The sequence below is a fragment of the Microtus pennsylvanicus genome, chromosome 2 (genome assembly GCF_037038515.1).
Source record: "Microtus pennsylvanicus isolate mMicPen1 chromosome 2, mMicPen1.hap1, whole genome shotgun sequence".
NCBI lineage: Eukaryota > Metazoa > Chordata > Mammalia > Rodentia > Cricetidae > Microtus > Microtus pennsylvanicus.
In genome coordinates, this window is record NC_134580.1 from 82,801,242 (window position 1) to 82,873,330 (window position 72,089).

The window sequence follows — 72,089 nt, forward strand, 5'->3', positions numbered from 1 at the left end:
AAAAGACCAAAGCTGAAAGCACAAATTAATAACATTATAATTGAAGGATTATTAGACTCATGTGCAGATTTAACTATACTACTTCAGAATCTTGACATCTGAATTGGTCTCTTCAAGAGGCAGATTTTCAATTTCTCAGAATTAGAATCCTGTCTCAGGTAAAACAAAACAAGAGATGAGTTGAATGCAAAGGACCAGAAGGACATAGAGGAAGCTGAGGCCAAATGTGGCTAAATTAGCAGTGAATCTATGGGGTTGTCATTTGTTATAATAACCAAACATCCAGATTAACATTCCTGCAGTCTCTGAAACAGACGATAAACCAATTCATGGTTTTTTGAAGTATATTATAAGGTACCCTTATATGGACCCTGACCACTCATGCTGAAAAAAAAAATAGATAAACATCTGATGAACTCTCAGAGGTACCAACAGCACTACCTTTAAAATGGTTAACTATGAAACCTATATGGATTAAGCAATGACCTTTAACAAAAGAGTAACCACAGTCTTTGAAACAGCCAGCACAGAAGCAACTAAATGCTCAGAATATTGAAGAATCAATCACTTCTTTTAATTCTGATTTGTTGTTTAAAAAAATATGGAAAACAGAGAATGGTAACATATCTAAGAGATGTTAATAAGGTGATTCAGCTAATGGGCTCTCAATAATCTGAAATTCTTTTGCATTCCTTATTCCCTAAAATGACATCTTGTAGTTATTGACATAAAAGTTTGTTTCTTCACTAAAAACAAAGACAGAAATACTTGCCTTTACAGTCCATACTTACAATAATGCTCACCCTGCTGAAAGATATCAATGGAAAATTCTCACGCAGCGTCTGCTAAATGGCCCAACCCTGTGCCAATATTTTGTAAGTCAGCCATTGGGAATTATAAATAAATTTTTCAACCTATAATTTTCCATTACATGGATGATACTTTGCTATCTGATTCAAATGAAGAGACTTTAGTAAAAATGTTTGAAGAAGTAAAGAAAATTTTGCCTTTTGGGGTATTACAAATTGCTCTTGAAAAAAATACAAAAAGGAGATTCTATTAATTATTTAGGTTATAAAATTGGATTACAAAAATATATCTCAAAAGGTATTGGGCAGATCAATTGCAGATTCTTAATGACTTCCAAAGATTGCTAGGCAACATTTCCCATCTAGGGTCAAATATTGGGAGAGAACGTGATAACGTGATTAATTAAAACAAAATTTAGAATGTTACTAAGAACTTAAATAATCCAAGTTATTAACTGAAGTTGAGATGGGATTGACTTTAATTGAAGAGAAATTACATGAGGCACATGTAGATCAAGTGGATCTGCATCTTAACTGCTTTCCAGCTATATTACACTCCAAGCATTCCCCTACAGGAATTTTAATGCAGATGGAAGATATTCTCTTAGAATGAATCTTTTGACTACTTCAACCTACAAAAAAAAACTTATGTGGAAAATGTCTCTGAGTTAACTGTAAAAGGAAAAGTAAGACTTTTTCAATTAACAGGAATAGACCTAGAAGAAATTGTAATAACTTTCACTAATGATAAAATTAACAAATTGTGGGAAGAAAATGAATCATGACAAAGAGTTTGCATAATTTTAGAGAGAGATTAACAACAGCTACCCCCAAAGCAAAATAATGTGACTTATAAAGTGAAAAAGTTAGACCCTTTCTCTTATTATATGGAACACACAAATAACTTGAGCTGCTAAATTCTGTATTAATGCAAATAAATAAGGAAAAGCAGAATACAAACCAGAAAAAATTAAGTGAAATAGAACAACGTCCTTATGATTCTGTCCAAAATTTATAATTATATGCTATTTTCATGGTACTAAGGAATTTTAAAGAGCCTCTCAACAACAGAATGGCAATATGTAGAAAGAGTTGTTCACATATTGAAACTGCTGAACTTATACCAGATGATACAGAATTTACTTTATTTGTTATTAAAAAACAAGATATAATCAGGAATAGGTATCATCCCACATACATAACAAAGATATGACCCCATTCAGGCCTGCTAGTTCCTCTAGCACAAGATAATACAGAAATTGAACAATTATTGATTGGAAATGTGCTGAAGAACACGGAATTTCAAAAACATCATAGCAGTAGCAAAGTCTTAAGATAGGATTTTTCTAACACATGACAACAAGCCAAAGAAATTATAAGATGCCCTGCTTATTAATTATATATCCAAACATGACCTCCTGCAGGAATCAACACAAAGAATACTCAAAGGAATGAAATCTGGCAGATGGATGTATTCCATTTTATAGGATTTTGAGAACTAAAATATATACCACAACATTGATTCCTATTCAGGTTTTCAAGGGCAACCTCTTTGAGCTCAGAAAAAGCTGATTCAGTAATTACACATTTTCTAGAAATTTTGACCATTATGAGTATACCTGCACAAATAGAAACATACAATGCTCCATCATATGTCTTTAAGAAAATGAAACAATTTTTGCTTATTATAATATAAAGCACATTACAGGTATACCAAACAATCCTACTGGTCAGACAGTTATAGAAATATCAAATTGAATTAGAAAAGATATGTTAAATAAATAAATTGAGATGATAAATACTCCAGAGATATATTTTATAATGCTTTATTAACCTTGAATTTTCTTAATGCTAATGCTAATGAGAAGGGAACACCTGCTGCATACATTGGACAATAGAAAAACTTCTAAATTAGATCAGCCAGTGTATTTCAAGGATGTGCTGACCTCAGAATGAAAACCAGGAGATGTACTATGTTGGGAAATAGGGTTTGCTCTTCTTTCCATAGAAGAAGGAAAGCAATAAATGCCACCAAAATTAATCAAGATTTTATTTGAAAAAAAGAAATATCTTGGTAAAGAGAAATGACAGTTAATCCACAAAAGTGACAATCCTACAAGTTGGAAAACAGTTCTGTTTGTGTCTTTGCAGGAAAATAGAAAATACACATCTCTGAGAACTCAAGAGACTGTAGTCATCTAGATGCACAAAGAAGAAAAAGATAGCTATCTAGAAAAAATCATCAAGCCAAAAAAAAAATCTGACATATGATACCAATATTCTCTGCAGGGTAAAAATTCACTACTTAAGCATACACAGCTCCTCTCTTTTTAATATAATGTTAGTCCTGACTCATTTAAAACTTGAAGCTATCTCTGGGGTTGGAAAGTGGCTCTCTTTCTCAAAATCCAAGCATATTGTTCACAGAAAAATTCATAGTTTCTGTCTCACATCATGGAAGCCACCTGGTGTGGAACTGATGGAAGATGAAAAATCTAGGGTCTAAGGTTATGAAAAGTCTGCTTTCAAAAATTCTTCTTCTCCCTGTAGTCAGTCACTGCTCATTTTCCAGCTATCCAGGCCCAAAATAATCACATTGAAACTATAATATTACAATATTCTTTGGACAATCACTTTTGTGTATTTCTAGCCACCTCTTACATCTTGTATTAACCCATTTTTTTTTAAAAAAATCTGTGTATCACCACATGGTTGTGGCTGACTGGTAAGGTTCCATCTGACATCCAGTGTCTGTCTCCTGAAGCAGCTACATGGTTTCTCATTGACTCCATCTACTCTCTCCTCTCTATCTGCTTGGAACTTCTGCCTTGCCCTACTCTGCTACAATAGGCCCAATACAGCTTCTCTATTAGACAGTGGTATTCACAGCATACAGAGGGGACTCCTACATCATCTCCCCATACCTATTTTTTTCTCGATGGTACCTTTCTTTGAATATATATATATATATATTGAAATTCAAATTTTCTGTTTTGATTTAAAGAATGTTTAAATTTTCCACAGTGAACAATAAATTATTTTCTACAGTAATCTCTGAAGCCTCTAGGAAGAAAATGGGATACCACAACAATGATTCTACCTGGTTCATATAATGCCCGTCAGCTGATAGCACCATCTGTTTTGGACTAAAATTCTCTCATAAAATTTAAAGGTGGCTAGCTGAGATGATCCAGTCTAACACAGTACCCTAGCCGGGACTTGAAGCAAGCCTTGCACTTTTTCATTACACAGAGAATGGACAACAAATGATCAAGCCCCTACTCAAGATTTGACAATTAACCAAAAATTTTTCTTTTCACAGCCCCCTCAGACAGCAGTAAGTACATTTAAGTACACAACTCCCACATTCCAAAGAGGTAATGTGAGTGGGTTTTGGTCATTCAGTGGATTATTGATATTTGTCATTGTTTAAGGGTGTTAGTTACAGGTTAATATTGGTCATGGTCAGGAAAAAAACTAAACAAAAGAAATTATATTCAAGGTTATTGTTTTGAAAACCTTGAATCTAATTTTGAAAAGAAAAAAGGACATTCTATTGTATAGATACAATAGAAAAGAAAAGTAGATTATTTTGAATCCATTCTAAAAGAAATAAAAGGCAGGCTATAAATATGATAAGATAAAATGGTAGATTATTGAATCTACTTTTAAAATGAAACTACTAGTTTTAAATATTTTATATTGGATTGAGCTTTTATATTATATATGAATTTTATATATTGATATAAATTTGAGATTAATTTTGTTAAAATATACTTTACATACATTTCTAATCTTGTTCCAGGTACTTACCTATACAGCTCATTGAACAATGCAATGCAAATTTCTAGTCTTTGAATATTATTATTACAAACTTTTTAGGATAATAAATAAATGAAGGTTAGTAATTATACACCTACTGTAATCAAACTTGCATTCACATTAGAGACGTTTTCAAGGTCAAACAAAGATCTATTTTAGATAGACAGGTCCTCTTCAAACACTTCAGAAATTTACAGGTGGCCTTTAAGATGTTTTAATAATATAGGCTCTTTCTTTATAACAATGAGACATGTCTGCTCCTGGCAGCACCAATATACTTCAGAGAAAATAATGAACATTGAAGAACATGGAGCTTACTTTGTGGCAAAAGTAAGCCATTGGGTAAGAAAATGTCCTAACCTCATCTACTAACAATATGTTATCCAAATTGGACAAGCATGACACAAAAGTAAGTGACAGCCAAACAGTGTCAAGACAAGGAGGGACATACCTTCAGAATATTCTGCATTTCAGTACATTCTCTCAGGTTTGTTAGGCCTATATGCTGAAGATAGATGCTCCAATATTGAAAAGGAACTTTGGGTGACCTCCCAGGCAGCCAACTTTTTGTCATTTCTCATGTTTTGGCAATTGCTTGCTTATACTTCCTGTTTACTCCATTAATATTATTTCCTTCTCGGATCTTTGGGAAAGCTGAAGACTAGATACTTATAGATTTCCTTGTTTGCCTGATGTAGAAAAAGTTATGATAGAAAGTAAATTAAGTTCAAGGCTTTGGACTCATCAAGATAGGATAGATATGGAGTAGTTTCTTGAATTATGTTAATTATAAATGGAGTAAATTTGCTGATGTATTTTTGCCTGTATATATTATATTGTATATATTCATCATACTTACTATATATAGTTTTCTTATATTAGTTACAATCTTTTTTTTTCTCATTTTAGACAAAAGGGGAAATGTTGTGATATCCCATTTGTATTTTAACAAATAAAACTTGCCTGAAGATCAGAGTGTAAAACAGCCTTACTGGTCAGCCTTACAGATCGGGCAGTGGTGGCACACACCTTTAATCCCAGTAGCCATACTAGTTTTCCATAGAAACTGGGCAGGAGTGGTACATTCCTTTAATCCTAGCCCTAGACAGGAATATAAAATAAAAGGAGACAGCTCTCATACACAGTCTCATTCTGAGATTCTTTGAGGTAGGACTAATATTTCAGACTGAAGTAGAGGTAAAAGCCACTGGCTGGCCATTTTGCTTTTCTGACCTGTAGGTTGAACCCCAATATCTGTGTGTAGGTTTTATTAATTGTGGTACATATTCAGTCTCATTATGGAAGCATACAAGTAGACATGGTGCTAGAAAAGTATCTGAGAATTCTACAACTGGATCCATAGTCAGTAATAAGAGAGACTTTGGGCTCAGAATGGGCTTTTGAAATCCCCAAACCCTCCTCAAGTTGCACATTTCTTTCAATAAGCCCACATCTGCTAATGCTTCTCAAGTAGTATCATCCTCTGATGATTAAGAATTTACATATATGATTTTATCTGAGTCAATCATATTCAACCTACCATATTACACTCCCTGTCTACCACATTCTCAAAAATGTTTTAATGTCTAAAACGCAAAGTCTCTTCTAAGACTCATGACATTATTTTAATGTAGCCCATAATACATTAAAAATCCAAACGTAGATAACATATTTCAACATCCATTGGCACAGAACATACATTATCATTGCAAGAAGAAGGAAATGGAGAAGAGAGAGGATATACCAGATCATAGCAAAACCAAAAAAACAAACAAAAAAAAAACAGTAGGACAAACATCAAACTCTTAATCTCCATGTCTGACATCAAAACACTTGTGGTAGTTTTGATGATAATGCCCTGTTGAAATAAGAGCGGCAGGGCTGCGTCCCCAGCACCCAGCCGCCCGCACGGCTAGCTTTAGCTTTACCTGAAATAATTACACGGAAAGTGTATTCTTTTAAACACCACTTGGCCCATTATATCTAGCCTTTTCTTGGCTAACTCTCGCACCTGGACTAGCCCATTTCTTATAATCTGTGTAGCCCATGAGCTGGCTTACCAGGAATGATCTTAACCTGTGTCTGTCTGGAGTGGGAGAATCATGGCGACTCACTGACTCAGCTTCTTTCTCCCAGCATTTTGTTCTATTTACTCCACCCACCTATGTTTTAACCTATGAGGGCCAAGCAGTTTCTTTATTGCTTAACCAATGAAATCAACAGATTGATATATGACACTCCCACATCACTTCACCTTTTTCTCTTTAAACAAAAAAAAGAAGGCTTTAACTTTAACATAACAAAATTACATATAACAAAACAGTTATCAAGCAAGAATTACAGTTACAATATTTATATCTATTTTATCTTTTATCATAACAATGGAAAACTATAACTACCTATCCATTCTTCAACTCCATCAAAGACTCCAGAAGGATATAATATTACCCAAGCAAACAAGAAATTTCTATTTTTATATTTTACTATGAGGTTTGTGACTTGTTATCTCACACCCTGCTTCTACAGTAGCTTCTGGCATCTCCTCAACTTTACTCTCCTTCTCCCTTTGGCTCTGCTTGAGTTTCCCACTTGACTCTATTCTACCTGGCTATTAGGCAAATCAGCTTATTTATTAACCAGTGGTAACAAAATAAATTCATAGCACACAGAGAGACATCCCACAGCAGGATCATCTCTAATATTAATATTCTTTCCAGATGAAACTTCTTGAGTTGCTCTCTCTCTCTCTCTCTCTCTCTCTCTCTCTCTCTCTCTCTCTCTCTCACACACACACACACACACACACACACACACACATACACAGTACAAATCACCTCACCAATTTCTTTAATGTTCCCACTAGAATGGCCTTGCTTAGAGTTTCCATCTGATTTTCTTGTCCAAAGTCCCAAAGTCTTCCATATTTCTCCAACAAATAGCATGGTCAGGCCATCACAGCAATTTGCCAATTCTTGGTAACAACTATTGTCTTAGTGAGTGACATACTGCTGTGGAGATATAACCATGGGACCTCTAATTAAGAAAATAATTTTAATTGGAACTTGCTTAAATTTCAAAGGTTTAGTTCATTCTTCATGGTAGAGAGCAAGGTAACATTTGTCATTCTAAATTTGTTACCCAATATCTGTCTTTTTTGTTGTATTTTAAGTTTGAACATCAGCAAAATCTCACTGCTGAAACATCACAAAGACAACAATGAGTAAAATTATTCCAAGGGTCTCAATGTTTGGATTTCTATTGCTCTGAAGAGATACCATGACCATGGCAACTCCTGTAAAGGAAAACTTTTAATTAGAGGTAGCTTCAAATTGAGAGGTTTAGTTCCTTATCATCACAGCAGATAGAAAAGAGGCAGACATGGTATTGGAGAAGGAACCGAGAGTTCTATATCTTGATCCTCAGGCAGAAGCACATGAATAGTCAAATTGGGTATGGTTTGAGAATATAACCTCAAAGCCTGCCTCCACAGTGGCACACTTCCTATAAAATGGTCACAACTCCAATAAGGCCACAACTCCAGTAGTGCCACTCTCATGGGCAAAGTATTCACAAAAATGAGTCTGTTCATACCGATTCAAACCATCACAAAGGTTTTCACATGCTCATTCTATTATGGCTAAAACCCTAAATTTATGTATGTGTGCATGTATATATGTATAAGAGATTATACATATTTAATTTAAAAACATGTCTGATGGAAATATTCCCCAGTTTTAACTTATAAGCATTTAATTTATATCATATTGAAAAAATTAATTTTTGGATCAACTAGCATTCCTCCTTTATCAACATAAATTTTTTTCCTTTTTTCTGAACAAGAGAAAATGAAGTACAGATGTAAACAAACACTTTCTTAAACAATCACACTTGTAAACTAAGGCAGAGCCATTATTCTTTCAATAAAACCTCAATATGCTAAGATTCTCACTGAACACCTAAGACAAACACAAGCTTGACTGACAAAACCCACTAAGATTGTTCTTCCGGATTTATTTATATTCTGCTGCATGATGATCTTCTCTGGTAACTAGACTCTTCATTTAAGCAATTTTTAAAAAATTCCCTATATCTTCCAAAATCTCTGAACAAATTAACCTAATGATTTATAAATTTTACTTAAAGTCAATCAACTCAAATAATAAAAGTAATAGCATTCAAATACACTTTTATTCTCTGGTTTTGCAGCACATTTCGGCATTGATGGGCAAAACCTTTTAAAATGAGATAATGGGGTCGTATATGTACTCTGACTTACTAAAACCTAACAGAAATGTGTTTTCAAATAAAGAGTTTTAGATAATTTTCAATTTGCTATATTAGTCCAGCATACAGGTAGTTATCCACCTCTGCAATATTTTTATCCCTTTTCTAGCAATTCACAAAATAAGATTATCACATATAAAGGAAGTTATTTTATAATAATTAATACATTACCTCAGATTCTTCTTACTTTCTATCTTACATAACCAAATATCTTTTGATATTTCTCTCTTGGGGAAACAGTGACTCAAAATCCAATTCCCAGGAGAAATTGTTAATGAGTTGGGTGTTGACTACCTCCAGAGCATCAGTGGGTCACTCTCCTGAACAATTAATTATCTTCTCTGCCAATATAAAAAATATGTAGAATATAACTTCTTCTTCAGGAGTATTGTTTATAGAGATAAAGAATAAGTTACTTGAATTTTCCTTCTCCTAAATTTGCACCACCGTTTTTGACAGAAGGTAAGGGATATTTTCCTATTAAGACCTTCCCATCATAGTTTTTTTCATTTTTCTATCCCTCTAAGTTTCCATCCGTAAAAGAATTATGACACCTATCAAAAGTATTTTTGCCCTATTATTTCACATTTTTGTTTCTTGATTTCAAATTGACTTCATTGTATTGCCTTATATAATAAACCCCATGCTCACAATTTTGATATTTTTCAATTTGCTTCTTGATTGTAAAGATTTTCAAGATACATATATTTCTGTTTTGTAGTACTCAAATAATAGTAAAATTCATGTTCAATTGTGTTGATCACACATCTGGTCTCTGCTATTTCCTTATACTGGAGTGTATCATATAGAATCAAGTGGTTAGATATGTTTCCTCACAGTCCTTTCCTACTTTCATGAAAAACCATGATTCCCAATAATATGCTTTGCTTAACATGTGTTTTCATTTCTTGTTTGAAGAGGTACCTATTCCTAGGCCTACAATGACTGACAAATTTTAAGTGACCCCCACCAGGAAAAACTTCAAATACAATGGGAACTTGGGTCCTGAAGGACTCGTAGGAGTTTTATGTCATCATCAACAGTTCTTGATTAAAAACAAATAAAGAACTGTTGTGCCTCCCCCCCCCTCTCTTTCTCTCTCTTGCTTTTGTTTTTATTTTTACGTTTTTATTTGAAACTGGGAAGTTGTTTTCTTACATATTTTACTATTTTTGCAAATAAGCTCTCTGGGTCCATCTAGATTTAACAATAATGTATAATAATAATCTCAGTAATTTGTAAAATAGTGAGACTCCAGAGCTAGCTAGAAATATGCTTAGCCTTTGACCACAGCAGCTTTTTTATTAACCAGTGGTAATGAAACACATTCACAGCATGCAGAGAGGAATCACATATCATCTACATTTTATAATTAAACCATAACTCAAAAGCAATAAGTATAAGAATGTATTACATTCAATTTCTTTGTATTTTGGAAAGAATTATAATTTTATTCTTTATATGAACAGTTTTGTACCTATTTTTACAAATACACTTTGTGAAATATTTTATTGAAATTTCCCTCTGTGTTCCAGGCATAGTTTTCTGGAGGTATTGCTTTGTTGAACAAATAAAAACAACTTCCTAGACTTCTAGGCTTTACATTACCCTCATGAAAGCTACAAATATTAGAAGCAGGATAAATAAAACTCTTCTGGGAAGATAAAGCCATATTTTGATCAATAACTTTGTAATTATTTGGACGATGAGTGTTCTATAAGTGAGCTGAATCACCAAACTATCAAACACCCAGTTTGCCCCTTCATATTTTGCTGTCACATCCATTCGTGCACATTCTTAACCTTTTATCTTTTTTGGATGCCAGTAGCTATTTACTACACAGCTACTCTATTGCTCTCCATCTTTTTAGTAAACATATGAAATCACAGTACATGGAAATCCACTAAATGAGGAGTTCATAATTCATAATATGCACTGTTTTAAAACATAATGGGCAACTTAAACTTGTACAGTGTGCCTCCTTCTGATCATCACCTTCTTCTCCTTATTTCTGCTTCAGGATTCTCTCTATTTCTCCCTGTTACTGCTTTTCTCTATCTTTCCAACCCATTTTTATACTTCCTTTGTATGTCTTCTCCTCCAGCTGTTCTTCAAAACATTTTATTGACTCTGATAGCAGAACATTCTCTATGCACCAAGTAGTTCCAAATATTTTTAAGGCAGGCACAGCATTTTACAAAAATAGAATATTATTAGTAAAACAAAATACATACTATAAATGAAAAAGTCTTCAAACAAATAAGTTCATATAGTTTATGATCTTTGTCTTAAAGATATAACTATCACCTATTCTGTAGGACAAATAGCATTTTTAATAATGAGCTCTCTAAAAAATATTAATGTAATTCAAAGATTGATTCTTATTTGGTCAGTAGTTGATTTTATAAGCTGAAATATGGTATATATTTTATTCTACTTTAAAACTTATACTTATCTATAAGCACCACAAATAATTCTTCAACTCCAGAAACAAAAGGATAAATATATTAATATGGCAAAATTGTTTCACAACATAAATAGCACATTATCAAAAAACTTTAATGATTCTTAGAAGAATTTTTACATAGGCTAATGTAGGAAACAATAGAGAAATTGAGAGTTAGCCACAATTGTTTCAAATTATAGAAGAGGAAGGATTCCAAATGATTAGCCTCCAGATTCTTACCGAAGTATGTACTCTTCTTGCCCTGTTGCGTTTTAATGCTTTTCTTTAGGTGGCCACTCATTGTATCTTTCTTCCTTTAATTATTTCTTTCATCGGTTGTTGAACATGGACAAAACCAATAGATTACTAACATGGAAGGGGGAAGCCTCAACCCTACAAAAATGATTACAGTAACTAAGTAATGCTTAGAGGGGGAAATAGACTTCTTCAGGGAAGAGCATATAAATTGCTTAGCCATTACAAAATGTTCACCCATGGAAACATACATACACTCTTATTATACAGAGTGAGCACATTGTGCTTTTCTTGTTACCACACACCACAAAACTATTCTAGCACACAGCAATCTTAATGAGGGCACAAGAACATCCATTTTCCTTATTGTTATTTTATTATTACCAGAATTCATTCAGAATGGCTAGCCCCGATGAACGGAAATCAGAAGACATGCTTTGTTACGGCCTGGATGGAATGCACTAAGAAGTTTCCATCTAAGGATAGACTTATACAAAGCCCTTTACTGATTTCCCTGTACCCACCCCTTAATTAATATCATTGATGACATGAAAATGTACAATAAAATTATTAACATTCTATATTTCATCTGTTATGATTCAATCCTTTTTTTCAAAAATTCTTATAAACCTGTTATTCCTTTAAATATCTAGATCATTTGCTGTTTGAGGGAAAATGGATATAAATATATGTGCAATCAAATAAAAAGCTGAGAAAAAAGAAAAACTATTATTGTCATTAGAGATTATGGACTATGCAATTTGATTCCCATAAATATTTTAAAGAAAAATCTTAATGTTATTGTAAGTTCTATTATCAATTTTTCTTTTATTATTATAGACAACTATATATTTAATGTACTTATACCTAATTTTCTTACTTAAATTGTCTTTAAGTCTTATCATGGTCAATAAAGTGTGATGAGTATTTGTTCTGGAAGATACCATCTATACAAGTAGAATTCTGGAAGGAAAAGCTTTTCTCTAAAAGGTATGGAGATAAAATCTTGACATATGATTTCAAATTTACTTTAGGGGTTAAACATTAAGGGTTAAAAAATCTATCTTACCTTATTTGACTTATAAATAAATCTGTTTCATTGAGATTTTGTTCCATAATTTGTGTTGATTAGGACTGGTCACTCTGAATGACCTCATAATAATAATAAATATTGCTAATTATAATTGCAAATTCTCTAATTTAACAAGTAAGTAGTATTTTATCATATTCCATTGCTTTATATGTGTGTGTGTGAGAGAGACAGAGAGGGGGTTAACTCATGTTAGATTTGACAGAGTCACGAGTATGTGTATAAGATGAATTTCTCCTCTCTCTCTCTCTCTCTCTCTCTCTCTCTCTCTCTCTCTCTCTCTCTCTCTCTCTCTCTCTCTTATTAAGAGAGGAGCAAACCCCACACATCCTAAGAAAAAAGCATTACATCATGGAGTCACTTTTTCAACTTACATCTGTAATAAGTAAGGTTTAAGTGTCTGAACTCACATTGCATTCTAATTCATGATATTCACTTAATTTCATTGTTTTATATTACAGTTTATCAGTGATTTCTTTAACTTTGAGTCTTTTGATTTTCTGGAATGCTGTACTCACTTATGATAGTTTTCAATAACTTTTTGTTTGTTTGTTTTTCCTTTTTATTAATTTTTATTTATTTTACATACTGACCACAGTTTTCCCTTCACTCTTCTCCTCCTGTTCCCTCTCCCCACCTCCCTTTTACCAACCCCCATCCACTCTTCCTCCCTCTCCACTCATAAAAGGGCCATGAGAGTCACCACAGAATGGCACATCAAGTTGAGGCAGGACCAAGATTTTCCCCCGTAAGTGGATATTAGCTGTAAAGTGTAATCAAGATACAATCCACAGTCTCAATATCCTTTTTTATTTCACTTGAATTTCTTGAATTTGTTTAATGTGTTTTATCTGAGTTTACAAGCTATCTCCTAAACTATGTTTTGTCATTTAATATAATTTAATGCAATGCATCATTTTGAGTGGAGCTCTTTCTAACGTTAATACATCTCTTGCACCCTGATTTCCAAATATTCTATAAATAGTCTACCCACTAAAAATTACTTGTTCTTAGTATAAACCCTTTGATAAGCAAATGTTCTACTCTTGAGCTTCATTTCTGGTATGGTTACTGATTTAAAATTACTTATATTTAATCTACTTTTGATGCTTCTAAATTTAATTCATCTTGTATTTCAGGATTTTCCAGTGTCTTCCTTACTTTCTGATCCAATGGGTCAAGTAAATACTTCTATTATACATGAATTTGTTTTGCTGGGACTTGCACAATCCTTTGAAATGGAGGTTTTTCTTTGCTTCTTCTTCTCCTTATTTTATGTTGGAATCATTTTTGGAAACCTTTTCATTGTGTTGACAGTGATTTTTGACTCCAGTTTACACTTCCCCATGTATATTCTACTGGCCAACCTATCACTCATCGACTTGGGCCTTTCATCTACTACAGTTCCGAGGATGATATCTGATCTTTTTACTGGTTGTAAAGTCATTTCCTTCCACAGTTGCATGATACAAATGTTCTTCATCCATGTGATGGGTGGAGTGGAGATGGTCCTGCTCATAGCCATGGCATATGACAGGTATACAGCCATCTGTAAGCCTCTTCACTATCTCATGATTATGAACCATAGAATGTGTGTGATTTTGGTAATAGCTGCTTGGTCCATAGGCATGATTCACGCCATTTCTCAGTTTATTTTTGTCATAGATTTACCTTTCTGTGGACCCTATGACATAGGAAGCTTTTATTGTGATTTTCCAAGGGTCATTAAACTTGCGTGCATAAACACTTACAAACTAGAATTTGTGGTCACTGCCAACAGTGGTTTCATATCTATGTGTACCTTCTTTTTCCTGATTGTGTCCTACATTTTTATCCTGGTCACTGTCCGGCAACATTCTTCAACTGATTTATCCAAAGCATTTTTCACCTTATCAGCTCACATCACAGTTGTGGTTTTATTTTTTATTCCATGCATGTTTCTCTATGTGTGGCCTTTCCCAACTCAGTCCCTGGATAATTTCTTCGCTATTGTTGACTTTGTTATCACTCCTGTCTTAAATCCTGCTATCTATACTTTAAGGAATAAAGATATGAAGTTGGCTATCAGAAGACTGAGTAGACAGGTTTTAAGTTCTATGGAAATTACATAGTAAATTTTGTTAATAAAACATAGAACAATACCATGCATTGTCAAGAAATCCATGACTACTAAATCTATAGAATAAAAACATTTTTATTATTTTTTTAGAAATTCAGGGAGTGTACCTATCAATTGATTTCATTCAAATGAAGTTACAATGCATTCTTCTGATTACAATGCAAAAGTATTACCCTTATTTTCCAATTATTTTATTAAGTTTTGTATTGCATTTAAGCATCTGCATTTTATTTAAGTAATCAACAATTTTTCCACAAACCTTTATTTTATTGTGTTTGTATAAATGTACATACTTGTGTGCAATATAACTTTATCAGTGTTTTTATGAAAATAAAAACACTAGCTATTAATATATATTTCTTGTGGAAATTAGGTGCATCCAATGGATAAAATGTGGGTTTATGTAAACCATCAGTTATGAAAAATGATAGGAAAGTATTCTAATATGTACTTTAAGACAGAGAGGTAGGAAACTCTACACTATTAAAATTTATGTGCTCTATTTTTCCTGGTTTTCTGTGATAGTGTACAATGTCCTTTTAGGCTGGTTGTAGTACTTTGAATAATGCAATACTTATGCATATTGCTTTTATTAATAACATAACTTTGTTTCCCTGGTAGTCTTTCTCAATGAATTTAATGACTGTTGTAAAAAGTGATGTACAATTTAAAGTATTTCAGGAGAATTATTATCTAAAGCTATACCACCGATATCACAAAACTTGACTTACTGTGTCAGTTCCCAAGCTGCCTATGCTCATGAAGATGAGTCTGCTCCTTCAGACAAAACCTGGGACAATTGGTGAGCAAAAGTACAATTTCAGAGAAGTCTTGATTTTATTTATCAGATACAATTTCAGGAGCATGATTGTTTATCTCAGCTCACTTTAATATCTTCATGGCAATTACATCTGAAAAAATAAATTGATAAATAAGAATTGAGGTGTTTAATATTAGTCAAGAAATTTTTTGATATGTTCTCCGCTTACTAGCCACCAATGTTTAAAACTTGACCCTCTTTATAGAATTGAAATATCGTTCACTGCCTGTTAATCTGTCTACATTTTAATTTTGTAATATTACTTTGTTTTGTCATTTTTGTTTGTTTGCTGTTTTTTTAATTACACTTAGATTGAGTGAGATCCAAGAAATTGTGGCAATGTTCTTTAATTCAGGAAGAGTTCATGTTCCCTCCAGGGGCCAAGGGAAAACCTGTGATACTATAAAAGTCAGAATCTCGAGACAACTTCAGGCTATTTCTGCACCCTTCATGGGCTTCTGGTTACTTCATTAGCAAAGCAGTTTGCTCAGAAGGACAATTCACATAAAAGCCAATCTCCCAGAAATGTTAATGATTTGAAAGTATGTATGACAGGGACTCTATACTATTTTTTGTCTTAAAATTGATGTTGAATTCTTTAATTGTGAAAGAGGTAAGTAAAATGCCAAAATTGAAATTCATCAGTAGAAGCAACTACAGTTTAGAATTTTATTAATAGCTAGATGCATCTATCAGTAGAATCATTTAATTATTCAAGACTCAGTTATGTTCCTTCTTCAAAAACCAAAACAGAAAATTATGTAAGGCTGTCATATATACTTGAATTAACATTAATAATATTGAAAAGGACAAACCTCAGTATCAATATTTTAGTGGCAACAATTATTGGCTCCTACACCTAATTTTACTAAGCTAACATGTTTTTTCTTCCTTGTGCAGTGGTTCTATGCAGCTCTTCTTTCCAAAAGTATAGTATTTTCTTGTTCTATGTCTTTACTATTATTATTTAGTAGTAGGAGGAGGAGGACGAGAAAGAGGAGGAAGGGGAGGAGGAGGAGCAGGAGAAGGAGAAGTAATCTGAGGGAAACCTAGTTATGGACATATTTTCATATAGAACCTGCAAACTATATTGTTACAATTGTGTAAATTCTGAAATATTGATTGTATAATACCATTTTGAAAGTTAAAAAAAATGAAAGCCTAAAAATTTTTCTAATTATATCCAGAATCAAGAAGTAGATCTGTGCTTAAACCCAAAGCTCTGCTTCTTATCCCTTTGAGTGCAGAGATATTTTCCTTTTTAAAAAAATCAAGATAAAAGATGGTTATGAAAAGTACAATATTTTAATGATTGAATTCAAAGTAAATATGCTAAAAAGAATTTCTGTTTAATCACATTCAGCCCTTGGTTAATATAGTTAAAGTAGTGTATACGAGCCAAAACTTTTTCAATGAATAAAAGAATCATTACATTCTTCTAAACTTTTTGAGTCCTTTTTAGATTCTCAAAAGAACTTTGAGGAGATTGTGCTAGTAAAAAGACTCTAGATGTAAATTCTACTTTATTATTCTTTTATTATTCTCCCCTTAGAAGCATAATTCTGAAGATGTGAACAATAATGAACCACAGAATTCTTTTCTTTCTGAAAAATAGCATTGTTAACTTCTTATTTTCTACTATGGTAATTTGTTTTTGTACACATGAGAACCCTTGAACCATCTTCATTCATGGAACATTTTTCATAGAACTATGATCTGGAATGTTTTATTCTCTATCAGTGGAAAAAATGTATCAATACTTTGAAGCAAATAACACTCACAACATCTTCAATTTGCATACTCTTATTCACAAAAGGTTTTAATGAATTAGCCATACCATAATGCATTTTACAATAAGAATTCTATCCTAGAGTACTGTCAGTGCTGGTATGATTATATTTTTATTGCAATAAGAAGACATGAACTAAAAGAAATTTCATGTATTATTTTATGATTAGATCTATCCTTATGTCTGGAAAAATTGAACCAGTAAGAATGCATAGAACATTGTAAACAGCAATTTGGTGCTTAACTACACAGGGTAAGAAAGAGACTTGGAAAATGGAAATATAACCACAAATTTTAAGCACACTGTGTTGTGATATAATAAATCCTCATAAGAAATAACATCATTTCTCTGTGAAATTTGGCAAATGTGACTCTATATGCCTTTATCTTTTAAAAGACAGTATACATCAATGTCCATCTTTGTAGTTTGCATCTTTGTAATTTTGTTACTTATTGTCAAGTCTGTTTCCTAGTCAGAAAATTATTCCTTTACTTCTTTGTTTTAGTTTTTTTTTGAGACAGAGTTTCTTTGTGTTGTCCTGGATGTCCTGGAACTCACTCTGTACACTTGGACATCCTGGAACTCCCTCTGCCCTTGAACTCAAAGATCCACTTGTTTCTGCCTCTAATGTGCTAGGATAAAGGCATGTGCCATCGTTGGCCCTTTGTATATTTTTCTGCTACTTCATTCACTATAAAATTACTTCAAACAATATTTCTTTCTCTCCAGGAAACAATTAAAGGTTTCCTTAATACCATGTAAAACTGTCGTTGTTTACTCCCTAACTGGATACCAAGTAAATTACATATTCAGGCAATGTCCACTTTCCATTGGTTCTTTTTATACAGTCATATTCTTAAAGGTAATTGGAATGTTACATATTGTCTCCATGTGTTCATTATAATTATTATCAAAGTTAAACATATTACATTATTCCTGATTACTCAAATAAAAATACTTAAAGCATCTTAAAACAATTTTAATCTCTTGTCTCCTATTAATATTTTTACTATTCTAGTAAAAGCAATAAGTTATTAGGTACATGCCTCGTGTATTGTGCTAGGAAACAGTTTTTTATAGTTATACCCCATCCTCCCAGCATTGTTTATCCAAATTGGTCACAAAGTTCAAGGTCATTCACTACACATCCAACTGCACAGACTGACAGCTTATGAACACTCTTCTCAAGAAATAAAAGAGCTACATATGAGTCCTCTTGAATGTTTCCCCTTTTCTGCCCACAGAACCACAACTTGTAGTTATTACCTACTGTTGGCTTCAAACAGGTTCTTAAATTTGCTTCCAATCTCTGCGTCTTAAAATCCCATCAAGGCCAAAGTGAACAAATTAAATTATTTTTTCACAATGTTCCATGTTCATGACAAAAAATAATCACATTTACTAATTCAGAATCTATTTCCAAATTAATCTTCCATTAAACTCTTTTACACTGTTTCTCAAAAAAAAAAAAAAAAAACAAACAACCTTACTGAAGTTTTCTAAAGTTACCTTAAAATTCCCTGATAGGAATCATTCATCTTCTCATTTTTACATTATTCCTTATTTTAATCCTATTTTCAGCCTTTATTTTTGTAAAATTTCATTTTATCCTACAAGAATAGATGGGTGTTACTCATCAATATTTATCTTTGTCTTTTATGCTAAAAATGTCTGCTATAACAGATAATGGTAACTTTTTTCCCCTCAGTACTTTAACACCAAATAAGGTAAGGAATATTCTGTACAAAATAGTGTTCTGACTTTCTGAGGAAGAGAAGTGAGTCTAGGATGGGAGTACAGAGAGAGCAGCACAGAGAGCAGCATTGCTTGAGGATGGAGTCTAGAACCATCGGACATGAGAGCTTGGCTAACCTGCAGAAAAGAACCAGGATGCACGATAGCAAAATTTATGAGTTGTGATTTTTAGTCTGGGAGCTTTTATACAATGGCTAATAGCAGGTCATTAATGGGTGAGCTGAGGGTAGAATTTGCACATAACAACACTGATATCCTTTCCATTGTCTTCTCCAAGGCAAGTGCAGAGACTCTCTTCTGGAATGAGTCAACAAGGGAAACAAATCACTCTGTGGTGACTGAATTCATTTTAATTGGACTCTCTGATTCTCAAGAACTTCAGATCTTTCTGTTTGCATTCTTTTTTGTTTTCTATGTAGGAATTGTGTTTGGCAACCTTCTTATTGTCATCACCGTGACTTCTGATTCCCATCTCCACTCTCCTATGTACTTCCTGTTGGCCAACCTCTCATTCATAGATCTGTCTCTGTCTTCTGTGACAGCTCCCAAGATGATTGCTGACTTTTTCTGCAAACGTAAGGTCATTTCTCTCAAGGGCTGCCTTGCACAGATATTTCTCCTTCACTTCTTTGGGGGAAGTGAGATGGTGACCCTCATAGCCATGGGCTTTGACAGATATGTAGCAATCTGTAAGCCTCTACACTACACTACAATTATGTGTAACAACGTGTGTATTGGCATTATGGTTTCTGCATGGGGAATCGGCTTCCTACACTCAGTGAGTCAGTTGGCCTTTGCAGTGAACTTACCCTTTTGTGGTCCCAATAAGGTTGACAGCTTCTATTGTGACCTTCCAAGAGTAGTCAAACTTGCCTGTGCAGACACATATAGGTTGGACATCATGGTCATTGCCAACAGTGGTATACTCACTGTGTGTTCTTTTGTTCTTCTAATCATCTCCTACACTGTCATTCTAATGACCATCCAGCGCCGCCCTTCTGATAGATCATCTAAGGCTTTGTCCACACTGACTGCTCACATCACAGTTGTTCTTTTGTTTTTTGGACCTTGTGTCTTCATTTATGCCTGGCCCTTTCCCATTAGGTCATTAGATAAATTTCTTGCCGTGTTTTATTCTGTGGTCACTCCTCTCTTGAACCCCATTATATACACATTGAGGAACACAGAGATGAAAACAGCTATGAGACGTCTGAGACAATGGAATTTAAATTTTTGGGAAAGCCTTAGATCTTCTGTAGTTATGAGATTGGGATAATGAAATAAAAAATTTATTAAATTATTCATCAAATCTTATGACAATTTTAATATTCATTTTTACCTTATTTAGTAATTGATAAAGAAAGTTTTCATACTGCCCAATTTATTCTATATGATTATAACTTTTATTTTTATATTGTTTCCAAATTAATAACACTAATTTGAAATACTATTCATTAATTTTCTGAAAAATTAAAGGTATTGTTATATTAATATTTCTGCACAACTGAGAAGATCTGGATATTTAGTGTTTGACATAATAAAAATAATTTATTTATTTATTTGGCTCCTTTTCTATAAAAACATACTAAAAAATTATTGCAATCCATCTTACAAAGACAGTGTGTACAGACATAAGTGTTTATATGCCAACGTCAAAGGTTCATAAAGGATATATCTGCCTGCTAACCAACTATGATTTGACAATATAAATGTATGACAAAAAATCATCACTAAGTGAATATTAGATAATATTATAATAGCAATGCTAATTGTCTATGTTAATGTTGTCAAGTGTTTTCACTCTTTGATATTTCACAACTTGTTTCGGGATGATGACTTACTTCAATCTTAGTACATGTTCCTTTGGAACATTATAGATGAAATTGGAATGTGTTCATTTAGGTGCAAATGTGTATATTTGTGTGCTTACTAATGTGCAGATACTCTGCTATCATAGTGAGGGATATTAAATTTCAAAACAGAAATAAAGGAGACTATATTTTTTTAAAATAGCAGTTATTCTACCAACTTTTATCTTTCCCATGGTTTTCATGAAAACAGACTAAAGTTGAACATCACAAACTGTGAGCAACAAGCGACTTAATTGAATAAATTATAATATAAAGCAGTGAATAAAAATGGAAATTTATGTATAAAAGGGTTAAAATGATGCCTGATCAAATAAAAAACTAGGATGAAATATCCAAACAGATATTAAAGTATAAGAAAATTCTAATCAATGGTAGTAAAATAAAGGAGCTATTAATAAAGGAAAAACTCAAGAACTTGGTCATTAAAAGAACACATAATCCAATAAAAAAAATGAGGTACAGACCTAAACAGAGAACTCTCAAGAGGGGAATCTAAAATGGCTGAAAGACAAGGAAATGTTAAACATCCTTAGTCATCAGAGAAATGCAAATCAAAACAATTCTGTGATTCCATCTTGCACTTGTAGGAATAGCCAGTTTCAAAAACACTGATGACAACTTATGCTTCATAGGTTGTGGGGAAAAGGGATCACTTCTGCATTGCTGGTAGGAATGCAAGCTGGTACAGCCCCTTTGGATGTGGCGATTTCTCTGAAAATTAGGAAACAACCTTCCTCAAGACCCAGTAATACGACTTTTAGGAATATATCCAAAGGATGTTCAATCGTGCCACAAGGATATGTGTTCAACTATGGTAACAGCAGCATTGTTTGTCATAGCCAGAACCTGGAAACAACCTTAATGTCCCTTGGCCGAAGAATGGATAAGGAAAATGTAGTGCATTTACACAATGTAGTACTACACAGCAGAAAAAAATAATGACATCTTGAATTTTTTAGGAAAATGGATGGAGTTAGAAAACATTATTTTGAGTAAGGTATCCCAGACACAGAAAGAAAATTATCTCATGTACTCATTCATAGGTTGTTTTTAAGCATAAAGCAAAGAAAATCAACCTACAAATCACAATTTCAGAGAGATTAGACAACAATGAGGACACTAAGAGAGACTTACATAGATCTAATCTATATGGAAAGTAGAAAAAGACAAGATCTCATAAGTAAATTTTGAGCATGGGGACTTGCGGGGGTGGATGAATGGGGAAGGGGAGCAGAGAAAAACGTAGAGCTCAATAAAAATCAATTTTAAGAAAAGGGTGGAAGCATATTATATATAACATTTTCTCTCATGGAAGAAAGTCTTAATGGAATCTAATGCTGAAAATCCAGGCACAAAGAAGCTTCTAAAAGAAAAATCTTGGCATCGAGTTTCAGGAAATAACCCAGAGATTGCTGGACCAAGGACATGAAGTTAGTCTTCTATTTCAACATTCTCATTGTCTGCTGAGCCTTGTTAAAGGGGCCAGTATTAGCACAAGAAATTTAGAGATCAAGTTCTCAACACAGATATTTATTTGCCCCAGACATACAAAGGGCAGGGGATAAGAGGGGGCAGGAGGAAGAGATTTGTCCTTAGGGACAAAGGAGGAGCTCTGAAAGGAAAGGAAACAGGCAAGGCTATAGGAAAATGGTAGTTTGTAAAGTGAAAAGGGGAAACCTCCTGTCAGGATGAAATATTTAATTTTAATTGTACATGTTAATTAGGGCAACCAAAGGGGGCTTTTCATTGTTGGAGTTAAATACTTTGGTAGCTGGACCTTGTTTATCAACATCAGTAAGAGGGAGTGAACAAATAAAAGAATAAACCACAAAGGCTAACTTTAGAAATGTAGTCTAATGGTTTTTATTTATTTTATTATTTTTTAAAATATTTTTTATTGAGAAAAGGAAAAAAAAAACAAGTTTGCGCCTCCTCCCAGCCTCCCATTTCCCAACCCCTCCTCCCACCCTTCTCCCCCTCCTCCCACCTTTATCCCCCCCCCCCCACTCCTCTCCACCTCTCTCTCCAATCCAAAGAGCAGTCAGGGTTCCCTGCCCTGTGGTAAGTCCTAGGTCCTCCCCTCTCCGTCCATATCTAGGAAGGTGAACATCCAAACTGGCTAGGCTCCCACAAACCAGAACATGAAGTAGGATCAAAACCCAGTGCCATTGTCCTTGGCTTCTCATCAGCCCTCATTGTTCGCCATGTTCAGAGAGTCCGGTTTTATCCCATGCTTTTTCAGTCACAGTCCAGCTGGCCTTGGTGAGCTCCCAATAGATCAGCCCCACGGTCTCAGTGGGTGGGTGCACCCCTCGTGGTCCCGACTTCTTTGCTCATGTTCTCCCTCCTTCTCCTCCTCATTGGGACCTTGGGAGCTCAGTCCAGTACTCCAGTGTGGGTCTCTGTCTCTATCTCCATCCATCGCCAGATGAAGGTTCTATGATGATATGCAAGATATTCGTCAGTATTGCTATAGGATAGGGTCATTTCAGGTTCCCTATCCTCAGCTGCCCAAGGAACTAACTGGGGACATCGCCTTGGGCTCCTGGGAGCCACTCTAGGTTCAAGTCTCTTGCCAACCCTAAGGTGGCTCCCTTAACTAAGAATTGTGGTTCCGTGCTCCCCTATCCAACCTTCCTTTATCCCAATCATCCTTTTTCCCCAAGTTCCCCCCATCCTCCCCTTCTCCCTTTTCTCTCCCCATCTCCCCTTACCCCATCCCACCCCACCCCCAAGATCTCAATTTTCTCCCCGGCAATTTTGTCTACTTCCCATATATTTTATTTTATTTTGGTTTTTCGAGACAGGGTTTCTTTGTAGCTTTGGTGCCTGTCCCAGAACTAGCTCTTGTAGACCATGCTGGCCTAGAACTCCCTGAGATCCGCCTGCCTCTGCCTCCCGAGTGCTGGGAATAAAGGCGTGCATCACCACCACCCGGCTCTAATGGTTTTTAGAAAGGCAGAAGGAATTGGAGAGGACAACACCAGCCAGAGCCATGTTTGCCATACTGGGACCACCTAAAGCCCCTTCATTTATAAGCAGTTTTGGAATGATTAAGAGACATCTGCAGGTGTGCTGACCAATAGACTTGTAGGAGTACTTAACAAAAAAGCTTTAAAATGTCCCAAGTGTGTTGATCATTGAAATAAGTACAACAGTTTTAATAGTTAATCAGGCAATTTATGGGCACAGTACTCATGGAAATTATATTTTAGTGTATTATACAATAGTAAATAATAGTTGAAGGAAGAAATTTTAGTCTCAGATTGGGATAATTTAGAAATCTCATTATAATTTATTGCTGTGCTTTATTATTAGGCTATTTTCGTGTGATTTAAAATTAGGAAAGTATAGTTCACTGCAATTTTGTGAAGCAATAACTTTTGTTTCTACTTTGCTTCAGTTTTTCTTCCCACTACATTAGTGAACTGATATAAAGCAAAGGTAATGACTATCAATAATTGGCAAAGAAATTGAACAGTTTGGGGCATGTGATGTTGTACAGAATTGTACTCATATAAAATATACAAAGATGATATACACAAAGATAAACATATGAGTTTGTTCAATTAATGTCAAGGTAAACTTTATTAGAGACACAGAAGAATTGCTGTATGACATTCTTGTATACAAAGAGCATTTTTTACATTTTTTACATTTAAAATGAAGAATACACAATATTTTCATTGTTGGTCTGTAAAAATGTCATATTCTCTTTAACATATTAAATTATATGTCTATAGAGAAATTATTACAAAATTTTATTTCCTGATTGCAAATCTATTTCATTCAGTTAGTCTCATTTTATTTGAAAAAATCAGTTTACATATCTAGATATTAGGAATTTTCCTTAGGGTCAAGATAGTTGCTTATGAATCTTATCATGGCATTTTTCATCTCTTTGTTTCTCAGTGTATAAATAGCTGGGTTTAGAAGAGGTGTGAAAACAGAGTAAAATACAGCAAGAAATTTGTCCAACCAGATGATATTGAGTGGCCACACATAAATGAAAATGCAGGGGACAAAAAATATCATCACTACTGTGATGTGGGCACTGCATGTGGACAGAGCCTTAGATGCACCAGATTTAGAACTCTGATGAACAGCGATAAGAATATATGTGTAGGAAATGAGCAACAGAGTAAAGCAGGTTACAGCCACAACCCCACAGTCAGCATTCATCAGAATATCCAGATCATGGGAATCCATGCATGCTAGTTTGATCACCAATGGCATGTCACAAAAAAAGCTATCTATTTCCTTGGGGCCACAAAAAGGCAGCTCCACAATCACTACCAGGTGACTCATGGCATGAATAAAGCCAGTAGTCCAGGAAACCAGCACTAGTCCAGAGCATCTTCTCAGATTCATAATGGTGAAGTAGTGGAGTGGTTTGCAGATGGCCACATACCGGTCATAAGCCATTACTACCAAGAGCACCATCTCTCCTGCAGCAATGCAATGAGCGAAGAAGACTTGAGACATGCAGCCTGCAAAGGAAATGGTCTTGTTTTCCCTGAGAAAGTCTGATACCATTTTAGGAGTGGTGACTGAGGAAAGCCACATATCAACAAATGACAGGTTGGCCAACAAGAAGTACATGGGAGAATGGAGATGGTGGTCAGTGGTAATTAAGACAATGATGATAATATTTCCAGACACAATAAAGAGATAAAGTATCAAGAACATCACGAAGAGTAAAACCTGGACATTCTGTGACTGGGAAAGCCCAAAAAGTATAAATTCTGACACCCAGGTCTGATTGCCTCCATCCATTATGCTAACTGTGAACACAGAAGTAACCTACAAAAAATAAAAAGATTATCAGCAAGTCATATGATGAATTCTATTTCCTGTGTAGACTTTGACATTCACTTTGAAACTTCCCTGAATAGAGATGCATAAATGTAAGGACAAATCTAAGCCAAATATGAGTGGCACTGATACCCAAAGTGATCTTATGAGCCATGAACACCCCATGAAGAGAGGCATCATATGTGACTGTTACACACCTGCTCTATTCAGAAATTCCTCTGGAGGAGAGCAGTGAGAAAGAAGGACAGCAATGTGAAAACCTAAAAATGTGTGTCATTTTTTTAAATGTCTAAATTTTTCACTAGCAGTTCTGGCATTCCATACTAGAAAAAAAAGTGAAGATTGTATTTGGAAGCTGATGGGGAGTTCCATTGAAATCGGTGTAACTGGTCTCCTAGGATGCCACCATTTTTGGAATCATGTACAACTATTTCATTTGACAACAGTAGAATTGTTTCTGTGACATAGAGGGGTGAAATTTTAGATTAACACTATAATAAAACTGATAGGAAAACTTCAGTGAGGAAGCATACAGAGTAGAATGCCATATAAGGCATACACAGATACCAGACTGAAATATATAAACCAGCTTCACAGATATCATTCACAAAAGTATATAGCAGAATTTATTGATTCAATAAAACTGATTAACAAAATACCACTGCAAGTACCTATAGGGATGTATTGAACAAACGACAATATGTCAAAACATATTCCAACCTTGAACTCTTAAAATCACAATTAGTTCCGTCTTACTGGTAAAAAAAATATTGATCTTAAATTGCATAAACTAGTTGTGAGAACCCTTAGATTTTGAAAAATTCTAGTTTCCTCACATAAATCTGTCATCAGCATATTTTCTCATATCACTTATCTAATGAAAATCTTTGTTTTAGAGAACAGAATATATTATGTAAACATATAAGCAAAATTGTCCTTCAGCTGTCAGCATTAGATGACTGTGACCTTATTCTTTCAGTGGGCACAACTAACTTACCTCAAAGCACAAGTGGAACGCTTATACTGACCTAATGGACAATATCCAGCCAGATGGTGGACAATCATTGCCCATTATTTTGCTCCCTTCAGTAACTCTCTTGATGCTTTTCAACTCATTGGTCTTATTTTATTTTATCCTGAAGCAGGTGAACAATGAAATAATTAACGGCACTATCAGAATTATTTTACATTCTTGTTTTCTGAGGACTGAAAAAGGTGGAGTGAGGATGAAAAACAAAAACGTTCTGAAGACATCAGGTAACACATCCAACTACTATAGGAGCATTATGGGAGATATGTAAACACTCATGCTTACAGAGATTTATCAAATATCTAAGGAAAATACGCTGGTTAAACAACAAAGAATTTTTCGTCATTTATTTTATTTATTATTTCACATGTCTAAATGTTTTAGGCCAGCCTGAACTTTTTGTTTTGATTTTGTGTTAATTTCTTTTAATTTTTAAGATCCTAATGTAATTACAACATTTCTATCTTTATTTCCTCAGTCTAAATTGCCCCATATACTGTTCCTTGTTGTCCTTCAAATTCATGATGAGAGCAAAGCCATCTAAATCAGTTAAACAAATCTCATATGAACTTAGAAAGACTGAAACAAGAAGCATGGTACCTAAAGGTCTTCTGTATATGTACTATTACTTTTGGTTTAGTACTTTGAAGAGACTCCTGAATGTGTAAATGAATGTGTCTCTGATTGCTGTGCCTTCTCTTGGGGTTCTTTAATTTTTTTTTTTTTTTTGATTTTCGAGACTGGGTTTCTCTGTAGCCTCTTGGTTCCTGTCCTGGAACTAGCTCTTTTAGACCAGGCTGGCCTCGAACTCACAGAGTTCCTCCTGCCTCTGCCTCCCGAGTGCTGGGATTAAAGGCGTGCGCCACCACCGCCCGGCAGTTCTTTAATTTTTTAGTTGGTTTGTCTTGTCCAACATTAATATGATAGTTTTTGTTTTATCTTATTACATTTTGTTTTATTATGTTTTGTCGTTATCTCTTAGAAACCTGTTCTTTCCTAGTGGGAGACCTAAAGGGATCCCAATAAGAGAAGAGGTACAGAGAAGTTGTGAGAAGTAGAGGAGAAAACTGCATTCAGAATGTATTGTATGAGAAGAGAATCTACATTTAAAAAAAGGGTGTAGAAAAGAAACTCTGTTTTCTCAATGTTTATACATTCAAACTATTCTGTCTACAGTATGGTACTTGTAAATACATTTCCAGGGCTGACCATTTGGTGTGGATAACCAAGTGGTGTGATTTTCCCTGGGTTATGCTTCTCTCACTCCCAGAATTCCTTAGTTGACCGTGGTTCTTTGCATAAGATTGAGGAATTCTAAGCTTTCCACACTGACTGTTAGTATATCTATTGGTGTTGGATGTTTTGAGTTTAATTTTGACAATCAAAACAGCACTGTGCCACTCATAAAGGGAATTACTTATAAAGAGCATGCATTTGTGTCAGACTTTCTTTGGAAAAGTTGTTACAAAATAAAACCAAGTCTAAAGTAATACCTTGTAAGTTGTATCCTCTAGGATTTTAGATTTAGAACAGTACTGTATCAGGCCACTTTGAATGTAAATTATCTTACAACTACTTTCTATACAAAGGAACAACCACGCTTTAACAGAAATGTTTTAATGATGTTATTAGCACTGTTTTGTTTCCACGTGATTATTTAGAAGTTAGGAAAAATGTCATAGATTACAGTAGCATAAATATAATCAATTTAATATTGTGCTGTAAATATATAGTATAAAATATACACACAGGGGTTATTAAATCTTTCTACTAACAGAATATAATGATACACGAGTTGTTTAATAAATCATATTTCCTAGTTTGTAAAATCCAATGCCTTCATCATTCATCCAAACATTGTGTTTAAGATATGTATGTCAAATATATATATTTTACTTGTGTATTTTATCTGAGTATATTTATATATTTGTGCATATATACTTTATATGTACCCACACATTTATAGATACATAAAATCACACATATTTATGTGTTGTTATTGATATAGACACATAAAATCAACTATCTTTTAAATACTTGAAGGTTACAATTAAGTTGAGATATATCTATTCAACATCTATGAAACACATACATGGAAAGGACACATTCAACATTCAAACTGCTTTTCAGTAACATAACATGCAATTCACCCTTCTCTTGTTTAGGATCTATCAGGATTTCAAATACCTAATGAAATACACAAATCTATTAAATTATCTCTGTAATTATTGCATCTAACTTAGTAACAGTTCTCCTAGAAAATCTGTTGCTGGATTACATGTAATAAGTATAAAAGATTAATAAACAGAAACTAATTGAATAACCTTATTATGGTCTAGAAGCAAACCTGATGTATTTTTCAATCTTTTTCTGATTTTATTACCCTTCGGTCAAAGTGTTAAACTTTGTAATAGTCTCAGTATTCACATTTCTGTAAATATTTATAGTTGTAGTCATAACTACACAATGTAAGAGACACCATGTGACAGACACTGATGACTGAAGGGTGGTGGTTCCTAATAGCTTGCTTTGCTAGCAGATTGATTGTTTCTATCTTGTGTTGTTTGATCTTGTTGTTGTTGTTGTTTGCTTGTATGTGGACTTTACTATTAAAATGTTTTTAATTGAAGTAGAATTTCATCATTTTACCCACCCCTTTTCTTCCTCAAACTACTAATAAATACTATCCCCACATACTGTCCACATGCTGCCCCTTAAGTGGGTAGCCTCTTTTTCCTTGATTCTTATTGCTATCTATCTTGGTGTATGTATTCATGTATGTATATATGTATGTATGTATGTATGTGTGTATATACAAATAAACATAAATTGAATTTGTTGAACCAATTTTTTTGTTGCATATGGCTTCAGGATTGACCCCTCTACATTTAAGAATAAATGAGGAAGCTCATCCTTTGAAGAGACTGATTTTTTTCTTATAGTAGATGATAGTTGGCAGAATATTTTTAAATTATTTTCAAAATAACCACTTAACTTGTTTTATTTTTCCTACCAATTCTATTCTGAATGTTATCTATGTTGCACAGTTTGGACTAAAAATATTTTTTCTGGTTAAGTTAAATGAAATATTTGTATGACTTTAACAGGATACTTCTCTTATGTGTTACCAGAAAACAATGATAATTTCCTGATGTGTTTATGAGCTCACATGGAATAGCATGTTTAGAGGAAACATTAATTAACTCTAAAGATGTCAGAAGTAAAGGAAAATATGGAACTAAAACAAGGTGAGCATCAGTAAAAAGGAGATGAGTAGAAATATTTAAAGAATAACTTACATAAGAATATCACATTGATGACTGATGAAATTCACAATTTTCTTTTTGGTCATATTTCCTGCCAGTCTGATGTGTGCCTATGAAGTTAATCTTGTTGTGTAGAGACAAACGTCCCCTCAGCTCAATATATATTCACTTCCTGAGTTTGCCTCATGGGTGAATATTACCTCTGTGTGTTCTGACCAAAATGAGGACCCTGGAAATAATTATCATAGAAATCCCTTGGAGTTTTCTCTGTTGAGAGTAATATTGAGGATTGCAAATCTGTGGAAATAGAATATTAGACAAGTAAAACATTGTATACGTCATGTCACCATTATTAAATTAAATAACTTTCAAAATTATTCACTTTATGCTTAAATACTAAAGAGAAACTTTCTGTTGCCTTATCACTTACTGAATGTATATAATCAAATTGTTTAAGATTTTTGTAGTTATGAGACCATCTGCTTTAAAATGTGAGATATGAACAGAACAAAAGATAAACAAAAATTATACTGTGAACATAATTCCCTAGTGCATGGCAAATCTGTGTCAAATCTGTGTTACTCTTGATCATGTAACTGATGAAGTTCAGTGTATTCTGTAACTTTATGTGATATTAGCAGTTATGCGCTGGATGCGGTGATTATTACCTAAATGGAATACAAACATTACTTTTACTTATTTTAGAAAATTAGGAAGGATACCTCTTTTTACAATTTCAATTGTATAAAGAGATGGAGTTGCAAAAAGTTCAACTGATATCAAAGTAAAATTGCTATGTGTTTTTTTAATCAGCAAGCCTAAATTATAATTATCAGTGATTACTATACAAAGTTCCATGTTATTTTGGTTGTGAAAATGGACATACATATGTGGAATGTAGCTGTATAAGCATCTTTTGCAGATAGGACAACACTGAATATTTTTTTAATATAATCAAGGGTTATTTATTTAGGGGTAGACTCACAAATCTCAGTCTTCTGCTCCAACGGGGAACAGCAACGGAATCAGAAGAGAGGCCAGACACATGTTTACATTGGCATTTATAGTATAGAGGTCACACCAAAGTGAGCTGGTAACTTAAAGGCTACTGGCCGTAGGAATTCCTATAGCAGAATTTATTTATTGTTTTATTGAAAAAAATTTCTGCCTCCTCCCCGCCTCCCATTTCCCTCCCCGTCCTCCCACTCCTCTCCCCTTCCCCCCACTCCTCTCCTCCTCCCCCCACTTCATTCCCCCTCCCTCTCCAGTATGAAGAGCAGTCTGGATTCCCTGCCCTGTGGAAAGTCCAAGGTCCTCCCCCCAACATCCAGGTCCAGGAAGGTGAGCATCCAAACAGGCTAGGCTCCCACAAAGCCAGTTCATGCAGTAGGATCAAAACCCAGTGCCGTTGTCCTTGGCTTCTCATCAGCCCTCATTGTCTGCCATGTTCAGAGAGTCCGGTTTTATCCCATGCTTATTCAGTCCCAGTCCAGCTGGCCTTAGTGAGCTCCCCATAGATCAGCCCCACTGTCACAGTGGGTGGGTGCACCTCTCGCGGTCGTGACTTCCTTGGGGGAACGGGATGGTTGGGATAAAGGAAGGATGGATATGGGAGCAGGGAAGAATATATCCTAATTAATGGAGCCATGTTAGGATTGGCAAGAGACTTGACTCTAGAGGGACTCACAGGTGTCCAAGGAGATGTCCCCAGCTAGTTCCTTGGGCAACTGAGGAGAGGGAACCTGAAATGACCCTATCCTATAGCCATACTGATGAATATCTTGCATATCACCATAGAACCTTCATCTGGTGATGGATGGAGATAGAGACAGAGACCCACATTGGAGCACTGGACTGAGCTCCCAAGGTCCAAATGAGGAGCAGAAGGAGGGAGAACATGAGCAAAGATTCACAATGTTTTCATGGTTGGTCAGTAAATTATCATTTCTCTTTAACATGCTAAATTATATCAATATAGGGAAATTAATACAGACCTTTATTTGCTGATTTACAGTGTATTTCATACAGTTACTCTCATTATTTGAAGTAATTAGTTTACATTCTGGGTTTAGAGATTTTCTTTGGGACCAAAGTGGTTGCTTATGAACCTTTTCATAGCATTTTTCATCTCTTTATTTCTCAGTGTATAAATAGTTGGGTTGAGGAGAGGTGTAAAAACAGAGTAAAATACAGCAAGAAATTTATCCAACCAGATAATATTGAGTGGACATACATAGATGAAAAGACAAGGCACAAAGAAGATCATCACCACTGTGATGTGGGCACTGCACGTGGACAGAGCCTTAGATGCACCAGCTTTGGAGCTCTGACGAATAGTGATAATGATATATGTGTAGGAAATGAGCAAGAGAATGAAACAGGCTATAGCTACAACCCCACAGTCAGCATTCATTAGAATATCCAGATCATGGGAATCCATGCAAGCTAGCTTGATCACCAATGGCATGTCACAGAAAAAACTATCTATTTCCTTGGGGCCACAAAAAGGCAACTCCACTATCACTAACAGGTGACTCATGGCATGAATAAAACCAGTAGTCCATGAAACCAACACCAGTCCAGAGCATCTTTTAAGGTTCATAATGGTAAAATAATGGAGTGGCTTGCAGATGGCCACATAGCGGTCATAGGCCATTGCCACTAACAGGATCATCTCTCCTCCAGCAATGCAATGGGCAAAAAAAATCTGGGACATGCAGCCTGAAAAGGAAATGGTCTTGTTTTCTCTGAGAAAGTCTGATATCATCTTAGGAGTGGTGTTTGAGGAAAGACACATGTCAATAAAGGACAGGTTAGCCAACAAGAAATACATGGGAGAATGGAGATGGCGGTCAGTGGTGATTAAGACCATGATAACAGTATTTCCAAAAACAATAAAGAGAAAAAGTGTCAAGAATACCACAAAAAGTAAGGCCTGGACACTCTGTGACTGTGCAAGTCCCCAAAGTATAAATTCTGACACCACAGACTGATTGCTTCGATCCATTTTACCCAGTGTGTCATAAGAAATGACCTGCAATAAAAGAAAGATTATGAAATAATCATATGAGTGAAATAACTTTTTTGTAGAGTTTACATTTACTTTGAAACTTAATGGAATATAAGTGCATTAATGTAAAGAGAATTCTAAGTCAAATATATTGACACTGCTGCCCAAATTGAGATAAAGTGCAAATGTGCTGAGAGCAACAACTCAAGGAGAGAAGCATCAGTTGTGACTGTGATACACCTGCTCTAACATGAAATTCCCCTAGAGGAGAGCAGTGAGGAAGCAGGATAGCAATGTGAGAAACCAAATAATGAGTGTATGGCTTCTTTTTAAAATATCTAAATTTCTCACTAGCACTGATGACATTCCACAAAGAAAATAAGTAATAAATTTGGAAACTGGACAAGAGTTAGACTGAATATCAGTGAAAATGGTCTAACAGTACACTGCCATTGTCAGCACCATGCATAATGATTTCATTGGATATCAGCAGATTTTTTTCTGTGATATTGTTAATTAAAATTTTAGCTTAAGCATATAATATAAATTGTTGGAAAACCCCAGCGAGGAAGCATATTGAACAGAACACCATATTAGATATACACAGATATCAGATTGAAATATACAAACCAGGTTTACAATTGTTCATGTACAAATACATATTACAACATTTGCTTAAATTAACTGATTAAAAAATACCACTACAAATACCTGTAGAGATATATTGAGTGAAGAGCATGGCAAAGCATATTCAGACCTGAACTCTAAAAGTCAAAGTTATTTCAGACTTAGTGGTTAAAAAATAGTAATTTTAAACTACATAAAAATCTTTAGAGCTGTTAGATTTTGAAAAATTCTATTTGCCTCACATGAATAATATATTATCTGCACTAATTGATCATCAGTATATTTCCTCATTATATTTCTTACTGATCATCTTTTTTTTTAAAGAACAGAATAAATTACATAAACATGTAAGCAAAGTAGTCCTTTGGCTGTCAGCTTTAGATGAGTATGACATTGTACTTCCAGTGAGCAGCATTTATTCACCTTAAAGCACAAACAAGTTGCTTATACTGATCTAATAGACAAACTCAGGCCAGATGGTGGACAATAATTGCCCAATTCCAGCTCCCTTCAGTAACTCTCTTGTTGTTTTTCAATTTATGGGTCTTATTTTATTTTTTTTTCTAGAACACGTGAACAATGAAATAATTGATGGCATTTTACTTAACTGTTTTCTGCCAACTGAGAAGGGTGGAGTAAGGATGAAAAATCAGAAAGTTCTGAAGACATCAGGTAACACATTCATCTGCTACAGCAGCATGATTGCAGATAAGTAAATACATGCACCTTACAAATATTTAGAAAATATCTAAGGAAAAGATGCTGATTATACAACATAGAGTTTGTGTTCCTTGATTTTTTTTTATTATTTCACATCTCAAGAAGTTTCAGGACAACCTGAACTTTTGGGGGTTTTATGTATTTTTTTAGCTTTTAGATTATAATGTAATTATAACATTTCTACATTTATTTCTTCCCTCAAAATTTTTCCATATACTATTCCTCATTGACTTTCAAATTCAAGAGGAGAACAGAGCCCTCTAAATCAACTAAACAAAACACGTTTGAACCAACAAGCATGCGGGCTACATGGATCTATGCTATGTTTTCCGCACATAGTATAGCTTTCGGTTTAGTACTTTGAAGAGACTCCTGAATATATAAAGGAGTGGGTCTCTGATACCAGTGCCTTATCTTGGGGATTTTTTAATTTTCTGTTGATTTGTTTTGTTTACTATTAATGTGATGTTTTTTCTTTTGTCTTACTGTATTTATATCATGATGGCTTGTTGTTATTTCATAGAAACCTGTTGTTTTCTAGTGGGAGACTTAAAGCAAGTAGATCCAGATGAGAGAAGAGGTGAAGAGGAACTATGAGAAGTAGAGGGAGGGGAAGCTGTATTTAGACTATACTGTATTAGAAGAAAATCTATGTTTAATAAAAGGGGTAGAAAAGAAATTCATTTTCTTTTTTCATTGTTTATATATACAAACTATTCTGTTTGTATAAAGTTACTTGCAACTAAAATTTCAGAACTGACCATTGGTATTGGAGAGCCAATTGATGTGCTTTTCTGGGGTATCCTTCTTGCACTCCCAGGATTTCTTAGTTGTCTGTGGTTCGTTGTATAGGATTGGGGACTCCAGGGCTTTATCCATCCACAATAGTATGGCTATTGATATTGGATCTCTGAGCTCAGTTATGACAATCATGATAAAAGGTTTTACTAAGAGAGAGCATTCATTTGTGTCAGTCTGTCCTTTGTGACCTCTGTTCCAAAGTAGAACCAAGTATCAAGTAATGCGGTTTAAATATTCTCTTCTAGCATTTTAGATGTATAATACTTGTGTGAAAATAAAGTATCTTACAGCTACTTTTGATACATAGGAGCAACCATGCTTTAACAGACCTGCTTTAATGATGCTGCTCAGTCTGTTTTGATTCCATGTGATGACTGAGAAGCCAGGAAAATGATACCAAATATTACAATAGCTTAAAGAATGTTACACATAGAATTTAATAGTACATTATGAATATATAAAATAAAATATAAACACAGCAATTATTGAGCCTTTCTAGTATCAGGGATAGAATTGTTTCCTAAAATCATATTTATAGTGTGTCTTGAAACAATATTGTTTACAAAGTAATGGCCAATAATTTTAATGTTCATCTGTACTCTTTAAGTTATTTTTAAGATATGCATGTTCATATATATATATGTGTGTGTGAACATATTTGTATGTATGCACATATGTATTCATATCTGAACATGTTTATATATACATACCTTTTATATTCACACATTTTAGATATGTAAAAGGACACATGCATATATGTGTGTTCATATATATATTTTTTAAATCATCTTTCTTTAAAACAATTGTTACTTACATTTTTTCTAAGTAGGTATATATCTATTTTGTATCTATGAAACATAAAAATGAAAAAGCATATTCAACATGCAAATTGCTTTTAGAAACATGACAACCATTTCACCCTTCAGTTGTCAGGATCTATCAGTATTTTCAAAGACCTAATGAAATACACTAACTGTCAGAGGTTCTCTGTAATTCTTGAATCTAACACAATAGCAGTTCTAGAAAATCTAATGTTGACTTATTTATAATAAATATAAAAAATTAATGAGTGGGAGCAAACTGAATACTCTTTTTATATGTTCAGAAGCAAGCTAATAATTTTCTTCTATTTTTCATTTTTTCTGTATTGATCAGTCTTCTATCAAAGTGCTAAACCTTACAATAGTCTCGGTATTCACAATTCTATAAATTTTTATAGTTCTAGTCATAATTACACAATATGAGAGATACCATATGATAGACACTGGTTACTGAACAGTGGCTTTTTGCTGTTTTCTAACAGATTGCTTGGTTAGCAGATTGATTGTTTCTATGATATATTATTGTTTTGCTTTATTAATTGGTTTTCTTTGTATGTATATTTTACTATTTAAATATATCTTGAATTGAAGTAGAATTTCATCATTTTACCTCTCTTTTCTTCCTCAAACTACTATCACGTACTATTCCCACATACTGTACTCACATTACCCCTTAAGTGAATAACCTCTTTTTCCTTGATTCTTATTGCTATGTATCTGGCTGTATGCATGCATATACATATGTTTGGATCGATGGATGTGTATACACAAATAAACATGAATTCAATTTGCTGAATCCACTTTTGTTTTTGCAGGCTTTCAGGACAGACTTCTCTACATTTAACAATAATTTAGGTGGCTAATCAATGGAAAAGACTAATTTTTCTTCTAGCACACAATATTTGGCAGGCTATTTTAAACATATTTCCAAAATTACCACTTAACTTTCTTTGTTTCTACTCCTCATTCTACTCTGAAAGCTATGTTATCTAATATTCACTTTTTAGATTAAAATATTTTACATGGTTAAGTTAATTGGAATATTTGTACTTCTCTTATTGGTTATCAGATAAAGAATGATGATTTCCTGATGTGGACATGAGCATACTTGGAAAAGAAGATTTAAAGAAAACATAGTAACTGGACTTTAAAGACAGCAGAGGTAAAAGAAACTATTCAGCTAAAACAAAGTGGGTATTGGTTAAAAGAGATAACTGGAAAATTTAAAGAATTAACTTACAGAAGGGTGTCACACTGATGAGTTTTCAAACTTACAATTTTGTTTTGGCTCATATTTTCTGCCCGTCTGATGTATGCTTATGAAGTTATTCATGTTATGTGGAGATAACCTTCCCCTCAGCTTGACCTGTCTTCACTTTCTGAATTTGCCCCATGGGTCTAATTTGCCTGTGTGTTTCTGACCAAATTGAGTACCATGGAAACAATTATCTTAGAAATCCCTTAGGTATTTCTCTGTTAAGAGTGATACCATGTATTCCATTTTTTGTGGAAATAGAACAAGAAACAAATAAAGCCTCCTTATGTTATACCAGCTTTGGTAATGTTAAACAACCTTTCAAATTATTCACTTCAACAATAAGAACTAAAGAGAAACTCATCTCTTACTGAATGTATATAATCAAAATGGTTATTTTTTGAAGTTATGAGACCATCTGCAAAAAATGTGAGCTATAGCTAGAATAAAAAAAAAACCCTATACTCTAAAAATAATTTCCTAATGTATGGCAAATCTGTGTCAGATCATGGTCTTTTGACTAATGAAGTCCAGTGTGCTTTGTAACTGATATTAGCAGTTATGAGTTGGATGCAATGACTATTATCTCAGTGAAATACAAATGATTCTTGTATTTTTAAAAATTAGGAAGGATTAACTGGAGAGGGAGGGGGAGAGGAGTTTGGGGGAGGGGGAGAAGGATGGGTGGAGGGGGAGGGAAATGGGAGGCTGAGAGGAGGCAGATACTTTTTTTTTCCTTTTCTCAATAAAAAAATAAAAAAAATTAGGAAGGAAACCTCTCTATACAATTATACAATTTCACTTGACTTTGTGTTTTAATAAATTCAGCTGACCCTAAATAAACTTTCTACATATGGGTATTTTTTTTAATTTATTTATTTATTAAAGATTTCTGTCTCTTCCCCGCCACCGCCTCCCATTTCCCTCCCCCTCCCCCAATTAAGTCCCCCCTCCCCTCCTCAGCCTGAAAAGCAATCAGGGTTCCCTCTCCTGTGGGAAGTCCAAGGAACCCCCACCTCCATCCATGTCTAGTAAGTTGAGCATCCAAACTGCCTAGGCTCTCACAAAGCTAGTGCGTGCAGTAGGATCAGAAACCCATTGCCATTGTTCTTGAGTTCTCCGTAGTCCTCATTGTCTGCTATGTTCAGAGAATCTGGTTTTATCCCAGGCTTTTTCAGACCCAGGCCAGCTGGCCTCGGTGAGTTCCCAGTAGAACATCCCCATTGTCTCAGTGTGTGGGTGCACCCCTTGCGGTCCTGAGTTCCTTGCTCATGCTCTCTCTCCTTCTGCTCTTGATTTGGACCTTGAGATTTATGTCTGGTGCTCCAATGTGGGTCTCTGTCTCCTTTCATCGCCTGCTGAAGGTTAATATTATCAACATACCTAAATTGCAATCATCACCGATTACAGTACAAACTTCCATGTTATTTTGGTTGTAAAAATGGATGGACATACATGTGTGGAATTTATCAGTATCTTTTTGCAGATGAGACAACACTAAATATTAATAGATATCGCTTATGGAAAATTTGTGAATCCCATGAAAAATATTGGTTCATATAAAGCAATAAATATGTAAGTTGAAGAGAAAATATTCTTATGTATTTTAAGATATAAAAGAAGGAAAAGCAACACTATTAAAACTTTTGTGTGTTCTTTCCTGCTGGGTGTGCAATGCATATGTATATTGTCAAAAACATCAGGTGTTCGTGGGTGTGTAAATTGATAACCGGGTTTTCAATTTGATTCCAGCCATCCTCCTGTCTCTTTTTATGCCAATACCATGCTGTTTTTATTTCTGTAGCTCTACAGTAAAGTTTGAAATCAGGAATTGTGATACTTCCAGAACTTCCTTTATTATGCAGAATTGTTTTGGTTATTCTGGAGTTTTTGTTTACCATAAGAAGTTGATGACTGTCTATCAAAATCTGTGAAGAATTTTGCTGGACATTGTATTGATTTGTAAATTGCTTTTGGCAAGATTGTCATTTTTACTATGTTAATTCTATCTACCCAAGAGCATGGAAGGTCTTTTCATTTTCTGGTCCCTTCTTCAATTTCTTTCTTTCTTTCTTTCTTTCTTTCTTTCTTTCTTTCTTTCTTTTTATTTATTTTTTTATTGAAAAAATTTTTGCCTCCTCCCCGCCTCCCATTTCCCTCCCCCTCCTCCACTCCTCTCCTCTCCCCCCACTCCTCTTCCCCTCCCCCCACTCCTCTTCCCCTCCCCCCCTCCATTCCCTCTCCCTCTCCAGTCTGAAGAGCAGTCCTGATTCCATGCCCTGTGGGAAGTCTTTCTTAAGAGATTAAAAGTTCTTGCCATACATGTTTTTCACCTGTTTGGTTACTGTTACCCCAAGATATTTTATGTTCGTTGTGGCTATTGTGAAGGGTGATGTTTCTCTGATTTATTTCTCAGCCTATTTGTTCTCTGATTAAAGGAGAGCTGTGGGATTTTTTTTGTTTTGTTTTGTTTTGTTTGTTTGTTTGTTTGTTTTAGTTAATCTTGTGTCCTGGTGCATTATTCAAGGTGTTTATGAGTTGTAGGAGATCCTTAACAGAATTTTTCACTTCACTTATGTATGTTATTATATCTTCAGGAAATAATGAGAGTTTGACTTCTTCTTTTCCATTTTGTAACCCTTGATTTCCTTCTGTTGTATTGACGCTCTAGCTAGAACTTCAAGTACTATATTGAAAAGATAGAGAGAGAGCGAACAATCTTGTCTTGTTTCTGATTTCAGTGGAACCTCTTTGAGTTTTTCTCCATTCAGTTTGATGTTGGGTGTTGACTGGTTTTATTATGTTTAAGTATGTTACTCGTATCCCTGATGTCTCTAAGAATTTTATCATAAAGGGTTGTTGAATTTTATTAAAGCCCTTTTTTGGCACCTAATGAGATGATCATGTGGGTTTTTTCTTTCAGTATTTTATGGATTATATTGACAAATTTTCACATGTTGAATCATCCATGCATCTCTGGGAAGAAGCTTACTTGATCATGGTAGATGATTTTTTTGTGTTCTTGGATTTGGTTGGCCAGTATTTTTTTTCTTTTTCTTTTATTTTACTTATTTTATTGAAGAAATTTCTGCGTCCTCACTGCCTACCCTTTCACTCCTCCCTCCCTCCACTCCTCTCCCCCTCCCCCGACTTCTCCCCCCCACTCCAGTCCAAAGAGCAGTGCCTGTGGAAAGTCCAAGGTCCTCTCCTCTCCATCCAGGTCTAGGAAGGTGAGCATCCAAACAGGCTAGGCTCCCACAAAGCCAATATTTTATTAAGAATTTTTGCATCAGTGTTCATGAGTGAGGTTGGTCTGTAATTCTCTTTCTTACTATTGTATTTGTATGGTTTGGGTATAAGGTAACTGTGGCCTGACAACGTTGCTTCTTTGTCCATCATGTGGAACAAAATGAGTATTGGTATTAGTTCTTCTTTGAAAATCTTGTATAACTCTGTGCTTAAACCATCTGGTTCTGGGTTTTCTTTTTCCTTAGGATACTTTTGATGACTCTTTCTATTTCCTTAGCATTTATAGGTATATTTAATTTACTTATCTGGTCTTGATTTAATTTTGGTGAGAGATGTTTATCTAGAAAATCGTCCTTTAAGTTTTCAAATTTTGTGGAATGTAGGATTTTCCGTTATAACCTGATGATTCACTGAGTTTCTTCCCTGTCTGTTGTTATGTCACCCTTTTCATTTCTAATTTTGTTAATTTAAACATTTACTTTTTATTAGTTTAGAGAACATTTTGTCTGTTTTGTTGATTTTCTCAGGGAACCCACTTTTGATTCATTGATTTTGTTGATTTCAGCTCTTAATTTAATTTTTACCTATTGTCTAGTCTTCTGTGAGTTTGCTTCTTTTTGTTCTAGAAATTTCTAGTGTTCTATTAACTGGAGTTTTCCAGATTTTTTTACATAGGCATTTAGTGCTATGAACTTTTCTCTTAACACTGCTTTCATTGTCCCATTTTTATGTATGTTGTGCTGTCATTTTCTTTGGAGTTTAGGAAGTCTTTAATATATTTCTTTATTTCTTCCTTGCCCAATTAGTGATTCAGGTAAGTATTGTTCAATTTCCATGTGTTTGTGGGCTTCCTAAAATTGGTGTTGCTGTTAAATTCTAACTTTAAGTCATGGTTATCTGATAAAATACATGGTTCTTTTCATTTTTTTTAACCTGTTGAGGTTTGCTTTGTTGCAGACTATGCAGTCAGTTTTTGAGAAGGTTCCATAAGGTGCTGAGAAAAAGGTGTATTCTTTTATGTGGACTCTTCTATAGATGTCTGTTGAGTCCTGAACTGAAACCATTCGAATCTGGGCTCTTTTTTTTTTGGTTGGAAAGCTATTGATGACTGTTTCTATTTCTTATTTATTTATTTATTTATTCATTTAAAATATCCACCTCCTCTTATCCTCTCATTTCCCTCCCACTCTCCCCATTGTCCTTATCCCTTGCGCTCCAGTCCTAAGAGAAGTCAGGGTGCCCTGCCTTGTGGGAAGTCCAAGCACCCCCCCCCATCCTAGGAAGGTGTGCATCCAAACAGACTAGTCTCCTAAAAAACCGATATATGTAGTAGAATCAAAATCCAGTGTCATTATCATTGGCTTCTCAGTCTGCCCTCATTGTCAGCCATATTCAGAGAGTCCGGTTTGATCACAGTCTCGTTTAGACCCAGTCCAGCTGGCGTTGGTGAGCTCCCATTAGATCAGTCCCACCAACCACCCCTTACAGTCCTGACTTCCTTGTTCCTGTTCTCCCTCCTTCTGCTCTTCATCTGGGCTTTGGGAGCTCAGTCCAGTGCTCCTATGTGGGTCTCTGTCTCTATCTCCATTCCTCGCCAGGTGAAGGTTCTATGGTGATATGCAAGATAGTCATCAGTGTGTCTATGGGAGAAGGCTAGTTCAGGCACCCTCTCCTCTGCTGACCTAGTTGGGGAAATCACCTTGGATACCTGGGAACCTCTAGAGCCAAGACTCTAGCCAACCTTTAAATGGGTTCCTTAGTTAAGATATGTTCTTCCCTACCCCAATATCCACCATTCCTCCATCTCAATTATACTATTCCTCCAAGTTCTCCCCAAACCTCCCCTTCTCCCTTCTCTCTCCCAATCTCTCCTTTCCCCTAACCCATCCTCATTGCCCTGCTCCCAACTTTTGACCAGCAATCTTGTCTACTTCCAGGATCCAGGAGGATAACTATATGTATTTCTTTGGGTTCACCTTCTTATTTAGCTTCTCTAGGATCACAAACTATAGGCTCAATGTCCTTTGTTTATGGCTGGAATCCATTTATGGGTGAATACATACCATATTCCTCTTTTTGGGTCTGGGTTATCTCACTCAGTAAAGTGTTTTCTATTTCCATCCCTTTGCATGCAAAATTCAAGATGTCATTGTTTTTTACCCCTGAATAGAACGCTAAAGTGTATATATGCCACATCTTCTTTATCCATTCTTCTATTGAGGGGCACCTAGGTTGTTTCCAGGTTCTGACTATTACAATTAGTGCTGCTATGAACATAGTTGAACAAATGCTTCTGTAGTATGATTGGGCATCTCTTGGGTATATTCCCAAGAGTGAAATTGCTGGATCCTGAGGTAGGTTGACTCCAAGTTTCCTGAGAATCCACCACAATGATTTCCAAAGTGGCTATACAAGTTTGCATTCTGTTCCAACCAACAATGGATGAGTGTACCCCTTACTCCACATCCTCTCCAGGATAGGCTATCATTGGTGTTTTTGATTTTAGCCATTCTGACAGGTGTAAGATGGTATCTCAAAGTTGTTTTGATTTGCATTTCCCTGATCGCAAAGGAGGTTGAGCATGACCTTAAGTGCCTTTTGGCCATTTGAACTTCTTCTGTTGAGAATTCTCTCTTCAGTTCAGTGCCCCATTTTTAAATTGGTTTAATTCACATTTTAAAATCTAATTTCTTAAGTTCTTTGTATATTTTCAAGATCAAACCTTTGTCCATTGCAGGGTTGGAGATGATCTTCTCTCATTCAGTAGGTTGCCTTTTTGTCTTAGTGACAGTGTCCTTCGCTTTACAGAAGCTTCTCAGTTTTAGGAGGTCCCATTTATTCAATGTTGCCCTTATTGTCTGTGCTACTGGGGTTATATGTAGGAAGTGGTCTCCTGTGCTCTTGTGTTGTAGACTACGTCCCACTTTCTCTTCTATCAGGTTTAGTGTGTTCAGATTAATATTGAGGTCTTTAATCCATTTAGAATTGAGTTTTGTGCATGGTGACAGATATGGATCTATTTTCATTCTTCTACAGGTTGATATCCAGTTCTGGCAGCACCATTTGTTGAAGATGCTTTCTTTCTTTCATTGTATACATTTAGCTCCTTTGTCGAAAATCAGGTGTTCATTGGTTTGTTGGTTAATATCCGGGTCTTCTATACAATTCCATTGGTCGACTTCTCTGTTTTTATGCCAATACCAAGCTGTTTTCAATACTGTAGCTCTGTAATAGAGTTTGAAGTCAGGGATGGTAATGCTACTGGAAGTACTTTTATTGCATAGGATTGTTTTGGTTATCCTGTTTGGTTTTTTGTTTGTTTGTTTGTTTGTTTGTTTGTTTTTCCATAGAAAATTGATTATTGTTCTTTCAAGGTATGTGAAGAATTTTGTTGGAATTTTCATGGGGATTGCATTGAATCTACAGATTGCTTTTGGTAGAATTGCCATTTTTACTATGTTGATCCTCCCAATCCAAGAGCATGTGAGATCCTTACATTTACTGGTGTCCTCTTCAATTTCTTTCTTCAAAGTCTTAAAGTTTGTGTCAAATAGATCTTTCACTTCCTTGGTTAGAGTTATTCCAAAATACATTATGCTATTTGTGGCAATCGTGGAAGGTGATGCTTCTCTGATTTCCTTCTCTGCTTCCTTATCCTTTGTGTATAGGAGAGCAACTGATTTTTTGGAGTTGACCTTGTATCCTGCCCCATTACTAAAGGTGTTCATCAGCTGTAGGAGTTCTTTGTAGAGTTTTTGGAGTCACTTATGTACACTATCATACCATCTTCAAATAATAAAAGTTTGACTTCTTCCTTTCCAATTCAAATCCTTCGATATTATTATGTTGTCTTATTGCTATTGCTAGAACTTCAAGCACTATATTGAAGAGGTATGGAGAGAATGGACAGCCCTGTCTTGTTCCTGATTTTAGTGGAATGGCTTTGAGTTTCTCTTTATTTAAATTGATGTTAGCTGCTAGCTTGCTGTATATTGCTTTTATTAAATTTGGTATGAACATTGTATCCCTAACCTCTCCAAGACTTTTAACATAAAGGGGTGTTGAATTTTGCCAAATGCTTTTTCGGCATCTAATGAAATGATCATATTTTTTTTCTTTCCGTTTGTTTATATGATGGATTACATTGATAGATTTTCATATGTTGAACCAGCCCTGCCTCTCTGGGATGAAGCCTACTTGATCATAATGGATAATTTTTCTAATGTGTTCTTGGATTTGGTTTGCCAGTATTTTATTGAGAATTTTTACATCAATGTTCATGAGTGAGATTGGCCTGTAATTCTCTTTCTTGGTTGAGTCTTTGTGTGGTTTTGGTATTAAGGTAACTGTAACTTCATAAAAAGAGTTTAGCAATGACTCTTCTGTTTCTATTTTGTGAAATACATTAACGAGAATAAGTATTAGCTCTTCTTGGAAGTTCTGGTAGAATTCTGCATTGAAACCATCTGGTCCTGGGCTTTTTTGGTAGGGAGGTTTTTGATAACAGCTTCTAATTCTGTGCAACTTACAGGTCTATTTAAATTGTCCACCTGGTCTTGATTTAATTTTGGTATATGGTACTTATCTAAAAAATGTCCATTTCTTTTACATTTTTTAATTTTGTGGCATACAGGCTTTTGTAGTAAGATCTAATGATTCTCTGATTTTCCACTGTGTCTGTGGTTATGTCTCCCTTTTCATTTCTGATCTTATTGATTTGCGTGTTCTCTCTCTATCGTTTGGTTAGTTTGGATAGGGGTTTATCAATCTTGTTGATTTTCTCCAAGAACCAGCTTTTTGTTTTGTTGATTCTTTGTATTGTTTTCTGTATTTCTATTTTGTTGATTTCAGCCCTCAGTTTGATTATTTCCCGTCTTCTACTCCTCCTGGTGTAGTCTATCTCTATTTTTTTTCTAGAGCTTTCAGGTGTGCTGTTAAGTCTCTAATGTGACCTTTCTCCATTTTCTTTATGTGGGCACTTAGTGCTATGAACTTTCCTCTTAGCACTGCCTTGATAGTTTCCCATAAATTTGGGCATGATGTGTCTTTCTTTTCATTGAATTCAAGGAAGACTTTAATTTCCTTATTTCTTCCTTGAACCAGGAGTGGTTCCGTAGTTGACTGTTCAGTTTCCATGAGTTTTTAGGCTTTCTGGGGTTAGAATTGTTGTTGAATTCTAACTTTATTCCATGGTAATCTGATAGTACACAGATGGTTACTACAATTTCTTTGTATCTATGGATGTTTGCTTTGTTACCAATTAGGTGATCAATTTTGGAGAAAGTTCCATGAGATACTGAGAGGAAGGTATATTCTTTTCTGTTCGGTGGAATGTTCTATAGATGTGTGTTAAGTCCATTGGGTTCATTACAACTATTAGTTCTCTTATTTCTTTCTTTTTTTTTGATTTTTCAAGACAGGGTTTCTCTGTAGCTTTTGGTTCCTATCCTGGAACTAGCTCTTGTAGACCAGGCTGGCCTCGAACTCACTGAGATCCGCCTGCCTCTGCCTCCCGAGTGCTGGGATTAAAGGTGTGCGCCACCAACGCCCGGCTAGTTCTCTTATTTCTCTGTTATGTTTCTGCCTGGTTGACCTGTCCATTGGTGAGAGAGGAGTGTTGAAATCTCCTACTATTAGAGCATGGGGTTTGATGTATGCTTTGAGTTCTAGTAATATTTCTTTTACATATGTGGGTGCTTTTATATTAGAGGAGTAGTTATTCAAGATTGAGACTTCCTCCTGATGAATTGTTCCTGTTATGAGAATAAATTGTCCTTCTCCATCTCTTCTGATTGATTTTAATTTGAAATCAATTTTGTTAGATATTAGTATAGCCACACCTGCTTGTTTCTTTGGACCATTTGATTGGAAAACCTTTTCGCAACTCTTTACTCTGAGGTAGAGTCTGTTTTTGATGTTGATGTGTGTTTCTTGTAAACAACAGAATGTTGGATCCTGTTTTCGTATCCATTCTCTTAACCTGTGCCTTTTCATAGGTGAATTGAGTCCAGTGATATTGATGACCTGTGGTTGCTAAATCTGGTTATTTTTTTCTTGTGGTAGTGTTTGTGTGTTTCCCTTCTTTGAGTTGTGCTGGTGGAAAATTGTTAGATGCTTTTGTTATTATGGGTGTTGTTGGCTTCCTTGGTTTGTGGTTTTTCTTCTAGCATATTCTGTAAGGCTCGGTTTGTGGCTATGTATTGTTTAAATCTGTTTTTGTCCTGGAATATCTTGTTTTCTCCATTTATGGTGAATGCAAGCTTTGCTGGATATAGTAATCTGGGCTTGCATCCATGGTTTCTTAGTGTCTGCAGCACATCTATCCAAGACCTTCTAGTGTTCATGGTTTCCATTGAGAAGTCAGGTGTAACTCTGATAGGTTTCCTTTTATATGTTACTTAACCCTTTTTCCTTGCAGCTCTTAATATTTGTTCCTTATTCTGTATGTTTTGTGTTTTGATTATTATATGGCAAGGGGATGCTTTTTTTTGATCCAGTCTATTTGGTGTTCTGTATGCTTCTTGTATCTTCATAGGAATATCCTTCTTTAGGTTGGGAAAGTTTTCTTTTATAATTTTGTTGAATATATTTTCTGGGCCTTTGAGCTGTAATTCTCCTTCTTCTACTGCTATTATTCTTAGGTTTGGTCTTTTATTGGTGTCCCAGATTTCCTGGATGTTTTGTGTTAAGAATTTGTTGGATTTGTTATTTTCTTTAATCAATGAGTTTATTTCCTCTATAGTATCTTCGGTTTCTGAGATTATTTCTTCTATCTCTGGTATTCTATTTGTTATGCTTGTCTCCGTAGTTCCTGATCGATTACCCAGATTTTCCATATTCAGCTGCCCTTGGTTTGTGTTTTCTTCATTACCTCCATTTTATTTTTCAAGTCTGAACAGCTTCCATTACCTGTTTTATTGCTTTATCTTGGTTTTCTTGGGTATTTTTGAGGGGGTTATTCATTTCTTCTACCTTTTTGTTTGTCTTCTCCATTTCTTTACAGCAGTTTTTCCCATCCTTTTTAAGGTCCTCTATTATTTTCATAATGTTACATTTAAAGTCAATTTCTTCTACTTCTTCCTGAATAGGGTGTTCAAGTCTTCTTGGTGTGTGATCCCTGGAATCTGATGTTGTCATGTTGCCTTTTAGGTTGTTAGAGGAATTCTTGCATTGGCGCCTGCCCATCTCTTCCTTCAAATGCAGCCAGGAGAGTCTTGGTGTCTTGGTCCAATCTATGCTTTGACTGACTCTGGTTGGATCTCCTCAGTGCAGGAGCAGGAACTGTTCCAATCTGGGTGGATAGCCTCAGTGCAGGAGCAGACAACAGGGCAGGTGTGGGGGAGCAGGGATGTGTGGAACAAAGAAGCCGCTGCAGCAAGAGCTGAAGGGCCTCAGTGCTCCTTTCCTGGATATTCTGCCCTGCCCCTGGATGGCACCCACTCACCGGTCTGAAAGGTTGTCCTCAGCACAGGGACAGGACTCTTGGAGGTCCAAGAGACTGTTTGTATTTCTTCAAATTTATGTCTGTTTAAATTGTTCACCTGGTCCTGATTTAATTTTGGTATGTGGTACCTATCTAAAAATTTTTCCATTTCTTTTACATTTTCCAATTGTAGTACAGGTTTTTGTAGTATAACATAGTGATTCTCTGTATTTCCTTAGTGTCTTTTGTTATGTACCCCTTTTCATTTACAATTTTGTTAATTTGGATAAGGGTTTGTCTATATTGTTGACTTTCTCAAAGAACCAGCTCTTTGTTTCATTGATTCTTTATATTATTTACTTTGTTTCTATTTTTTTTATTTCAGCCCTCAATATGATTATTTACTGTCATCTACTTCTCCTGGGTGAGTCTTCTTTTTGTTCAAGAGCTTTCAGATGTGCTGTTATATCACTAGTATGAGATTTCTCAACTCTATATGTAAGCACTTATTGCTATGAACTTTACTCTTACCACTGCATTCATAGTGTCTCATAGATTTTGGTACATTGTGCTTTCATTTTTGTTGAAATCAAAGAAGTTTTTAATTTCTTCATTTTTATTACTTTCATATGCATGTTTCAATAGAGTGCTGTTCGATTTCCATGAGTTTGTAGGCTTTCTTCAATTAGTATTGCTAAATTCTAACTTTAAACCATAGTAATCCAATAAGATCTATGGATTACTCTATTTTTTTTGTGTATTTTGAGGTTTGCTTTGATACCAAGTATGTGGTTAGTTTTAGAGAAATTTCCATGAGGTGCTGAGAAGGAGGTATATTCTTTTGAGTTTGGATGAAATGTTCTGTTGATGTCTGTTAAGTCCATTTGAGTAATGAAATCTGTTAGTTATCTTATTTTTTTGTTAAGTTTCTGTCTGGTTAGCTGTCCACAGGGGAGAGTAGGGTGTTGAAGTCTCGTAATAGCAGTGTGTGGGGTTTGATAGGTGACTTAATCTTTAGGAATGTTTCTTTTACATATGTGGATGCTCTTGTATTTGGAGCATAGATGTTCATAATTGAGAGTTGATCTTGAGGGATTGTTCTGTTTGACATTATAAAGTGTCCTTCTCCATGTCTTATGATTTTAGTTTGAAGTCTATTTTGTTACCTATTAGGATAATAGCTAACAAGTAATAGCCTACTTGTTTCTTAGTTCCATTTGTCTGGAAAATCTTTTCCCAACATATTACTGTGAGGTATGTCTCTTTTTGAGGTTGATGTGTTTTCATGTATACAGCAGGATGGATCTTGCTTTCATATCTATTCTCTTTGACTGTGTCTTTGTATAGGTGAATTGAGTCCATTGATATTAAAATATATTAATGACCAGTGATTGCTAATTCCTGTTATATTTTTGGTGGTAGTGTTTGTGTGTTTCTTTCCTTTGGTTTTGGTGGTGTGAGGTTATTTATTACTTTTGTTTCTGAGGCTGCAGTTAGCTTCCTTGGGTTGGGGTTTTCTTTCTAGTACTTACTGTCGGGCTCAATTTATGTATAGTTATTGTTTAAATTTGGTTTTGTCATAGAATATATTATTTTCTCCACTGATGGTGACTGAAAGATTTACTGGATATAATAGTTTGGGCTTGCATCCGTGGTTTGTTAGTGTCTGCAGCACATCATTCAAGGGCCTTCTGACTTTCATGGTTTCCATTGAGAAGTTAGTTGTAATTGTAATAGGTCTACTTTTATATGTTACTTGACCATTTTCCTTTGCAGCTCTTAATAATCTTTCTTTACTCTGTACGCTTGTGTTTTGATATTATGTGGTGAGGGTAATTTTTTTTTTGGTCCAGTTCTTTTGGTGCCCTGTAAACTTCTTGTACCTTCATAGGGATATCCTATTTTAGGTTTGGAAAGTTTTCTTCTATAATTTTGTTGAATATATTTTCTGTGCCTTTGAGCTAGATTTATTCTCCTTCTTCTATCTGTATTATTCTTGGGCTTAGTTTTTTGTGGTGTCCCAAATTTCCTAGATGGTTTTGTTAAGATTTTGTTGGTTTTAATGTTTCCTTGACCAATGAATCTATTTCCTCTATAGTATCTTCAACATCTGAGATTCTCTCTTACATCTCTTGTATTCTGTTGGTTATGCTTGCCTCTGTAGTTCCCATTTATTTACCCAGATTTCCATATCCATAATTCACTCTGTTTTTTTTTCTTCTTGCCTATATTTTGTTTGCTTTACCCATTTGATTGTTTTATTTTTTTTCTTGGTTTGATTGGGTTTCTTTGAAAGATATATTTATTCCAATTTTTTATTTATCTTTTCCACCATTTCTTTAGTAAATTTTTCATTTTCTCCTTGAAGGTCTACAGCATCCTCATAAAGTTATATTTTAAATAATTTTATTCTGTTTCTTCTGTGTTAAGATGCCCAAGTCTTCCTGTTATATGACCTTTGGCTTCTGGTGTTACCATTTTGCTTCTTAGGCTGTTGGATGAATTTTTGCATTGGGGCCTACCCATCTCTTCTATCAGCCGGTGCTGACAGTGTCTTTGCCTCTTGGTCCAATCCTTGCAGTGGCTGTTTGTGTCTTTGGTAACTGTTCATGGTCTGCTCTGTACTGTCAGTGTCTGTGTCTCAGGGAGCCACTGAGGTCTCTCTTGGATCTCTATCTTGTTCTTCTCTCTTAGTCTCCTCTGTAGACTCACAACTTATGCTTCATAATTCCTCTCTTGGTCATCTCTCTTGGTCCTCTGTGTAGTTGCAACTTGTGTTTCAACATTCCTCTGAGGTTGCTTGGGAAATAGGAGGATTTGAGGGCAGAGTGGGACTTTTAGCTTTCAGTGTCTGGTGAATGGTATGGTTGTGCTGGAGCAGCCTACCTGAAGCAAACTTGTCTGCGTACTGGATAGAGAATCCAATGCAAGTAGTGGAGGGCCTAGAGAGTGGGATATCCTGGTAGGTGTTGAGAATGGGAGAAGTGGAGGGAGTGGGAACTAGGATGGTATGTAAAGTGAAAAAAAGTTAGTTTTTTCTTTAAAAAATAAAAAGTATAGGAAAAATAATTATATAAAAAAATCTCACATTCTGTAGTGCTGTCTTCTTCAGAAGAGCCTGAATGGTTTCTCTCCTTATATCCTTCATGGTGTGATCATAGTTGAACTGGGATATGAATGGTAGTCATAAGTATAGGATAGGATGAACCTGAATCTACATACCGCTGAGTTTCTGCCACTTACCAGATGAACCCCAGTACTCCCAGAGATGGTACCTGCACCTCACATGTGGATGGCCCAACCATACTCACCACTATTGACACCAATGATATTGGGGACAGTGTGAAAAATCTTCAAAGGCCAACAACTCCAAGGAGTGTTCATGTAAGAACTCCCCATCTAAAACTCCAGGGATGATCCTGAAAACCTGAGGGGTATTAAAGGTCAATACTGAAGGTCAATCCCATAGGTATTCCTGTTCAGGCCACTAAGTTACCTCCCCAATTTTCTAAATTTATCTCAGGATGCTTATCCATATCCCATCCCTGCTCTAGAAGAGATCCTTTGCCTAGACTAGCCTATCTTGCTGTTAAATTTGCAACTAGAACAAAAAGACATGAAGATGTAAAGGTGGAGAATTTTTTTATAATATTATAGACTGACTTCTCACACTCTCTTGTCTCCATACTCTAAGATGTATAACTCTTCCCACATTTTTAATAGCCAGAATCTCCTCTTCAGTTATGTCCTATGAGCAGCACAACAAGCCCTCTGACTCCACAGGTGCACATCCAGATATATTGGTCACCATCTGTAAAAGGACCAGGCAGGAGCTGTCTCATCCTTCAAGGCAGATGGAAGAGTCCCCAATTCCAACTAAATGCCGTTCATATCTCATTGTATGCTGCTACGTGTAGACTGGAGTAGGTATGAACTTTTGACTACATATCTGTTGCTCAAGGGAGATAGTCAGAAAGAACATGATACTAGTTATTTCCCTTTTTTTAAAATCTTATGAGAGTGTATGTATATGATTAAGTGTGTGTTCATATGTGAGTAAAAGCATGTGACTACCACAATTTTTATGTAAAGAATAGAAGATGATCAGTGTAGGAGGTTCTTCTGTTCATGTGCTGCTTTCATTGGTTAATGAATAAAGAAAATGCTTTGGGCCTGATAGGGTAGAACTTAGGTAGGCAGAGAAGACAGAACAGGATGTTAGGAAGAAGGGCACAGTGGGAGATGCCAGGGATCTCCTGCCTGAGACAGACAATGGTTGGGCCTGATAGGGCAGAACTTAGGTAGGCAGAGAAGACAGAACAGGATGTTAGGAAGAAGGGCACAGTGGGAGATGCCAGGGATCTCCTGCCTGAGACAGACAATGGTTAGAGTTTTGCCGGTAAGCCACCTTCAAGTGGCATTACAGAGATTAATAGAAATGGATTAAATTAAGTTGTAATTTAATTCTAGCCAATAAGAAACTAGAGCTAATGGGACAAGCAGTGTTTTAATGAATATAGTTTCTATGTGGTTATTTTGGGGGCCAAGCTAGCTGGGCAGCAGTGATAAAGAAAGGGCCCGTTCCCCTTGTAACAGATGATTTTGGGTGTCAAGCTTGCTTGACATCATGTCATTTGGTTTGTTACAGCCTGTACTAGGTTACACCACCTGGTACACTCCAGGAGTTCTTCTGTCTCTGCCTCCTATTAAGCCATAGAAACAATAGGATTATAGACACATATCTGTAACAGGAAGGGCACTTGTTTGTCCTGGCTGTCCAGAACCGAAATAATCACACAGAAACTGTATTATATAAATCACTGTTCTAACATTAGTTCTAACTTCTTATTGGCTAACTCTTACATATTAATTGAGCCCATTTCTATTAATCTGTGTATCATCATGTGGCCGTGGCCTACCAGCAAAGTCTCAGCACATCTATCTCCAGCAGTGGGTCTACGGCATTTTTCTCTGACTCTGCCCTTCTTCCTCCCAGCATTTAGTCCCATCTTCTCTGTCTATCTAAGTTCTGCTTTATCAATAGGCCAAGTTAGTTTCTTTATTCATTAACCAAAAAAGCAGCACAAAGAGAGAAGGACCACATATCACTCTATCAAACATTTTATGAGTTCTAAATATTTGAACTCAGGTAATCACCTTTGAATAGCAAGTAATTTTATATTGACATAGCTCTCCAACTCATGCATACTTCTTTTTGTCAATGATGAAACTGCTGAGTACAGTCTTGCTGATTACATATCATAGTCAGCATAAAGAAAGCAGAGAGTAGTGGATTCTAAACTTAAGTCTCTCAGAAACTAATGCAAAGAAGAAATTTCCTTTGATCCTTGTTTTTTTCCATAGAACAGAATACCAGAGTACTAATATATAAGGGTTGTATTGTTAGGCTCAGGAATGCATGATAGAGGGCACTCACTGTATAGACCTCAGAGGTATTGGAGATGAGGGCAGAAATCAAGGAGACTCCCATTTTCATTATAGCACCATGGAAGAGTCCTTGGGACATGGGTGACACAATGTGGGAAGATACATTTTTGTCAACTGCAGACTCACCAAAAATAGTGACCTGGCTATGATTGCCTCCAAAGTGGGTGATATTCTGCTGGACCCATTGTAGAATGGCAATTTTGTCCAGGTATCCCAGTTGCCTCTGGCATGCTTGCTGTGGGTCATGCCAGAGAAGCAGCTTGTTGCAATTGAAGTTCCAGGTATCAGCCCACCGGAAGGGAATCTTCAGATAGGCCAATTTCATTTAGGCAAGATTACAGGACTACAGACCCTGGAATATCTTTTGCATCTGTTGTGCCTTTACAGGTTTGTTGTGGCTCTCTTTTTCTGGTATCTAACACAGTGTGTGTGGATGTGCGAGATCTCCACTTCCTGTAATAGTGTGTATAATAATAATGGTATCTTATACTGAGTTTGATGAATAAAATAAATATCAGGATACAGTTCATAGCCAGGGTCTGTGAGTCTCACCTAAGGAGCTACATGTATTGTGGCTCAAGGTAATGATTAACAATTGAGTTACTATACCCCAACTAGTTACGCTCTTTTAACTTAATGTTGGGAGAGGTGTATAGAAGTCTAGCAGAGCATCACAAATGAACCAATGCTTTGAAAATAACAAAGTTAGTCCAAGATGTTTCTGTTAAATAACTTTAAGGTGGAAAACCCAAGAAGACAATCTAAAGTTTTAGAAAAGCACATAGTTGAATGCAGAATTCATTAAGGTGAAGGAACATGAACAACAAAGCACAGTTATTACTGGCTGATGTACTCTTCTTGATAGGTTCCGCTGATGACCAAAAGTGATGATAAATTCCTTATACTCATTTATGCCCTCAATCTCCTGTTATAAAAATAAAACAATTAACAAATGTATATATACCCTAACAATTTAAAGTATAGCTGACTGATTCTTTTCATACATAAAATTTAGGATTGTAATTTATTTAAAATTCCTTATAACTTTACATTTCAAGATGAGTAATAAAGTAATTTGCCCTTTCTTTGTAACTACAAAATGCAGCCTGACAGTATAAAACCTGACAAAAACACCTTGCATGCCATGTGGTTAATCTATAACAAGTTGCTTAGGTATGGATGTATGTGGGTTCTTGGGATAGGTGGCTCTCATTGGTGACACAGAAAATTTTTAATCATGTGAGGGAGATGAAAAACATGTTTTTACCTATAATCATTCACTTGAAGAATGTAATGCAATTGTTTGACTCTTATACTGCCTGGAAGATTCTGTTGTGGTATAAAAACTCTAAAACAAGATGTAATGAGAAAGAGAGAATAAAAAACAGAAAGAATAAAGAAAGAAATCATCAAGAGAGTATGTGAGTGCCCCTTTCCTTAGTCCCCCTCAGATAGAAAGGATTGGCCTCACCGACTCCATGGACTCCTGTCAAAGCCTTGTGTGGCTAGAGGCTGGTCACCCAGACAGCAGTGGATGTTTGAGAAATAGGAAGAACAGAGACAACAGAATTGTCCTATTTCTGCTCAGTCCCATTACCATGATTTGCTCTACATTCACCAAAAGAAGCCCAAGACACCCAGTCTGTCCTGGAGAGTGACCACTACCACATATTCAATGGCAGCCAACATGGACTGTTCATATGTGGAAACCATGTCCCAAAGAAGCCAACCACCATGGATCTATACCTTCACCAGGAGAATTCAAGATAGATGCCAGGAGAACCCTACACAGCTCAAGAACCAGTGACTGTTCCACTGAACTAAAAGTCTAAAGTGTAAGCTACCCAATTAAATGTTTTTTCTTTATCAAAAACAGACTTTGAGTACAATAACTAGAAATGTGAGAAATTGATTTTTAAATTACATTGAATTATAAGGGAAAGGTATAATATTTTTGGCATCTTCATCTATTTCTTCTTACCTGATAAATACATATGTGTAAAATTTCCATACTTAGTTGTAATCTATAGTGTTATTAAAAACACTGATATATCCCCACCTAATTATTTTCCAATTTCATTTATCAGAGTAATTTACATTTTATCACGTTCATTCAAAATTTAATCAAAACACTACAAAGCTATCACTTTTAATTTACTTAAGGGTGATCATTAATTTTTTGTGTAGATATTGTTTATCCTCTATGTTTATACCATTATCCAGAAAAGTATGGTCTTTTACAGAACGCTCTGGATTTTTTAATTTTCCTGGTGAGACATGTCTTCCACAGTGACTGGGAATGACTGGGCCACTTTTGGCTTAGGGGTCTGTGAGGCACCCCTCACAGAGTTTCCTGATGGTATTACATTGCCTTGTCTCTTTTGTTATCTGCATTTATTGGTACAATGTCGGGCTTTGCCATACCTTCTACATATACCTGAAGGCTGAGCCCTCCTATTCTTGACATTCCCAGAGAAGATATTATTCCTAGAAATTCCTTGTCTATAATCCCTTCTCAGATGTCCTATTCTACCACAATTAAAACATTTGGCATTTTGATGTCTCCTTGTTTCTTTGGAAATTGCTTCCCTTACCCAAGATTCAGTATAATAGTCAAATGTTTCAATGTTCATTGTATATAGGATTTATCCGTAGGTGCTGATCTAATCTTTAAAGATGCAAGTATCTTTTTGCATTCTAAATTGGCATTTTCAAAAGCCAGAGATTCAATAAGTCTCATCTGGGTCTCTTATTCCTATTTGTACAGCCTTAGTTAATCTTTGTAAAAAGTCAGTAAAGGGTTCTCACTGGCCTTGTTTAACCCTGGTATATGATTCAATTTGTTTTCCTGGTTCTTGAATCCTGTTCCAAGCATTTAAGACTGCTTTGTGGCATAGTGACAAGATTTGTTCATTGTAAAGGTCTTGAACCTGTGGATCAGCATAAGTGCCCTCACAAAGTGTTTGATCTTGGGAAGTCTCGAGTCCTTTTGCTTTTCCCTGTTGTTTTAAAATTTTAGTCTCTTCCTTGAAATAACAACTAAACACCAACTGGGGTCCATCATCCAGGATTGCTGAAAACAATTGAAGCCAGTCATGTGGTGTTGCCTTAATGCTAGAAGACTATGCCTTTATCATCTCCCTAACAAATGTGGAACGCAACCCATAAATTATGACAGCTTGCTTAATTTCTTTTAGATTATTTATTCCTATAGGTATCCATCTACCTTCTTTTGATCCTTTTGGGTCTTTAGAACTCAATGATATGTCAGAGTAGTTTACAGGGCAGGAAGCTAAAACCCTGGGTAAGTCATCTCTGACAGCTGCTGGCAATGTTGAATCCTGTCCTTGTACCTTCTTTCCCTGTTCATCAGCTCGAATAATTTCCTCATTCATTTCAAATCTTTTTATTATTGTCTTTTGTGAAGCCTGAATCTCCTGGGCTGTATATATTTCTAGTGATTTCATTGAGGCAGCTAGTCTCTGGTCCTCATTCTGCACATGTGATTCTAAGGTCAGAAGTTTCTCCTTTAAAGATAATACATCATGGTCTTCCACCTGTTTGGTTAAAGATAATACATCATGGTTATAGAGTCGAGATTAATAGCAATGCAACCGGTGGTGACAGAAATGGTACTGAGCTGCTTTAGTTTCCCACCTTGGTACTGGTTAAATACTGAGAAATATGCTTTGCTTGACAAGTTAAAACCAATTAAATCAATTTCATACATGAAGCAAGAAGCCCAGAACTCACGGGTATGGAACATAAACCAGAAGCCTATACAAGATGCCATGCGGCAAGGAACCATGCCAGGGAACTGCACCAGGGAATGAGACAGTTGGGTCATGGGGTTAGTGTGCACTTGGGAAATTTCCAAGTCACTTCAAGCAGTAAGCTTCAGTGTGGCAGGGGTTCTCCAAAAACAACTTAGGTAAAAACAAGCCAAGCAGGCAGGGTTGGGAGACTTTCTGGGACATGGACCAGTTAGGCCTTTATGCTGTCCACCTGGTAGGTCTGGAGTTGGAATCCATGTGGGGCATCAGATGAAAAAGGATGCTTAAAAGAAATCCCACAATAGCTCAGAATTGAGAATAATAGAGTGTTATTTATTTAGGGGTAGACTCAAAATCAATATCCTCTGGTGGAATAGAGAACAGCAACTGAATTCCACAGCCAGTAAAGAGTCAGATGTACACTTTACATGTCCAAGTGGGAGGGTAACTTAAAAGCTACTGGCAGTAGGAATTCCTACAGCATGGTACATTATAGATATAATTGGAATGTGTTCATTTAGGTACAAATGTGTATATTTATGTCATACTAATGTGCACATACTCTGTCATCACAGTGAAGTTTTCTAAATTCAAAAGAGAAGCAAAGGAGACTATAAGTTTTCAAAAAAAGCAGTGATTCTGACAACTTTTAATATTTCTAATAATTTGTCATGGAAATAGGCTAAAGTTGAATATAATAAACAAGCAACTTAGTTGAATGAATTATTATATGAATCAGTGAATAAAAAATGGAAATTCATATATAAAATGGTTAAAATTAACCTTCTCAAATGAAACAACTAGGATGAAATATCCACAAGTACATTAAAAAAGAAGAAAATTCTAATCAATGGTAAAATAAAGGAGCTGTTAATAAATGGGTTGGAAAAATTGTGTGATGTAGAAAAGGAATATTGGATTTATTCATCATATCACAGAATAATGTAAAAATGAATTGAAGATGTGAATCTGTATAAAAACTGTACAAATATTTTGAAGCATGTGTTACTATCTTCATAATGCATAAATTTATAACATATTTCTAATAAAAATACATGTGTAAATTAATTATGATTTTACATTAAATTATTTAAAAAGTAGATAAGAAAAGGTATATTAATTATACTCCAACATTGATAATTTAAATATTTATATAATAATGGTCATTATATGAGTTAAGTAACTGTTATGATTATGAGAACAGATCCAAATAAATACAAGATCTGGACATATATTTAGAAAGCCTTAATATATATAAACTGCACTGTGTCCACCCATATTAAATAAGCAAAGCCCTGTTCCCTGTAATGTTAAAGAACAAAAATGGAGATAGTCATTATACTTTATAATAGCTTCCTGGTCATTGGTACTCTGGGCCAGATGTGTTCTATGTCTACTCCTGTCATTCTGGGACTTGTTCATTTCTGTCAAAGTGTTCTCATACATCTGGCAAGAGCATTTTCATTAAACTTCAAATTACTCCTGGGACTGTTCTTCTAAAAAGTAGCTAATGACATAAAGACAATCGAAGTACAGAGTTCTTTCTGACACATTACTCCATAAATGTCATTTTTGTAACACATCTTATGCTTTCTCTGTTCAAATGCATGTAAATACTGAATGCTATATATGATTGAATATGATTGAAATGTAAAGGCAAATTGGCCAAAGTGAACAACAAGTCCAGCAACATTCTGTGGTACCACTGAGATCCAGGAAAGCAGCCTGAGTGGACACCCAGCTTTGTTTATATCTACATTGCACCCTGACAGACTCCTTCTGTGGTAGTGATGGGTCATGGGAATGACATTGTTCTAAGATTGTGTTCCTTTAGAATTTTATACATATGTTTTTAAACTGATGTAATGGCAAAAAAATGTCACTGTTATAAACTCAAAAACCAAATAGAAAATTAGCAAAGTTTTATGCATAAGATGAAAACCATATTTGCAATAAATATTTTAGATATTTTCATGCTAAAACATATACAAGCGAAAATTACATTTAAATATTATGTTTGGACTACAATGTACCTAATGTCAATATTTAATAATAGACCAAGAGAATGAAGTTGCAGAGAAAGAAGAACCATCCACAGCTACAAACAACTTTTCATGTCATACTTTAAAATGCCTAAATGATTTCTGTTATGACAAAGCAAAAAAAAACAGAAAAAAAGTGAACAATCTGCCAATAACAAGAAATAAACAATATGAATATAAATGATATACTCCCATGCTAATGATCAGTAAGAAACGTTTAAGCATAAGAACATAACAGCATTCACAAAAATGGGATTGTTTCACTTAGAATGAACCTAGTAAGCTAACATTAGTGGGCAAGAGTTTTTCATAAATTTAAAGTAGTTATATAAGCAGAGAAGTTGCAAACAAAGATCAAGATTCATATCATATGGAGAAAATGAATTACAAGTTAAGTAATGAGTTTAATTAGTAAAGATTGTCTGACTAATGAAAGAGAAGTGAGACAGAATTGTGCAAAAAACTACTATGCATATTGACTAATATAAAATCAATCATGGAATCCTCAATTGAAAAAATTGTTTGAAATAACTACCAAATTCAAGAAGTAAAAGGTAGATATGAAGAGAGTACAGATTGAAAGCCTGCAAAGACATTAAACATTTCAACAATGAGTTTTGCCAAGCTCCTTACTTGATCAAGCCAATTGTCATTAATGATTTTGAGACAATCAACAAAATTTGAGTACAAGGAAATGTATGTTTATGCCAAATATAGATTGTCAAAGAGAAAGGCCAGAAAGGACGGGGGTGAAGAAAAACAAGACAGGAGAATAAGAAACAAGGAAAGAAGAAAATCGAAGAACCAAGATTACAGAGAAAAAGAATGCCCATTAAGAGATAGCATATTATATAACATTTTGTCTCATGGAGAAATACTTTTTGTTTTGCTTTTTTATTTTTTTTATTGAAAAAAAAGGAAAAAAAGTTTCGGCCTACTCCCAGCCTCCCATTTCCCTCCCCCTCCTCCCACCCTTCTCCCCCTCCCCCCATTCCTCTCCCCCTCCCTCTCCAGTCCAAAGAGCAGTCAGGGTTCCCTGCCCTGTGGAAAGTCCAAGGTCCTCCCCCCTCCGTCCATATCTAGGAAGGTGAACATCCAAACTGGCTAGGCTTCTACAAAGCCAGAATATTAAGTAGGATCCAAATCCCATGCCATCGTCCTTGGCTTCTCATCAGCCCTCATTGTTCGCTGTGTTCAGAGATTCCAGTTTTATCCCATGCATTTCCAGTCACAGTCCAGCTGGCCTTGGTGAGCTCCCAATAGATCAGCCCCACTGTCTCAGTGGGTGGGTGTGCCCCTCGTGGTCCTGACTTCCTTGCTCATGTTCTCCCTCCTTCTGCTCCTCATTGGGACCCTGGAAGCTCAGTCCAGTGCTCCAGTGTGGGTCTCTGTCTCTATCTCCATCCATCACCAGATGAAGGTTCTATGGTGATATGCAAGAAATTCATCAGTATTGTTATAGGATAGGGTCATTTCATCTGCAAATTTCTGTAGTAATAAGGGCGGCGGGGCTGCATTCCCAACACCCCAGCCGCCTGCATGGCTAACTTATGCCCGAAATAACAACACACAAACTGTATTCATTTAATCACTGCTTGGCCCTTTAGCTCTAGCCCTTACTGGCTAATTCTGATATCCCAATTAACCCATCTCTCATAATCTGTGTGCACCGGTTTTACCGGGAAAGACTCAGCATGTCTGACCTGGCGGCTTGTTTCATCGTGTGTGTCTGCCCGGGAGCGGGGAGCATGGTGTCTCTATGAGGCGTCTGCTCCCGAGAGGAGAGCTGTGGAGTCTGAGCTCACTTCCTCTTCCTCCCAGCGTTCTGTTCTTTTTACTCCTCCCACCTATCTTCTAACCAATGAGGACCAAGCAGTTTCTTTTTATTTAACCAATGACCTTCCTCCATCAGCAAATAACGAAAGTTTAACTTCTTCCTTTCCAATTTGAATCCCCTTGATCCCCTTATGTTGTCTTATTGCTATTTCTAGAACTTCAGGCACTATATTGAAGAGATATGGAGAGAGTGGACAGCCTTGTCGTGTTCCTGAATTTAGTGGAATGGCTTTGAGTTTATCTCTATTTAATTTGATGTTAGCTGACGGCTTGCTCTATATAGCTTTTATTATATTTAGGTATGACACTTGTATCCCTAATCTCTCCAAGATTTTATCATAAAGGGATGTTGAATTTTGTCAAATGCTTTTTCAGCATCTAATGAAATGATAATAAAGTTTTTTCTTTCAGTTTATTTATATGATGGATTACATTGATAGATTTTCATATGTTGAACCATCCCTGCATCTCTGGGATGAAGCCTACTTGATCATAATGGATAATTTTTCTAATGTGTTCTTGGATTTGGTTTGCCAGTATTTTGTTGAGGATTTTTGCTTCGATGTTCATCAGTGAGATTGGCCTATAATTCTCTTTCTTGGTTGAGTCTTTGTGTGGTTTTGGTATCACAGTAACTGTTGCTTCATAAAAGGATTTTGGCAATGCCTCTTCTGTTTCTATATTGTGAAATACATTAAGGAGTATAGGTATTAGGTCTTCTTGGAAGTTCTGGTAGAATTCTGCATTGAAACCACCTGGTCCTGGGCTTTTTTTGGTAGGGAGGTTTTTGATAACCGCTTCTAATTCTTTTTGACTAATAGGTCTATTTATATTGTTCACCTGGTCCTGGTTTAACTTTGGTATATGGTATTTATCTAAAAAAGTGTCCATTTCCTTTACATTTTCCAGTTTTGTGGCATGCAGGCTTTTGTAGATAGATCTAATGATTCTCTGAATTTCCTCTGTGTCTGTGGTTATGTCCCCTTTTTCATTTCTGATCTTATTAATTTGCAAATTCTCTCTCTGCCATTTGATTAGTTTGTGTAGGGGTTTGTCAATCTTGTTGATTTTCTCCAGGAACCAGCTTTTTGTTTCATTGATTCTTTGGATTGTTTTCTGTGTTTCTATTTTGTTGATTTCAGCCCTCAGTTTGATTATTTCCAGTCTTCGCCTCCTCCCAGGTGAGTCTGCTTCTTTTTTTTTTCTAGAGATTTCAGGTGCGCCGTTAAGTCTCCAATGTGTGCTTTCTCTGTTTTCTTTATGTGGGCACTTAGTGCTATGAACTTTCCTCTTAGGACTGCTTTCAAAGTGTCCCATAAGTTTGAGTATGTTGTTTTTTTTATTTTCATTGAATTCCAGTAAGACTTTAATTTCTTTCTTTATTTCTTCCTTAATCCAGGTATGGTGCAGTAGTTGACTGTTCAGTTTCCATGAGTTTGTAGGTTTTCTGGAGGTAGCATTGTTGTTGAATTCTAACTTTAATCCATGGTGATCTGGTAAGACACAGGTGGTTACTAATATTTTTTTGTAACTGTGGATATTTGCTTTATTACCGACTATGTCGTCGATTTTCGAGAAGGTTCCATGAGCTGCAGAGAAGAAGGTATATTCTTTCCTATTTGGGTGGAATGTTCTATAGATGTCTGTTAAGTCCATTTGCTTCATTACCTCCATTAATTCTCTTATTTCTCTGTTAGGTTTCTGTCTGATTGACCTGTCCATTGGTGAGAGAGGAGTGTTGAAGTCTCTTACTATTAGTGTGTGCAGTTTGATGGCTGCCTTGAGTTTTAGCAATGTATCTTTTATGTACATGGGTGCTTTTATATTAGGGGCATAGATATTCAGGATTGAGACTTTATCCTAATGAATTGTTCCTGTTATGAGTATAAAATGTCCCTCTCCATCTCTTCTGATTGATTTAAGTTTGAAGTCAACTTTGATAGAGATTAGTATGGCCACACCTGCTTGTTTCTTAGGTCCATTTGCTTGATAAGCCTTTTCCCAGCCCTTTACTCTGAGTAGGTGTTTGTCTTGGTGGTTGAGGTGTGTTTCTTGTAAACAGCAGAATGTTGGATCCTGTTTTCTTATCCAATCTCTTAGCCTGTGCCTTTTTATTGGTGAGTGGGACCATTGACATTAAGTGATATTAATGACCAGTGGTTGTTAACTCTGGTCACTTTTTAGTAGTAGGTTTTTTGTCTTTCCCTTTTTGAGTTGTGTTGGTGAAGGGTCTCTAGATGTCTGAGTTATTGTGGCCATTGTTGGACTCCTTGGTTAGTGATTTTCCTTCTATTATTTTCTGTAAGGCTGGATTTGTGGCTACGTATTGTTTAAATTTGTTTTTATCCTGAAAAATTTTATTTTCTCCATTTATAGTGAACGAAAGCTTGGCTGGGTATAGTAGTCTGGGCTTGCATCCATGGTCTCTCAGTTTCTGCAGTACATCTATCCAGGACCTTCCTGCTTTCATGGTTTCCATAGAGAAGTCAGGTGTAAGTCTGATAGGTTCAGCTTTATAAGTAACTTGGCCTTTTTCCTTTGCAGCTCTTAATATTCTTTCTTTATTCTGTATGCTTTGTGTTTTGATTATTATATGGCGAGGGGATTTTTTTTTTGATCCAGACTATTCGGTGTTCTGTATGCTTTGTCAACCTTCATAGGTATATCTTTCTTTAGGTTGGGAAAGTTTTCTTCTATAATTTTATTAAATATATTTTCTGGACCATTGAGCTGCACTTCTTCTCCTTTTTCTACTCCTATTATTCTTATGTTTGGTCTTTTTATTGTGTCCCATATTTCCTGAATGTTTTGTGATGAGTTTGTTGGACTTGCTGGGTTTTTTTTTGATCAGTGTGTTTATTTTCTCTATGGTGTCTTCAGAATCTGAGATTCTTTCTTCTATCTCTTGTTTTCTGTTGGTTATGCTTGTTTCTGTAGTCTCTGTTTGTTTACTTAAATTTTCCATGCCCAGCCGGCCCTCTGTTTGTGTTTTCTTCTTTGCCTCCGTTTCAGGTTTTAAGTCTTGAACTGTTTCCATTATCTGTTTTTATTGTTTATCCTTGGTTTCCAAGGGTATCATTCACTGATTTATTCAATTCTTCAAATTTTCTGTTATATTTCTCATCCATTTCTATAAGGGCATTCTTTACATGCTGTTTAAGGGTGTTAATCACTTTCATAAAGTCAATCTTTTCTACTTCTTCTTGATTAAGTTGTTCATGTCCTCCCGTTGTGAGGTCGCTGGTTTCTGGTGGCTTCATGTTGCTTTTCAGATTGTTGGGTGAATTCTTGCATTGGCGCCTGCCCATCTCTTCCTCTGAATGCTCCCCTATGGATCTTCTTCTACAGGATCAGGTCTCCCTGCCTACTGCTGTACCTTCCCAGTGATGGCTCTTTCCAGTGATGGCTCTCCTGGTGCCGAGATCAGGTCTCCGTGCCCAATGTTTGCTCTCCTGGCACCGAGATCAGGTCTTCGTACTGGTTGGGTAGCTTGCAAACAAGCGCCCACCTTGCTTGGTGCAGACATGCCAGCGAAACAAAGGAACTCCCGCCCGCATGGCTGCCCCGAGGACTCAGAAGGACCCAGTGCCCAGACAGGCTGAGCTGGGTGATGTTATGTGCCCAAAGAGTGCAGGGGGGCCGAGGTGGGGAGGGTTCTGGGTGCAAGCTGGGTGGGATAGGAAGAAAGAGGCAGTATGCAGGGAGTAGAGGCCCTGCAGAGAGCCCACGAAGGATATGGGGTTGAGGAACCCCTGAGTTCCCTGTCCCGGGCTGGTGCTGTGGGGTCAGAAACTCACCCCAAGGTTGGCTCTCCTGGCGCCAAGATCAGGTCCCCATGCTGGCTGGGTAGCTCGTAAACAATGCGCCTACCTTGCTTGGTGCAGGCAGGCTAGTGAAACAAAGGAACTCCTGCTCGCTTAGTTGCCCTGAGGATTCGGAAGGACCCCTTATGGAGAAATTCTTAATGGAATCTAAGACTAAAATTCCAGGAACAACGAAGCTCAAAAAAGAAAAAAAAACAAAAACTTGGCATCGGGTCATCAGGACACAACCCAGAGATCCCTGAAATTGCTGAACCAAGGACAGTTAGTCTTCTAACTCAAACTTCTCCTTGTTTACTCTGCCTTATTAAAGGTACCAGTATCAGCACAAGAAACCCAAAGATCAGTTTGCAGCACTAAGGAGATTTATTTGCCCCAGGCAGACAAAAGGCAGGAAATAAGAGGGGGGCAGGAGGGAGAGATTTGTCCTAAGGGACACAAAGGAAGGCCTCTGAAAGGAAAGGGAACAGGCATGGCCTATAGGAAAATGACAGTTTATAAAGTGAAAAGGGGGGACCTCCTGTTAAGATGAAGTGTTTAATTTTAATTGTGCATGTTAATTAGGGCAGCCAAAGGGGGCTTTTCATTGCTGGAGTTAAGTACTTTGGTAGATAGACCTTGTATATCAACATCAGTAAGAGGGAGTGAACAAATAAAAGAATAAACCACATGGCTAGCTTTAGAAATTTAATCTAATGGTTTTTAGGACAGAAGGAATTGAAGAGAAGGACAAGAACTGTCAGTGCCATGTTTGCCATACTGGGGCTACCTAGAGCCCCTTCATTTATAAGCAATTTTGAAATGTTTAAGAGACATCTGCAACTGTGCTGATTAATAGAATTGTAAAGTACTTAACAAATATGTCTCTAAATGTCGAAGTGTGTTGATCACTGAATTAAGTACAATAGTTTTAATAATTAATCAGGCAACTTATGGACACAGTACTCATATAGATTATATTTTAGGATATTATACAATAATAAATAATTTAATGAAGTAATTTTAGTCTCAGATAGAGATAATTTAGAAATCTCATTAAAATTTGTTGCTATGCTTTATTATTATGCTTTATTCAGGTGATTTAAAATTTAAAAAGTATAGTCCACTGCAATTTTGTGGAGTAATAACTTTGGTTTCTACTTTGCTTCAGTTTTTCTTCCCACCACATTAGTGAACTGATATAAAGCAAAGGTGATGACTATGGCTAATTGGCAAAGAAATTGAACAGTTTGGGGCATGTGATAGTGTATAGAATTATACTCATACAAAATACACAAAGATGGAATACACAAATTTAAACATATGAGTTTGCTCAATAAATGTTAAGGTAAACTTTATTAAAGACGTTGAACAGTTTAATGGCATTCCTGCATACAAAAAAAACATTCATTTTTATATTTAAGTTTCACAGTGTTTTCATGGAAGGTCAGCAAAATATCATATTCTTTTGAACATGTTAAATTATATATGCATAGGCAAATTATTACAAAATTTTATTTCCTGATTTTAAATCTATTTCATTCAGTTTCAGGAATTTCCCTTAGCACCAATGTACTTGCTTATGAATCTTGTCATAGCATTTTTCATCTCTTTATTTCTCAGTGTATAAATAGCTGGGTTTAGGAGAGGTGTAAAAACAGAGTAAAATACAGCAAGAAATTTGTCAAACCAGGTGGACTTGAGTGGCCACACATAGATGAAGATGCAGGGGACAAAAAATATCATCACCACTGTGATGTGGGCACTGCATGTGGACAGAGCTTTAGACGCACCAGATTTAGAGCTCTGGCGAACAGTGATGAGGATACATGTGTAGGAAATGAGCAACAGAGTAAAGCAGGTTACTGCCACAATCCCACAGCCAGTATTCATTAGGATACCCAAATCATGAGAATCCATGCAAGCTAGCTTGATCAGTAATGGCGTGTCACAGAAATAGCTATCTATTTCATTGGGGCCACAAAAAGGCAGCTCCACAATCACTACCAGGTGACTCATGGCATGAATAAAGCCAGTAGTCCAGGAAATCAACACCAACCCAGTGCATCTTTTCAGGTTCATAATGGTGAAGTAATGAAGTGGTTTAGAGATGGCCACATAGCGGTCATAAGCCATTGCCACTAATAACACCATCTCTCCTGCGGGAATGCAATGAGTAAAGAAGACCTGGGTCATGCAGCCAGCAAAGGAAATGGTCTTGTTCTCCCTGAGAAAGTCTGATACCATCTTAGGAGTTGTGTTTGAGGAAAGCCACATATCAACAAAGGACAGGTTGGCCAACAAGAAGTACATGGGAGAATGGAGATGGTGGTCAGTGGTAATTAAGACAATGATGATAATATTTCCAGACACAATAAAGAGATAAAGTATCAAGAACATCACGAAGAGTAAAACCTGGACATTCTGTGACTGGGAAAGTCCAAAAAGTATAAATTCTGACACCCAAGTCTGATTGTCTCCAACCATTATGCTCACTGTTCCCCAGAAATGACCTACAAAGAAACAAAGATTTTCAACAAGTCATATGACAAATTCTATTTCCTGTGTAGACTTTGACATTCATTTAAAACTTACCTGAATAGAGATGCATAAATGTAAAGAGAAATCTAAGACAAATATGAGTAGCACAGCTGCCCAAAGTGAGCTAATGAGCCATGAACAACACCCCATGAAGAGAAGCATCATATGTGACTGTTACACACCTGCTCTATTATGAAATTCCTCTAGAGGAGAACAGTGAGAAAGGACAACAAAGAAAACCTAAAAATGTGTGTCATTTCTTTTTTAAAAAATATCTAAATTTGTCACTAGCAATTCTAACATTCCATACTGAAAACCAATGAGAATTATATTTGGAAACTGATGGGAGTTCCATTGAATATCAGTGCAACTGGTGTTCTAGGATGCCACCATTTTTGGCAGCATCCAATACTATTCAATTTGACAGCAGTAGAATTGTTTTTGTGACATTGAGAAATGAAAATTTTGCTTAAAGCTGTAATATAAATGATGGAAAAACCTCAGTGATGAAGCATACAGAACAGAAAGTCTTATAAGACATAAACTCATACCAGACTGAAAAATACAATCTGGGTCCACAGATATCCTTAGTAAAAGTATATTGAATAACTTATTTATTCAATAAAACTGATTAACAAAACACCACTCAAATACCTATAGGGATGTACTGAACAAAGAACATTGCGAAATATATGCTGACCTTGAACTCTTAAAGTCACAATTAAAGTCTTACAGGTAGAAATTATTGGTCTTATATAGTACAAAATAGTCTTGAGAACCCTTAGATTTTGAAAAATTCTAGTTTCCTCAAGTGAATAATATGTCATCTATCATCAATCTATCATCAGCATATTTCCTCATATCACTTATTTAGTGATCATCTGTTTTTTTAAAGAACAGAATATATTACATAAACATTGTTCTTTTGCTGTCAGTGTTAGACAACAGTGACATTATACTTTCAGTTTAAAACAATTACTCACCTCAAAGCACAACTGGAGTGCTTTTGGTTTAGTGCTTTGAAGAGACTCCTGAATGTATAAATGAGTGCATCTCTGATTCCTGTGCCTTCTCTTTGGGTTCTTTGATTTTTCTGTTGGTTTGTCTTGTCCAACATTAATATGATGGTTTTTGTTTCGTCTTATTATATTTTATTTCATTATGTTTTGTCGTAATCTCTCTGAAAGCTGTGAGAGACCTAAAGAAAGTGGATCCAGATGAGAGAGGAGGTACAGAAAAACTGGGAGAAGTAGAGGGAAAAGCCGTATTCAGACTATATTGTATGAGAAGAGAATCTACGTTTAATAAAGGTAGGTTAAAAAACAAACTCATTCCCCCTTTTTTAATGTTTATATATACAAACTATTCTGTCTACAGAATGGTTCTTGTAAATACATTTCCAGGGCTTACCATTTGGTTGGATAACCAATTGGTGTGCTCTTCCCTGGGGTATCTTTCTCCCACTCCCAGAATTTCTTAGTTGTTTTTGGTTATTGTTCTTGGCATAGGATTGAGGACTTCTGGGCTTTTCCCATCCACTGTTAGCATGTCTATTGGTATTGGATATGTTGAGCTCAGTTATGACAAATCATGACAGCACTCATAAAAGGAATTACTGAGGAAGAACATTCATTTGTATCAGACTGTCTTGGGAAAGCTGCTGCAAAGTATATCCAAGTCTCAAGAAATGCCTTATAAATTCCATCCTCTAGGATTTCAGATGTAGGACACTACTGTATCAGACCACTTTTAATGTAAATTATCTTACAACTACATTCTAATTCATAGGAGCAGCTGTGCATTGACAGAAATGTTTTAAGGATATTATTCAGACTGCTTTGTTTTCACATGATTATTGAGAAGCTAGGAAAAATGTTGCCAGAGATCACAATAGCATAAAGAATGTTATACACTCAATTTAATACTGTGCTGTGAATATATAGTAAAAATATACATGTTGAAATTATTTAATCTTTCTTGTATACAGAATACAATGATACACGAGTTGTTTCATAAATTATATTTCCTAGTGTACCTTGAAACAAAATACTTTGTAAAAAAAACAATGCCTTCAATGTTCATCTGAACATTTTGTTTAAGATATACATGTGAATTCATATATATTTGTGCATGTGTATTTTATATGAATATATTTATATATTTGTGCATACATACTTTATGTACACAAACACATTTATAGATACATAAAAAACACATATGCATCTGTTCTTATAGGTAAAGATACATAAAATTAACTATATTTTAAATACTTAAAACTTACTATTAAGTTGAGATATACCTATTCAACATCTGTGAAATGCATAAATGGAAAGAACACATTCGGCATTCAAACTGCTATTCAGGAACATAGCATCCATTTCACCCTTCTCTTCTCTTGTTGAGGATCTATCAGGATTTTCAAAGACCTAATGAAATACACAAATATATTAAAATATCTCTGAAATTATTCCATCTAACTTAGTCACAGTTCTCCTAGAAAATTTAATGTTGGATTACATGTAATAAATATAAAAGATAATGAACAGAAGCAAACAGAATATTCTTATTATGGTCCAGAGGAAAACTGAACAATTATTCAATGTTTTTCTGTTTTGATTACCCTTCTGTCAAAATGCTAAACTTTATAATAGTCTCAGAAAATATTATAAACTTTATAATATTTCTGTAAATATTTATAGTTGTAGTCATAACTACACAATGTAAGAGATATATGTGACAGACACTAATGAATGAAAGTTGGTAGTTTCTCATAGCTTGATTTGCTAGCAGATTGATTGTTTCTGTGTTGTGTCATTTTGTTTATTATTAGCATTGTTTTGCTTATTGCTTATATCTGTATTTTACTATTAAAACAGTTTTAAATGAAGTAGAAATTCATCATTTTACCCCACTCCTTTTTCTTTTTCAAAACACTATTAAATATTATCCCCACATACTGTCTCCATGCTGCCCCTTAAGTGACTAGCCTCTTTTACCATGATTTTTATTGCTATGTATCTGGTGTATGTACGTATGCATGCATGCATGTATGTATAAATATATATACACAAATGCACATAAATTCAATTTCTGAACCATTTTTGTTGTTGCTTATGGCTTCAGGATTGACCCCTCTTATTTTAGAATGAATTAGGCGGCTCATCTTTTGGAGAGACTGACTTTTCCTTCTAGGAGATGAAAGTTGGCATTATATATTAAACTTATATTTCACATCACCTAACTTTCTTCATTTTTACTCCCAACTCTATTCTGAATGTTATCTTATCTACTATGCACTCTTTAGATTAAAAATATTTTATCTATTTAAGGTAAATGAAATATTTGTATGATGTTAGCAGGATACTACTCTTAGGTGTTATCAGAAAATAATGATTTTCTGATGTGTTTATGAGCTTACATGAAATAGGAGATTTAGAAAAATCATTACTTTAACTCTAAAGATGACAGAAGTAAAGAAAAATACAGAACTAAAACAAAGTAAGCATTAGTTAAAAGGAGATGAGTAAAAATATTTAAAGAATAACTTACAGAAGAATATCACAGTGATGATTCATCAAGTTCACAGTTTTCTTTTGGGTCATATTTTCTTCCAGTCTGATGTGTGCTTACGAAGTTAATATTGTTGTATAGAGACAAACTTTCCTTCAGGTCAACTTATATTTACTTCCTGAGTTTGCCCCATGGGTAAAAATTGTCTGTGTGTGTTCTGACCAAAATGAGAACCCTGGAAATAGTTACCATAGGAATCCCATGGAGTTTCCTCTGTTGAGAATGATATTGAGTGTTGTAACTCTGTGGAATAGAATGATAGACAAATAGGCAATTTGTATGTCATGTTACCATTGATTAAATAACTTTCAAAATTAATCACTTTAACCATAAAACTAAAGAAACACTTTCTGTTGTCTTACCTCTTACTGAATGTATATAATCAAAGTGTTTAATTTTTTGTAGTTAGGAGACCATCTGTTGTAAAATGCAAGATATGAACAGAACAAAAAAATAATCAGAAATCTATACGATGAACATAATTCCCTAATGCATGGCAAATCTGTGTCAAATCTTGGTCATGTAACTGATGAAGTTCAGTGTATTATGTAACTGTATGTGATATTATCAGTTTTGAGTTGGATGCAGTGACTATTACCTCTATGAAATATAAACTTTTTTATTGATTTTAGAAAATTGGGAAGGACACCTCTCTATATGGCTTCACCTGAGATGGAGTTGCAAAACGTTCAACTGATCTCAAAGTAAAATTGCTATGTGTTTTTGAATCAGTAAGCCTAAATTATAATTATCAGTGATTTCTATACAAACTTCCATGTTATTTTAGTTGTAAAAAGTGGACATACATGTGTGAAATGTAACTGTATAACCATTTTTTTGTATTTGAGATGACACTGAATATTAATAGATACATCTTATGAAAACTTTGTGAATCTAATGAATAAAATATTTAGGTTGAAGAGAAAATAATCTTAAGTACTTTAAGATACAGAATATGGAAAAAGAACACTTTTAAAACTTCTATGTGTTCTTTTTTGCTGG

General features: G+C 35.4%; 5 protein-coding genes across 5 annotated transcripts; 2 read left to right on the plus strand and 3 right to left on the minus strand.

Moving 5' to 3' along the window:
• The first annotated feature begins 13,878 nt into the window (after positions 1 to 13,878).
• LOC142844939 (olfactory receptor 4F4-like) lies at positions 13,879 to 14,817 on the plus strand. Its single transcript, XM_075963715.1, has one exon. It carries the CDS (start codon positions 13,879 to 13,881, stop codon positions 14,815 to 14,817), a length of 939 nt encoding a protein of 312 aa, XP_075819830.1.
• A 4,562-nt stretch (positions 14,818 to 19,379) lies between these two features.
• On the plus strand, positions 19,380 to 20,465 carry LOC142844276 (olfactory receptor 4F4-like). Its single transcript, XM_075962613.1, has one exon. It carries the CDS (start codon positions 19,380 to 19,382, stop codon positions 20,463 to 20,465), a length of 1,086 nt encoding a protein of 361 aa, XP_075818728.1.
• A 4,432-nt stretch (positions 20,466 to 24,897) lies between these two features.
• Positions 24,898 to 25,839, minus strand: LOC142844940 (olfactory receptor 4K3-like). The gene has a single exon (XM_075963716.1). The coding sequence runs from the start codon at positions 25,834 to 25,836 to the stop codon at positions 24,898 to 24,900; it is 939 nt and encodes a 312-aa protein (XP_075819831.1). The 5' UTR covers positions 25,837 to 25,839.
• A 6,400-nt stretch (positions 25,840 to 32,239) lies between these two features.
• On the minus strand, positions 32,240 to 33,181 carry LOC142844941 (olfactory receptor 4K13-like). The gene has a single exon (XM_075963717.1). It carries the CDS (start codon positions 33,176 to 33,178, stop codon positions 32,240 to 32,242), a length of 939 nt encoding a protein of 312 aa, XP_075819832.1. The 5' UTR covers positions 33,179 to 33,181.
• A 33,343-nt stretch (positions 33,182 to 66,524) lies between these two features.
• On the minus strand, positions 66,525 to 67,466 carry LOC142844942 (olfactory receptor 4K3-like). The gene has a single exon (XM_075963718.1). It carries the CDS (start codon positions 67,461 to 67,463, stop codon positions 66,525 to 66,527), a length of 939 nt encoding a protein of 312 aa, XP_075819833.1. The 5' UTR covers positions 67,464 to 67,466.
• Positions 67,467 to 72,089: the final 4,623 nt, after the last annotated feature.

Excerpts from the sequence above, each read along its gene's own strand:
- LOC142844939 (XM_075963715.1), top strand. The coding sequence starts at position 13,879 with ATGGGTCAAGTAAATACTTCTATTATACATGAATTTGTTTTGCTGGGA.
- LOC142844276 (XM_075962613.1), top strand. The coding sequence starts at position 19,380 with ATGGCTAATAGCAGGTCATTAATGGGTGAGCTGAGGGTAGAATTTGCA.
- LOC142844940 (XM_075963716.1), bottom strand. The coding sequence starts at position 25,836 with ATGGATGGAGGCAATCAGACCTGGGTGTCAGAATTTATACTTTTTGGG.
- LOC142844941 (XM_075963717.1), bottom strand. The coding sequence starts at position 33,178 with ATGGATCGAAGCAATCAGTCTGTGGTGTCAGAATTTATACTTTGGGGA.
- LOC142844942 (XM_075963718.1), bottom strand. The coding sequence starts at position 67,463 with ATGGTTGGAGACAATCAGACTTGGGTGTCAGAATTTATACTTTTTGGA.